Source organism: Mirounga angustirostris, unplaced genomic scaffold, assembly GCF_029215605.1.
Source record: "Mirounga angustirostris isolate CCGP_5_RB_7025 unplaced genomic scaffold, mMirAng1.0.hap1 SCAF_17, whole genome shotgun sequence".
Classification (NCBI taxonomy): domain Eukaryota; kingdom Metazoa; phylum Chordata; class Mammalia; order Carnivora; family Phocidae; genus Mirounga; species Mirounga angustirostris.
In genome coordinates, this window is record NW_026991725.1 from 56992286 (window position 1) to 57053233 (window position 60948).

A 60948-nucleotide genomic window follows, 5' to 3' on the forward strand; every position below is an offset into this window, starting at 1 on the left:
TAGCAACTTCTTTCAAGATATGTCTCCCGAGGCAAGGGAAATAAAAGCAAAAATACACCATTGGTACTATATCAAAATAAAAAGCTCTGCACAGCAAGGAAACAATCAACAAAACTAAAAGACAACCTACTGAATGGGAGAAGATATTTGCGAAGGACATACCAATAAAGAGCTAGTATCCGAAATATGTAAAAAAAAAAAAAAAAGATACAACTCGGGGCCCCTGGGTGGCTCAGTTGTTTGGGTGTCTGGCTCTTGGTTTCTGCTCAGGTCGTGATTTCAGATCATGGGATTCAGCCCGGAGATGGGCTCCGAGCTCAGCGAGGAGTCTGCTGGTATTTCTCTCCCTCTCCCTCTGCCCTTCCTCTCTCTCTCTCTCAAATAAATAAATAAATCTTAAAAAAAAAACTGATACAACTCAACACTTACACAAGTAATCTAATTAAAAAATGTGTAGAGGACATGAACAGACATTTCTCCCAAGAAGACATCCAGGAAGCCAACATACACATGAAAAGATGTTCATCATCACTTATCATCAGGGAAATGCAAATCAAAACTCCGATGAGATATCATCCCACCTGTCAGAATGGCTAAAATCAACAACACAAGAAACAACAGGTGTCGGGGAGGATGTGGAGAAAAAGGAACCCTCTTGCACTGTTGGAGGGAATGCAAACTGGTGCAGCCACTGTGGAAAACAGTATGCAGGTTCCTGAAAAATTCAAAATAGAACTACCTTACAATCCAGCAATCACACTACTGGATATTTACCCAAAGAATACAGGAACACTAATTCAAAGAGATACAGGCACCGTGATGTTTATAGCAGCATTATTTACAATAGCCAAGACATGGAAGCAGCCCAAGTGTCCATCGACTGATGAATGGATAAAGAAGATAAACGATGAATACTATTTAGTCGTAAAAAAGAATGAAATCTTGCCATTTGCAACGACCTGGGTGGAGCTAGAGTATAATGTTAAGCGAAATAAGTCAGCAGAGAAAGACAAATACCGTATGATTTCACTCATATGTGGAATTTAAGAAACAAAACAGACAAGCAAAGTGGGGGGGGGAGTGAGTGAGAGAGAGAGAAAGAGAGATAGAGAGGCAAAGCAAGAAACAGACTTAATAATAGAGAACAATCTAATGGTTACCAGAGGGGAGAGGTGGGATAGGTTAAATAGATGATGGGGATTAAGGAGTTCACTTGTCATGATGAGCATAGCGTGATGTATGGAACTGTTGAATTACTTTATTGTACACCTGAAACTAATATAACATTGTATGTTAATTAACTGAAATTAAAAAAAAAAAAAAGACTGGGATGCAGCCTAGAATGGAAACAGAATATGGGTGCAAGGAATTAGAGGTATCAATTACCTTTTGGAACTTTAAAAGTAGAAGTGGAAGGAAAGGAGAGTAGATCCTCCAGAAGATAGCTAGGAAAGCTCTTGACTGACCTAACTCTATACAATGCACAGCTTGTTTAGATGTGCTTGTATTGAGAACATATAAAGGCCATCCTGCTTTGTAGGATCACTATGATGTTGGCATGTACCATCGTGAAAAGGAGCCTGGACTGGGATTCTGGCAAGAGAGGTCTCCTCTGCCACTAGTGTGCTGTGTGACCTGGGCAAGTTCAGCTCCTCTCTGGCCTTCATTGACTCATCAGTAATAGGCAGGGGTTGACGAAATTGGTCTCAGACAAATCATCTTTGATTCTGTCCATCTTCCAAACAAATAACCAAACAAATCCATTCTTCATGTGGTGGTGAGTAGAAACTTGGGCCTGCTAAAGTGATGGAAGAAGGATGGTGAATCTGGGAATATAAGGTGTGTTGGAACCAGTAACTTAGATCACTATATCATAGGAAATGAAGAACTATTGGAAAGCAGATTACAAGGTAGTGGGGCATGTTTTTGTCTGGGTTCTTTCTTTTCACCCTCCTACCCCACATGCTCAATATACTCCAGCTATTATGGAGGGTTCCTACTGTCCCACTGATGGAAACTGAAGGCCTTTTCCATCCCCACATTTTCCACTTGCCCAATGTACACAGTGAATGGAAGTTCAAGCTCTGGAGTCAGATGGATATAGATTTAAATCCTAGTTCTGCCAGTAACTAGCTGTGTATCTTTGGCTAAGCCCCTACATCTGAGCATCAGTTTCCTCTTCTGAACAATGAAGAATAAAAGTTGTATCAAATGACGGTAGGCTAGGTTAAGCTGCAGCAATAATCAACCCCAAAATTTCAGTGGCCTAATGAAAGTTTATTTCTCATTCATTGTGGTAGGCAGCATCTAAAATGGCTCCCAGCAAGCCCTGCCTTCTGGGAGTCATACTTTTGAAAAATCTCTGCTCATGGGTAATGGGCTGGACCTAGGTTACAAAAAAAACTAGGACTTCAGTATTGCTGCTGCTTCTTCTGCTTCTCCTCCTCCTCCTCCCCCTCCTTCTCCTCCTTCTTCTTCTTCCTCTCTCTCTCCCTCACCCACTTGCCATGGTATGAGTGGCCTTATGGAGAAACCCAAATGGCAAGGAACTAAGGGAGATCTCCAGGCAACAATCAGCAAGCAGCTGAGGTCCTGAAGCCTGTGAGTAGTCGAATCCTTCCAATAACCACATGAATGAGTTGGAAGCCAACTGTCTCCCCGCCAAGCTTTCAGATGAGACCACAGCCCTGGACAACACCTTGATTGCAGTCTTGTGAGAGACCTGAGGTAGAGGTACCCAGCTAAGCTGTGACAGAATTCCTGATCCACAGAAATTGTGAGATAATAAATGTTTCCGAAACACTACATGTCAATCCTCTAAGTTTTGAGGTCACTTGTTACATAGCTACATGATCAAAGTGGTCTGAGAAGGGGTGCTTGACCTACTCTAGTCAGGGACCCATGCTGATGGAGGCTCCATCTTCCATGATCACCCTGACAGAGGAGGAATTGCACACTGACTCTTAAAACTCCCACCCCAAGAGCGACACATGCCACTTCTACTTGTGTTTCATTGGCCAGTGAAGTCACACAGTCACACCTAACTTCAAAGGAGGGTGGAAGGAAAATCAACACAATATTTGTGAATAGCCCCTATGCCTCCCACAATAAAATCTGCCTTGAAGGATTTTTGTGGGGACCATTAAAGTGCTGTATCAGGATGCTTACAGCTACACATAAGAGAAAACCCCATGTGAATCTAAACAAAAGTTTAAGCAATCAAGGGAATTTTTTGGCTCATACTTTTTGGCAAAATGTCTAGAGGCAGGATTACTGCAGGTAAGACTGGATCCAGTTACTCAAAGATGCAGACAACTGATTTCTTTGCCTCTCTTCTCCATATTTTGAGATATTAGCTTCATCGTAAACCTTGCTCCCCTCAGTGCTCCATAGTGGTTGCCAGAAGTTATAAGCTTCCCTGCTCAATCCAGCAGGGAAGCATGGTCACAGGAGTCTTGAGCTTTCCGCTGATTGCATCAGCCTAAGTCATATGCCCAAGGTGCCTTGAAGGGAATGGTGATGGCATGTGAGGATGGTTTCCCTGGGTCACTTGCTCAGATCTCCAAGTCAGTTTCCCCAGAACCACATGGATCTCCACATAGAAGTGGAGGGTATGGATAGTGCTTACACAAGTGCCTGACACTGTTTTTTCTCAGCATTATCTACTATTCTTTTCCTTTTATTTATTTATTTATTTATTTATTTATTTATTTATTTATTTCTATTCTCTTCTTTTAAGTCACTTCACTTGGTAAAGCCATTTCAGTGAGGGGCATGTGGCTGGCTCAGTTGGTGGAGCATGTGACTCTTGATCTTCGGGTTGTGGGTTCAAGCCCCACATTGGGTGTAGAGATTACTTTAAAAAATAAAATCTTTATTTAAAAAAGGTATTTCAGTGATTAATTTGTAAATATCTACTGGATCTGAGGATGCTTTGTGAATTGAAAAAGCTAGACAAATCTAAGAGATTATTACTATTTTTATAGACAAGCAGTACTCAACTGAGACAAACCAGGATCATCCTCCTTCACCATATTTTAGCCACAGTGGCATTTTTTTTCTTTTCCAGAAACACACCAAGCTTGTTTGGGTCTTAAGATTTTTGTATACCATGTTGGCTTCTCTTTCTCTTGAAATTCTATTCCCCTGGATCTCTTTTAACTGGCTCCTCTCATCCTTCTGACTTCAGAAATATTTCCTGACCTTCCTGTACCCAATCACCATGTGACTTTCTTCATAGCATGTATTAACTATCTGAAATTATTTTGTTCATTTTCTTGCTTATCGTCTTGCTCCTGAAACCAGAACTTTCGGTAGGCAAGGACTTTCTGTCTTGTTCACAGACACATCCCCCGCATCTAGCACGGGACTTGACACATACTAGCCACAAAGTAGATGTGTGTTCAAAGAAAGTAGGAACAAATGATTAAATGTAGCTTCTCCACCAACTGCTGGGCCTCTGTTTGTTGTAAGGTGTGTCTCAAGTAATTGCCAGATTTTACAAATGACTAGCTAAAAAAAAAAGACACAAATTAGAATATACTCAAGGTTATCCTTGTAAGCACCTCTCTTCCAGTCACTTCATTCTGGAGATGGAGGGGAAAAGGGTAGAATGAGTCTTAGCTGTTTTGAAATGAGTGTAATTTGTCTCATGGCTCCTCTGTGCCAATTTAGCATGCATCAGAATTATCTGCTTATTTACCTCAGATTACAGGGCACCACCTCAGAGTTCCTGATGCAGTAAATCTAGAGTGGGGGTTCAAGATTTTGCATTTCTAAGAAGTTCCCAGATAGTGCTGATGCTACTGTTTGGAGAACTACTTGGGGGAACAGCTGCCACAATCTAAATAGACAACACATTCTAAAGTAGGATTACTGGCTGTGGCTATTTTGAATTACTGTAGTGCTTTACTCCTCCGCAACATTTTTTGGCTTTCACTAAAATCCATGTACATCCATAGAAGTGTTTCCTATAAGTCAAAATATCTGTCTTGTGTGTTGCAAAAGATCAAAGATTCAGGACCAAATGCTGTCATAGAACATTCAGGGGCATTTCCATCTTAGAGTACAAGTGTTAAAGTCATTCATCTAAATATGTCCCAAATTCACCAATTTATTTCGATCCATACTTCCAAGATACTATTGTTATTATTAGTAGTATTAGTATTATATTTCATGTCAACTATGATGATTATCCTAAGTGGCTCTCTAAAGTCATCCATGTGGAGCCAGACAAGCTTTTCTAAATACAAATCCAATGATGCTACTTGCTTATAGAAAACTCTCACTAGTTTCCCAATCGTCTCAAGGAAAAGTCCACTATCTTTAAGACAGCTGACTTGATGTGGTTACTGTCTACCTTGTAGCCTCATCTCATACCACTCCCCCTCAACCATCATCAGCTCTTTTCTGTTCCTCAGTGTCAGATAGCAAACTCCCTCCCACCACAAGGTCTGACCACATGCGGTTCTCTCAGGAAAATTCCATCTCCCTTACCCTACTAACTCCTACTCTTTCTTCAGAACTCAGCTTGTATCATTTCTTCAAGAAAGCCTTTCCTATTGTTCTCAGGCTAGGTCGGTTTCTTCTGTTGCATGATCGTACAGAACTTTGTTCCATTCCTTCAGAGCACTACCCCTTTTTTCAGGGTCTTTATATGTTATCTTCAGGGGAAAAGGATCATGACTGTTTTTACTCACCAGTGTATCCCTAGCGCCTAACACAGCACGTTACTAATGCTCAATAAATACTGGATGAAATTTAAAATGTATGCTTATTTGCTCGGTCCCTACTATGCACCAGATCCTACGGTAGGCCCTCAGAGGATACAGAGATGAGTAAGACAGATGCTTGAATTTAAGGAACTCCATGCCAGTTAAGAGCAATGGATATGGTATGGACTTTGGAGACAATTTTCTGCAACAGAGTGGAAGTGTCTATATGAGAGGAACAAAGTGCTTTGGGAGTCAATCAGATCAATTCCATATGGGGAAATCAATTCATTCAACATATACCTTGAATGAAAATGCAGTTCTCACTATGCGCTATGCACTGTTCTAAGTGTTTTACGTGGCTGAGGTCACTGTAAGAATCTTACAGATGGGGAAAACAGGCGGAGGACGGCCAAGTCACCTGTCCAAAGTTACACAGCTAGTAAGTAGTAGGAAAGGGATTTTGAATCCAGGCTACATGCTTGGCTCCAGTCTTCAAGACAGAGAAAGCCTCATGGAAGAAGCGGCAATTAAGCCAGGCTTGAAGGATTCGGCCAGGTGGAAAACGGGACGGCCATTCCAAGCAAAAACCGGGCAATATGCGCCTAATTACAAATTTAATTTCTTCCTTTGCCCACAGCCCCATTAGATAACAGGAGGAATTTCACAAGCGCGCCGGATAAAGAGAAAAGGAAAAGAGAGCGAACTTCCGGCTATGGTGAGTAACGGAACTGTTTCCATGGGAACAGTAACCGGTTCCCAGGTAGGTGAGATCTCGCGGTGCTTGAGCCGGCGGAAGTGACGTCAGGCCGCGGTTGAGGCCCTGTGGAGGATCGCCCCGGCCCCTCCTCCCAGAGCAGCCGCCTTTTCCCGCGTGAGCAGCCTCTGCTGCTCAGGCCGCCTGGGGGGAAACATGGCGTCTGCCCTGGAGCAATTCGTGAACAGTGTCCGACAGCTCTCGGCTCAAGGTGAGGCCCTGGGCCGCCAGGCTGGGCCTGGGCGGGCCCTCCGGGCCGCGGGGACGGGCATGCAACCCCAGCCGCCAGCGCGGACGGCTGGGACATCCCTGTTAGTCCCAGCCTCGTCTCCGGGGCCGGACTCGGGATTGCGGCGCTCAGACCACGGAGGGGTCGGGCGCGGCTGAGTTCGAGCAGCCCCCTCGCCCTCTCGGTCTCCGTTGCTCTCGTCTGCGCCCGTGCGCTCGGCGACCTGGCCACCTTCCATCGCTGGGGCCGGCTGGACCCTTCTCCCCCCCGGCCCGGGCCCCTTCCACCCGGGCGCTTCGCTTGACAGTTTTGGGGGCGGTGACTTCCGCTGGACGCCTTCCCGAGCGTCCGTTGGTCCCCTCGGCCTCCCCTCCTGCGGTGATTGGTGCACAGCCTCGTCTGTCACGGGGGCGCCTGGCCGCCTCTGGACTAGGCCGCGGGCAGCGGGCGCGAGACGAATCCTTTCTGGGTGCCCTGGCTCGGAGGCTTGCCTTGGCCGGCCCCCGAGGTGCCGGCCGGCGCGCCCTCGGGAAGCCTCCGGGCCTATTTTAGTCCGGCAGAGTGCCGAGGGAGCTCTCGCTTGTAAGGCTCCATTTCCAGGGGTGGGATGGTGACCATTATTACTTAAATTTTCATGCTCTTTGGTTCATTCATCTCATCACCTGAATATAGAATGCTGGACTCAGAATTAAAGTAATCAGTTGCAGGCTGTGAAGGTCCCTTTAACCACCCTGTCTCTTCATCTCTAAAATAGAAATTAGTCCCTACTTCGGAGAGGTGTTGGGATTGAATGAGAGGAGGCATGTAAAAGCACTTGAAACAGTACCTATTGTATGAGGTGCAATAGATGCAGTTACAGATTACTGCTAGCAGCTATTAATTGTAAAGTTCTAGGAGCTGCATGACCTTGGACGAGTCACCTTTAATCTCTTGAGTCTCTATTTCCATTTGTAAAAATGGAGGAGTGCTATTTACCTCACTGTTACTGTGAGTTAACTGATCAGGTATGAAGCCTCAATTGAAATACTTCTCCTTTCCCTTATTATTCATAGAAACGGGGTTCACAGGGAAGGCGTAGACTTGCAGTCTCTATAAATGAAGAAACCATTCATTCATTCATTTATGGCACAAACTGTTTGGTTTCTACTTCCTGGGATGTAGTATGGGTATTTAGATTCGGGTTGGAATCTTGTCAGTCACTTCATGTGTGAGCCACTTAATTTCTCTGGGCCAGTTTTCTCACTTACAAAATGGAACAGGGACTATTTAGCATCAAGTGAGATTTATCTGAAAGCTTTGGATGCTTGCTGTGCATGTCACTGCTGTAGGAACAGTCTGCCAGGCAGAGATAAACATGATACTTTCACTGACTGTGGCTTCTGTGCCTCATGCTCACTGCGTAGTAAATGTTTATGAGGTTTCTGTTTTTTCTGCTCTTACTCAGAATTTTATAACGTGAACCTTAAGTGAAGGGAATTTCATAATTTCCATCTTTCTTTGGAGGAAAATTCATTGGCCACATCTCTGATTGGGCTCATGTCAGATGCACCCTGTGGCACTGAACTTACTGTTTACTCTCCCCTTGGCCCACACTAAACTGTCTTATGATTTCATAGTGACCCAGCTTTTATTTTATATCTCAACTCTGCATTGGTTACTTAACTGGGGAAAAATAATGGACTGAAATGCTTATTTCTTTGTGTTTCATACCATTTGAAATATATTTAGAGTAGTGAGTAAAAAAAGGGAGGCAGATTATTTAACTAGAAGAAGGTGTCTATTTCACATTTACCAGTGAGATTTGTAACAAAGTGATGATATTTCCCCATTCAACTTGTATTGTCTTGAAAGATGATACCTAATAAGATCACAGATTTTTTTAATTCTTATTTTGCAGTACACACGATAATAGTATATTTCTTTATTTTTGGAAAAATTTAAAAGCATAGTATAGAAGCTCCAGAAACGAAATTACCAAAGTTCCTAGCTACAGTCACTTGGATTTTAAGTATTATATTATTTAAGTGGGTTGGTTTGTTTGTTTTGATAAGGAAGAAAATCCCTCCCCTACTAAATAAAAATAGTTGATATGTATAGCTTGAAGTTCAAAATGCAAGAGAACAATAAAGGAGGAGACAAGAGGTTGTTGCCCATGGACTTACATAAACCCCATACACACCACCACCACCCCCACAAGAAAGACAGCTAGTAGCATTTGGAAGTAGAGAGTGTGGCCCTGGTGTCTGTTATCAGTATAATGCATCAAAATCAGTGAGTCTACTGCAGAGTACCAACTCAGGCCTAATTAGATTCTATACCTTAGTTGTTAAAACTAACACTGCGGTATGTGAGAAAAATCAGTGGATCAATTCGGAGATTAATGAACAGGCTGTTGATTGATTGGCTGGTAAGTAAGCACTGTATTCTGAAACTGGAACAATGACACGGCCTGTCCACCTGAGTTTATGCTGAATTACCTAACCACCACAACCCCAGGTGATGCAGAGGGGGCACGGAGAGAACACATTTTCAAGTTAGCCGGGGGAAGGGAGGTGAGAAGAGGGTCTGAAGAACACCCAGGCTGATTGTTGAATGAAGTGTATGAGTTGGTAGAGGAAGACCCAGAGGAACAGAGTGAAGGAGGGAAGACCAAGCATGGAGAACAGGATGTGTAGAGGCATAAAGGTGAGAGAACATGACATGTTGCGTGAATTTTCTGAGCTTGGTGTGACCAGAGTAGGTGTGTGTGTTGGAGGGGGGAGGGCAGCAGGAGGTAAGGCTGGGGAGGCTCAGGGCCCTGTTACCTGGCTGAGGCATTAGGTTTCTTAAAGCCATTGGAGTAATATGATTGAATTTTACATTTTGGAAAGATGCCACAGGTACCAATATGGAGAATGGGTTGGAGGAGAGAAAGAGTGAAGTAGGGGGACTGTTTCAAAGATTTATGATGCAGTCCAGGTAAGAAATGATAAGTGTCCGAATTAAGGCAGGGGAGAGAGAAAGGAATGGGAATTTCATAATTTCCATCTTTCCATTTGAGAGACTTAGGAAGTAAAATTAAAAGTAAAATTGTGTTTGGTGACGTTTTGGATACAGAGAAGGAGATGAGAGTAATGGTGATAGTAATGTGTGCATTTCTGACTTGGGGGATGGAAGAGAGAACGGAGGAAACGTACAAACTTTCAGGGGCCAGAGGGAAATGGGAGGTCTAGTTTTGAGGTCATAGTCAAAGGCTATTTCACTTCTGGGCCTTCTGAGTCCTCATCTGAAATGAAGGAGATACAAGAAATCATCTTTAAGTCATTTCTTGATGAGGTATGAAGTCTGTGGTTGGAGTTTCTTTAGTTTGGTTAGTGCTGTAACTGAATGATAGTGTTATTCCTGTTTTCCAGGGCAAATGACTCAGCTTTGTGAACTGATCAACAAGAGTGGGGAACTCCTTGCAAAGAACTTATCCCATCTGGACACTGTGCTTGGGGCTCTGGATGTACAAGAGCACTCCTTAGGCGTCCTTGCTGTTTTGTAAGGGGCATCTTCTTTTATAGTTCTGTGCTTGCTAAACCTGAACGCTCTGCATTTTCTGGCTGTAGTTTTTTTGGTGTAGAAAAGTAAACCGTGTAAACAACATTGAGCTCTTTAGCACAATTATAAATTTAAGTCACAGTAGTTACATTTTCCTCATCCCAGCTAATCATGGCATGTTGTATTTTCAGCTTTATCGTTTTTTAACTGTTGTTTATGTTTATACACATTTTGAAATTTATTTTAAAAAATCAAATGGCTGTCTCAGTTGTGGGTCCTATGGTTTGCATGTATCTGAACACTTCACGTAATCCATCAGATTGTCCACATTTTCTGCCTCGGAAAGCAAATAGGGGAGTAATGGCCCAGGGCACGGTGGGATGTGTTGAGTGAAATTACCAATGATCCAAAGCAACATTGCTTCCAATTCCCTTCAAACAAGTTTAAGCTGTTCAAGACCAAATTAAATAGATGTCATTTCAGTTGTTCCTTGGAACTCTGTGTGCTTGACAGAATTCTTTTTCTCTTGATGTTTTAGTATTACAAATTGGGGTGTCATGCTTGTCATGAAAATTGAAACAATGTAAATAAACCCAGAGGAAATGGACCTCCAGCAAGGGTCTGGCTTCACTGGCCCAGCCATTCCTGAGACAGAGATGTGCCAGGAATAGAGTAGAGAGAAGAAACTTTGTCAGAATGAGGGTCTGGAGCTGCGCTAGGTAGGGGGTAGCCATTAGCCGCATGTGGCTATTGAAATGTAAATTCAGGACGGGGCCTCTTCAGTTCCTCAGGTGCACTAGCCACTTGTCAAGTACCCAGTAGCCACATGTAGCTGCTGTGTTTGACAGCATCGATAAAGAGCCGTCCTACCATTGCAGAAGGTTCTTTTGGGATGGTGCTGGCAGGTAAAGATCTCTACTGTGTGTGTTTGCTGGTTAAAAAAACCGGATAGCATGCATGTTTTATGCACACACAAACTTACATATAGATGTGTATCAAGTGAGGTAAAGTACATGAAAGCATTTGGAAGCTCGAAGGTATATCTGTAAAAGAAAACCTGGAGCGAACCCTGAACTTGTTTCTGAGTACCCTGGATTTGAATTATGTTCTTCCAGTTACAAGGCATGGGACCCTGAGCTCCATATTTGTACTTACAAAATGGAAATCACAGGGCCGTACTGACCTATTGTGAGGCCCAAATGAGATTGTTTGAGATACATTTTGATGAGATGTTCAATTACAGATGTGGGGTGACACTGTTCAGTTGAATAATGTATATTCAAGATGGAGGGACAGATGCAAAGATGTAGAAGCAGTTGTGTTCAGGCAGTAATACCCATTTTGTTTTTCTTGAAGTTAGTTTCAGCAGGTCATTTCCTTAGGAAAAAGAAGAGCTTGTAGTTTACTTGTAAGCCGTGCCTGAGCGGCAGTAGCGTATCTGATTTCCTCCACAAACCCATCCTTAGCCCCCTCCCAGAGTGTTTGTTGAAGGGCCGCATCTGCCTAGTGACTCAGGGTGGATCATCCGTGTCCTCCCCCACCCCCCTCTGCGGCCTGCCCGTCAGCTGGTTCTTTCTCCCAGATGGACCGCAGCACCCGTGACCCATGGCCGCAGCCTCCAGCCAGACTGGAGCTCTCTCGGTCCTTGTCTCCCTTCAGTCTGCTGTCCCCAGAGCATGAAAAACAACAACTGCTTTTCAGATGACTAAATAGCCCTAAGCACACTAGAGCTCAAAAGAAAAATGGTTTTGAAAACTTTTGGTTAGAAGTTTATATTCAGTTCCTTCAGGAATATTAGTGTGATATTTGGCCTCATTTAAGGGAGTTTTCTTTTTTCAAAGGTCTTTTTTAAGCATATTTTTCTCAGCCTTTATTTGTGTCTATGTTCTGTGTCTTGATTGTGCCAAGAACCAGGTCAGTCCATTTTTTAGTTTTTAAAAATACCATGCCTCATTTACTTTTATAGAGCACTGGAGATAGGATGGCCTTCTGGCCTCAGTTACTTCTTCATTTTCCCCCGTGAAATATCAGGGTGAATTGATTCTTTTCTCTTTATTCCAGATTTGTGAAGTTTTCCATGCCTAGTGTTCCTGACTTCGAAACGTTATTCTCACAGGTTCAGCTTTTCATCAGCACTTGTAACGGGGAGCACATCCGATACGCAACAGACACTTGTAAGCTAAATACCACTTTGTTTATTTCCTACCGAATGCATTTCGCCTGTGTAGTCATTGATGTTGTCCACGTTTTGTCATTGCTGCCTCTAGTTGCTGGGCTTTGCCATCAGCTGACAAACGCACTTGTGGAAAGGAAGCAGGTAAGCAATGTTATTCAAGTATTTATGGTTACATTTCAAGGAATAGCTAACGAACACAATGACCTGATTGCTTAAGGTTCCAGGTTAGTACTGAGCATCCTGACAGATGTATGTGGTAACCAGGCATCGGCTGTAGGGATAGCTAGCTCCCACATCAGATGAGGCCTCTGAGACACAGGGAGAAGCAGTGCCTCAGGGCAGTCAGCTACTGCTGGTGGATGTTTCTGGAACTACCATCCCAGCGCCCGTTATGTTGTAATATACTGGGTTTTTCTTTGTTTGCTAGAACTTTTAACTTTTGCTTATGACATTTTAGCTTTACAAACGGTGGCAAGAACAATATGAAGAATCCCCATGTACCTTTCACCCAGATTCTCCAGATGTTAACATTCTTTTACCACACTTATTTACCTTTTCTCTTTTTCTTTTTTTTCTGAGCCATTGGAAAGAAAATTGCAGATACGTTGCCACTTACCCTAAATACTTCAATTAGTGTTTCCTAAAAATTAGGATGTTCTCTTACATAACCACAATACAATGATCAATATCAGAATCCTTTAAACAAATCTACTGACCTTATTCAGATTTTACCACTGGTTTCCCTAATGTCCTTTGCAACAAAAGAAAATCTCAGATCATGAATTGCATCGGGTTGTCATGTCTCTTTCATTTCCTTTCATCAGAAACAGTTCTTTGGTCTTTTTTAACTTTGGCGATACTGGCACAAGTTATAATTTGCGGGTTTTTTAAATTATTCGAAATTGAACTTTAAGATAGTGCTTGGAAGGAGACAAGACAGAACCATTTGGTGTTTTGTCGGAATATTAAACAAACTGTGGTTTGAAAGAAACGGTTAAAAAAAAAAATCTTTACTGAAAAACCCATGTAAGTTATTTAGCGATTTTAGAATCACATCTCCTGTCTAGCAACTGGCTACCTCACTTGAAGCTTGGTCTTGTTATTTATAATCAAGGCAGGAAACGGTTTATAAGTTATGGTACCAGTTTCAATAGGAATTTATTATCAGGTAAGAGATGGTGGTGTTGGGGAGAATTTATGACTGATCCCTAGACTGCTCTGTGGGAAGATGCCAACATCTTTCTCCACAGCTAAGTTTACTAAGCATGGGCTCTTTATTGTAAATAATTTGGAAATTTTTTGTTTGTCTTGATAAAAATATAATGAACTGTTGAGAGGGTAATATACTGCTTTTTTGATTATTGACCATCATTGAAAAAAAAAGCTTTATGATTTAAAAATTAGTGCTTAATTACTCTAAAATAGCATAAGAAACAGCTTAAGAAAACACTTTCTGACTGAATAGGGACAGAAATTTCCTGAAAGAGTATGGAAACCTCATATTGTTATTTAAAGGAACCTATCAATTAGTGTTATTTTTTATTTGTAAGTGACAACATAAGATCCAATGTGCTGCCATCTTTGAGAACTTATCTGAAAGAGATGTCATTTCTGACAGCCCCTGCGAGGAATTGGCATCCTAAAGCAAGCCATAGACAAGATGCAGATGAATACAAACCAGCTGACCTCAATACACGCTGATCTCTGCCAGGTGAGCCACCGAGGAGTACTAGTCACACTGAGTCAGAGGTGGAGGGTTGGTCATGGGTTTGCTCAATAAAGGAACGCAATTTGGTGGAGACTGTGATAGGCTCTAGAAGTTGAAAAATATACTAACTTTGTTAGTAAGGGAATTTTCAGCTGGCTGCTACTGAACGCAAACTGTAGAGTGGGACTCAGCCAGTAGGTTTGTGATGTGAGTAAACTGAGTAAGTAATGCTTGTGATGTTAAAAATGTCCCAAGTCATTTTCTTTTTAAGGAATTAGGGAGCCTGAGAATAAATACAGGTAACTTCTTACACTTTGAAGTGTTACTCGTTTATTTTATTTTACATGGTTACAAACCCAGGAGGCAAAAGGGAAGACGTGTGATGAAGTCTCCCTACCACCCTGCTCACTAGCCACCCATCTCTTCTCTCCAGAGGAAATCTGTGTTAGTTTTTTGTGTATCCTTCCAAAGATATTTTGTGCGCATATAAGCAAATGCGTGCATTTTTTTCTCTCATTTTTTTTTTTTGTACAAATAGCAATGATCTGTATGAACTCTTGTGTACCTTGCTTTTTTCTACTTAGTGTATCTTGGAGAGGACTGCACATCAGTGCTTTGCAGCTACAGAGTATTCCATAAGGCTGGGGAGGGGGCTCAACCAGCCCCACGGGGTGTAGATTGTGTTTTTAATTAATAATATGGTACCTGGACTATTCCAAACAGATGTCCCACTCTACAGTTTGCATATCACATCAAGGTGTTTTTTTTTTTCTTTGCTTTTTATCTTTTAAAAACCTTTGGTGATTGAGGTATAACACACATACAGTAAGTAAAGTGCATGGTCTTAAACGCCCAGCTCTGGGTTTGTACGTGGATCTACCCCTGTACCAGCATCATCATGCAGTTACAAAACATTGCCATGTGCTTGCCTTGTTGAGTTTGAGTTGAGCAATTCCCTATACTTACATACAGGATTCAGCAATTGAAAAGAAATAATTGAAGAGAAACTTAGTTTTTATCATACTATACCGGTCCTTTTCTGTTCTCCTCAAAGAGAAAAAGGACTCACTTGTCTGGGTATCTGTAAACTGAATGGGTGCTGGGTGGGCTAATTATAGCTGAGCTTTCATTCATCTGTGGAGTACTTTATCTCATGGCTGCTTAGTCTTTTTATAAAGAAATGCTGTTTTATTCTGAATGCTTAGGAAAACGGGGTACTGTGTCAACATTTAGAACATTTTTAATCAGTAAATGGTTTAAAATATTTTCTTGACCTTTCTGGAGTCTGTGAATTTGCTCCTTCTGCAAAAGCCTGCCAAGTACAATTAAAATGATGATGTAACATAAAATTTTTCACAGCTTTGTTTGCTGGCAAAATGCTTTAAGCCTGCCCTTCCATACCTTGATGTGGACATGATGGATATCTGTAAAGAGAATGGAGCCTATGATGCAAAGCACTTTTTATGTTACTATTATTATGGAGGGATGATCTATACCGGGCTGAAGAACTTCGAAAGAGCACTGTACTTTTATGAACAGGTAATCATCTCTCTAGATGCCCCTGAGGTTGCGTTGAACTTGTGTGATCAAAGACGTGCACAACTAGGGTGGATTGATCTTGGGCCTCTGAGTTTCAGGTGGAGATCCTTTCAAACACTGTTTCTCTGTCATCACGTAAATGGTGGTAAACTGTTCCTTAAGTTGAAGAGAGTGGTAGTGGAGGGAGGAGCTCTACTGCGTGGGGTCTGATCGAGGCTTTGCCGCTCACACCCTGTCTGATTCAGGTTAAGTTGTGTACATCCCTTGGCCTTTACAGCTTCCTTTGCAGAAAGGGAAGAGATTAAACTGAATGATCTTTGAAGTGTCTTTTTGTTCTAAAACCACGTGTTTTAGGTTTTGTTTATTTTAATAAGTAAAACATTCTTACGTGGAAAACCCCTTCCTGCTTTGTGTCTGTGTAATGGCCACTGGTCTGTGTAATGAGATATATTACACAATTTGGTAGAATTTTTTAGAGTCTGAGAAAGAGATACAATATTGGCTAATACTAGTATTTTAAGAAATTTGTCAGATGTTTATATTTCTTATTACATCCATAGCACATATTAAGGTAATAAAGGATATTCTAAGCCTTGAAGGAGCTCACAATTTAGTTGAAATGTTAACACATAGATAGACATGCATGGCACGCCTTTCTGACGGAGCATTGCCTCAGTGGGGGGTTGATAAACACTGTAAGGGGACTGAGGGAAGAATCACTAGAATGTGCTGTTGGGCCGTGATGGTGTCATTAAAGGATATGTCTAGTCAGGGGCACCTGGCTGGCTTAGTCAGTAGAACATGCAGTTCTTAATCTCGGGGTCTTGAATTCAAGCTCCATGTTCGATGTAGAGCTTACTCAAAAAAATGATGTGTCTGGTCAAGTAAAATCTTCAAGGTGACTTCCCTTTAAGAATTTCAGAGTACATAGTTAAAAGTTTGAGTTCTTCACAAAATGATAAAGACACTTCACAGCCACTGAGCAGATGATCATTTTATAGCCCAATATGATAGCTGATAACATACTAATGAGCCAGAAATATCAAGATGACGAGGGCATTAAACAGGAAAGTATGCAATGCACTTAGAAAAAATATTTCTATCACAAATAGTTAAAATGTTAAAAACAAAACATCTTTGATACAGATAGGAGCCTTTTCACTGAAAGTGTGTTTATCCCCAGATTTTGCCCTAACGACAAACATTGTCTAGTGTTCGTCTGTGTCATGCAGCTGTGTTTGAATAATACACAGGCAGCTGTAGATGGCATTAGTACCTTAATTTCAGAAGGTGATAGATTTTTTTTACTGCTTAAAAAAATTCCAAGAGGAAGATGTACTTACTGGAAAAAAATCAGATCTTACAGCATTATATAAGCAAAAAGTGAAAGCAGCTCTATCTCACATCACGCCACATGTCGACCTACTTGATTTACTAGTCCTTGATTGGTGAGAACGTTCGTTGATTGTGCTATTTCACGATTAGAGCAGCGTTGTGGTAGGAATCATTGTACGTGTATCCACATGCACTTATGTGAGTGTTTCTGTAGATTCCAAGTACCTCACAGGCTCAGTGGTTTGGGTTTTGATTTGGAATATTTGAGCTGACTTGGGTATGATAGTTTTTACTTCTCCCTGACCTTCATAAATCCCGGTGAAAAAAAGTAGAAAGGCAGCCACAGAGTGGGAGAAGATATTTGCAGATCCTATTTCTGATAAGAGGCTTGCAGCCAGAATGTACAAAGACCTTTTACAACCCAACAATAAAAAAACTAAATTTAAAAAGACATTAAAAATGTCTATCTGAATAGACATTTCTCCAAAGAAGATACACGAATGGCCAATAAATGCATGAAAAGATACTCATCATCGTTAGTGATCAAGAAAATGCAAATCATATCCACGATATGATACCAACTCACACCCAGTAGGATGGCTAGAACTAAAAAGAGACAGCCAGCAATAACCAGCATTGATGAGCAGGTGGAGAATTTGGGATCCTCATAACTGCCCATGGGAGTGTCAAATGGTGTAGCCAGTGTGAAAGACAGTCTGGGGTTCCTCAAAATGTTAAACCTAGAGTTACCACCATGACCCAGCAATTCCACTCTTAGGAATGTACCTGAGGGAAATGAAGACAAATGTCTCCCCCAGAATATGTACACTGATGTTCACAGCCACTTTATTCATGGTGGCCAGGAGGTGAGACAACCCAAATGCCCATCAACTGAGGATGAGTAAACAAAATGTGGTCTAGCCCTACAGTGGAATATTATTCAGCCATAAAGTGTAATGAGACACCAGTAACTGCTACAACATGCATGAGCCTTGAAAACAAGAAAGAAGCCAGTCCAGTCACAAAAGCCCACATGTTTATTATGATGCCATTTCTATGCAATGTCCAGAATAGGCAAGTCCACAGAGACAAAGTAGCACGATGGTTACCTGGGGCCTGAGGGAGGAGAGAGTGGGAGATGACTGCTAAGGGGTGGGGGGTTTCTTTTTGGACGGATGGAAGTGTTCTGAAATTAGGTAATGGTCATCAATTGTTGGACAGTACGGTGAATATACCGAGAGCCACTGAGTAGTATACTTGGAAAGGGTCATTTTATAGCATGAGAATCGTGTCTCAATGAAGATGCTATTAAAAATACTAATAGGACATGTAATGTAAGAATTGTTATTTAATTAAAGTGATACGTGTAGCTGATTGCCCTTTCTGTTATGGTGAGCTCTCTCTCCTCTTGCTCAGGCTATAACTACTCCTGCCATGGCGGTCAGCCACATCATGTTGGAATCCTATAAAAAGTATATTCTAGTTTCTTTGATATTACTTGGAAAAGTACAACAGCTACCGAAATATACGTCTCAAATTGTGGGTAGATTCATTAAGGTGAGTTTTTTTAAATGGATGTGTTAGGTGACATGTTAAGTGCATAAGGAAATTGTAATGATGACTAATTCTGTAATTTTCTTTTCTAACGACTTAGCTCTCCCAGCAGCTTCAAGTTAGCAGACATTTAATAAATTTAATAACACACATTATGGTCTGGGAGCCATATACCCTCTGATCACCTGATTGGGGTGGAATGTTTCTTAGAAATTTGTTTACAAACTTTTGCTTTGAGTAATAATTGCCGTAGATGTTTAGGCTCCTATAAAGGTTGTTTTGTTGTTGTTGTTGTCGTTGTTATTCTTCATTACAGTTTAGCAGAAATACTGAAAAGGCAGTGCTGATTTTATTGAACTCAATCTGCCCAAGCTTTGGGAAATCTTACCAGAGCCCCCATATGAAAACCACAAGTTCTGCTCACTGAACTTTTGTTTTCACTGAGGATCCAGCTTTGGGATTACATTTAAAAATTAATAATTTCTTTTTTTTAACATGTTACCCACAATTGAATTTATTCTATTTATTTATTTATTTATTTTAAGATTTTATTTATTTATTTGACAGAGAGACACAGCGAAAGAGGGAACACAAGCAGGGGGAGTGGGAGAGGGGGAAGCAGGCTTCCCGCTGAGCAGGGAACCCGATGTGGGGCTCGATCCCAGGACCCTGGGATCATGACCTGAGCCGAAGGCAGACGCTTAACGACTGAGCCACCCAGGCGCCCCAAAAATAATTAAAAGAAAAAATTTTTTTAAATACATGTTCATGGTTTAGAATAAAATTGGGCGGTTCAAAAGGTCATGAGGTCACAGTCATTTGGATAACAATTTTTTTTTTAAAGACTTTTATTTATTTATTTGACAGAGATCACAAGTAGGCAGGCAAGCAGAGGGATAGGGAAAAGCAGGCTCCCTGCTGAGTATGGAGCCTGATGCAGGCCTCAATCCCAGGATGCTGGGATCATGACCTGAGCCAAAGGCAGACACTTAACCGACTGAGCCACTCACGTGCCCCTGGATAACAATTTTAACCCTGTTCTTCGTTGTATAGAACTCAAAATTTCAGGATATCAATTTGAAAATCTTCCCAATGAGAAGATTTTTATGCTGTCTTATTGAAGATGACCAAGTGTTCTTTGCCAAAGACCCTTATTGTGGTTCTTAGGGCTCTAGGCTGCCCAGTCACAGATGGGGGTGGGGGTGGTTAAGAGAGATTCCCTTTAATTGTGTGGAAGAGTGATGGGCAGTGTAGGTTTAGGGTAGCCATTCTCAGATCATTTTGGAGAACGGCATGGTCCCTTCAGGTGGCCCTTGAGCTGCCCTGTTTTAGTAAGGATGTTTTTATAAAGTGATGTCTTCATGACTGCAGGGTGTCATTTACAAGCATTAGTAGTTTATTTATGAAGATATCATCCATGGTAAAGAACACAGACTTCAGAGTAGAGATAGAGGCTTGAACCCAATTTCTTTTTCTTTTTTTTTTTTTTTTAAAGATTTTTTATTTATTTGACAGAGAGAGACAGCGAGAGCAGGAACACAAGCAGGGGGAGTGGGAGAGGGAGAAGCAGGCTTCCCGCCGAGCAGGGAGTCCGATGTGGGACTCGATCCCAGGACCCTGGGATCATGACCTGAGCCGAAGGCAGACGCTTAACGACTGAGCCACCCAGGCGCCCTTGAACCCAATTTCTACCTGTGCCCCTGATGACCACCCTACATTCTTTCAGACCTCTGCCCCAATTTCTTAATATTTAAAATAGAGGATAATGTATATAAAATCCCTAAAGCAGCTCAGGCTCTTAGTAGGCCCTGTCAACCACTGTTTGTTCTCTTGTTCTGTCTTCTTTTTTCTTATCAAAAAAGAGCAGATGATCCTGTTGCATCTGATGAGGTATGTGTATGTGTGTGAGAAAGTTTGCAAGAGAGTTGAGAATGATGGGAGATTTTGCCTTCCTTTTTCCCAGTGTAATTACCTGTAAAAACTAGGCATTCACTTTGGGTAAATTATAAGTTGTTAGGTAACAGTAAAGGATATTGAATGTACTTTTTCAAAACATAGTAGCATGTCTTCTTTTGCTTCCTATACGAAGTGTATATCTCTACTGCTTTAATCTGATTTTTTCCCACCTTTAAACCTGTAGCCTCTTAGCAATGCGTACCACGAGTTAGCACAAGTCTATTCAACCAATAATCCCTCAGAACTCCGCAACCTGGTGAACAAGCACAGTGAGACTTTTACTCGTGATAACAACATGGGGCTGGTGAAGCAATGCCTGTCTTCTCTTTATAAGAAGAATATTCAAAGGCTAACCAAGGTGAGGCAAGTGACGCCCTCAGATAGCATCTCCTGATTCCCCTGGGCCTCCCCCTCCTCTCTCCCCTTCTCAGTGCCGAGGAAGCAGAGACAGGGATAAAGTGTGGCAGGATGTCTCTACTATTTTCACAACTGATGACTTAGAAAGAGTTTGATTTATACCTTCTGGTCTTTTCAGGGCTAGAGCAGGGTATTTGAGAAGAGGAACAGGTGAAGAGGAAGACAGGTAGGAGACACGGCTCCATGGGGAGACAGAGAAAGGTAGCCTGAGAGAGGTCAACAGAGCCACGGGCAGACGGGGTAGAACTAACGATGCACACACGAGTTCCCTGTGACCAGCGCGGAACCTCCTGGGCTGTGCTGATCTCTGTTTGAACTTCTTACTTGAACACGGCACTACTCTGACATTGCCACTTAGGCCAGAGTTGAGTGAGCTATGTGCAGGAGGTAGGAGGTAAGCCAGTTACATGAGTTTTATTTTCCAAAATGAAAGGAAGCTGATGGTTTTGGATGACAAGAAACATGCTGATTACCAAGTGTTCAAACAGTACAAAAAAGTATAGAAGAAACATGAAATCTCAGGTGACCTCCAAAGGCACGTGCTGCAGGTAACAGGAAGCGGAGAGCCGCTTAAACCTACAGGATTGCTTTTACTGGGTGGAGGATCTGACAGTGGGCAGACTTGGAGAAGCCAGAGTGGTGAGAAGCCAGAGTTGTCGAGGCAAGTAGGCCGAGCAAGGGTATAGGAAATGTAAGTCTTCACTTGTCTTAAACTGCTTATGGACTTCTTTAAAATTAACAATAATTTCATTTTCTTGGAAGCTACTCTCTGAACTAAAGTATATGTAGATTTTTTGGTCATTGGCTCATTACAGATTCTCAGCCTCAGGGTTTTAACACGCCCTGCTCTGAGAAGGCCCTCTGAGAAGGCTGTTGCTGTAAATATTACCAGAGTTCCTTAAGAAAAGAGCTCTTTTGGTGTGTTCCCGAAAGGGGTTGTTTTCCGGTCCCCTGCAGAGCAGTGCTAAACACTCAACTTCCTTCGAAGCCCCCATGTGGTTTACATACTTTCGCTTGAAATTTTGAAGAATGAATGCGATGTCGTCAACTAAATTTATTTATTTACAATACAACATTCAAAAGAGACAGAAATCTCCATCCGGTTCCTGTACCCTAGCCACCTGTTTTCTTTCTTCAGAGGCAACCCGGCATTACCAGTTTTTCGGGTGGCCTTCTAGAGCGGGGCTATGCACATACGCGTGCACGCACACCTCCTCTCTCACAGATACACACACGCTCTCTGTCCCATGCACACCATTCTCCTTTTTTATATTTAATGGTACACGTTATCATTCTCAGATTCTCTTTCAGTCCATGAGAAGTATCCTTACTTTTTAATTTTTTTTTTTTTTTTTACAACTGCATAGGAGTCTGTTGATGCAATTGTACCAGACTGCACTAACCTGCCCTTTGTTGGCGGACGTTTAAGTGGTTCTAGTCCTTTGCTCTCACAGACAGTGCTGCAGTAAATAACCTAGTGCATATGTTTCTCAGACACATAGGAAAGTATGTGCAGGATACATTTCTAGAAGTCATTACTCCTCTAGGAGACTGATGGCTAAAGCCACAGGTTTCATCAACTTTAAGTCATCTTCACAACAAAAAATTATTTTGCACAGTAATAGAAAGCAGATTTTCAGTGATTCGTTAGAGCTCTGTACACAGTTAATAAAATGTATGTCCTCAGTTGTTTCTACCTGTGATTAATTCTACTTCTGGATTTCAGACCTTTTTAACATTATCATTACAAGATATGGCAAGTCGTGTGCAGTTATCTGGACCTCAGGAGGCAGAGAAATATGTCTTACACATGGTAAGTGAGTTTTCACTTTTAAAAAGTTAATTAGTGGATTTTTGTCCCTGTAAAAGTCATAGGTGTTCATTGTAGAAAATATTAAAAAAGAGAAAGAGAGAGGGATGCCTGGGTGGCTCAGTTGATTAAGCGGCTGCCTGCGGCTTAGGTCATGATCCCTCAGCAAGGAGCCTGCTTCTCCCTCTGCCTGCCGCTCCCCTTGCTTGTGCTCTCTCTCTCTCTGGCGAATAAAGAAATAAAATCTTTTAAAAAAGAGCGAGAGAAAGAGAGGGACATCCAAAGTCAACCTCTGGACATTTTGGGTTACTTCTTTAAAATCTATGGGGTTTTCCACTTTTATGTACTCATATGATATGCATGGTGTGTCCTGTTACATTTTTAAAACGCTTGTGAAATAGTTCAGATGTACCAAGGGTCATAAAGCACTGCTACTCAATGTGCTGGTCCATGATGACGTCATGAACTTGTGCCCATATGTAGGTCATGGCATTGCTGCCCACACCAAGGATGTCCTGTTCACCTAGAGAGTGAACAGTCATTGACTGGGATCTGATTTGAGCCCCTTAACTCCTTGTGGGCCATTGTTAGTTCATGACTGCACTTAGAGCAATATCTATAATAAAGGGGGCTAAAGGAGGCACCATCTGAGTACCTGCCTTCAGAAAGCAGATATTACCAATACCCCTGCTGGTAACGTCCCAGTTGCATCTCTCCACTCCCCAAATTTGGATAAGCGTCATTTAAATGAGTACATGGTAGGGGTGCCTGGGTGGTTCAGTTGGTTAAGCGTCTGCCTTCAGTTCAGGTCATGATCTTGGGGTCCTGGGATCGAGCCCCTGGTCAGGCTCCCTGTTCCATGGGGAGTCTGCTTTCTCTCTCCCTCTGCCCCTCCCCCTCCCCCCTGCCCCTGCTCATGCTCCCTCTCTCTCTGCCTCTCAAATAAATAAATAAATAAAATCTTTAAAAATAAATGAGTACATGGTGACCCACCAAGTTGATACATTGTAATCTACCTACCTATTCAGTTTTGTAAATACATGGTTCTGATTTGATCCATCAAACCAAACTTACATCCTCAGCCCAGGTCAGGCAAATCTTGAGTGTAACAAGTCAGCATTTTACATTTTTCTGCTAATGATCTCCCCCTCTGATTTCAGGAGCACTGCCATATCAGGATTAGGAGTAATAAAACTATTTTCCATTGTGATAATGGAGTACTTCCTTTCCATAAGGCAATTTACAAATGTTTTGAAGTTTTTTTCCTTTAGCCTAATTCTCAACACACACACACACCTCCCAAACAAACCAAATCTGTCTGACTTGACCAACCATGGAGTGCCTGTCAAGAGCACCTTGCTAAGCCCCACAGGGGTTACACAGACTGAGTAAGTTACACAGTACTCCCAGGAAACTCGCTATTTGGTGGGTGAGAAGAAATGCATGAGTGTTTATGACACCTGTGAGGACACACGAGCTAGGGAAGTGCTTTGAGGGATTAAAGGAGGGGGATGTGTTTTGAACCCTGTGTGACCAACCCAGACAGACCCTGACAGGCTCTGGATCAACCAGGGGTGTTTTGTCTACTAGGGGACATTTGGCAATGTCTGGAGATACTTTTGGTTGTCAAAGCTAGGGGTCCTAACATCTAGTGGATAGAGGCCAGAGATGCTGCTATCCATCCTGCAATGCGGAGGCCTGCTCCCACAGCAGACATGATCCCGCCCAGGATAACCACGCTGTCCAGCTTGGGTGTGAGCTCAAGACTCGCCCTAGATACAAGGTCTATGAGGGTGGGGATTGTTGTGGGGTGTTTTTTGTTTTTGTTTTTTTTTTTTTTTAATAAGACATCATTTTTTTTTTTTTAGGGCAGTTTGAGGTTCACAGCAAAATTGAGGGGAAGGTACAGAGGTACCCCATATGCCCCCTGCCCCTGCCCATCCACAGCTTTCTCCGTTATCAGCAACCCTCACCGGAGTGGCACGTGTGTGACAGTTGCTGAACCTCTCTAGACACATGGTCATTCAGAGTCTCTAGTTTACGTGAGGGTTTACTCTTGGTGGTGTGCATTCTGTAGATTTGGACAAATGTGTAATGACATGTAGCCATCATTACGGTATCATACAGAGTTCTTTTTACTGCCCTGAAAATCCTCTGTGCTCTGCCTTTTCATCCCACCCCTGGCAACCACTGATCTTTTTTATTGTTGCCGTAGTTTTGCTTTTTCCCAAATGTCAGATAGTTCGAATCCTACAGTATGTAGTTAGCCTTTCCACATTGGCTTATTTCATTTAGTAATCAAAATTTAAGGTTCCTCAGTGTTTTTTCATGGCTCAACAGCTCATTTCCCTTTAGTGCAGAGTAATATTCCATTGCCTGGATGTGGCACAGTTTATCCATTCACCTCCTGAAGGACATCTTGGTTGCTCTCAAAGTTTGGCAACTATGAGTAAAGCAGCTCTAAACATCCATGTCAGGTTTTTGTGTGGATATGTTTTCAGCTCCTTTGGGTAAATGCCAAGGAGTGTGATTGCTGGATCATATGGTAAGACTATGTTTAGTTTTGTGAGAAGCTGCCAAACTCTTCCAAAGTGGCAGCACCATTTTGCATTCCCACCAGCAATGAAAGAGAGGTCCGATTGGCCCACATCCTTACCAGCACGTGATGTTGTCAGCGTTCCAGATTTTAGCCACCGTAATAGGCGTATAGTGGTATCACGGTTTAATTTGCACTTCCCTGGTGATATATGATGGGAAGCATCTTTTCATATGTTTATTTGCCATCTGTATGTGGAGGTATCTGGTCAGGTCTTTGCCCATTTTTTTTTTTTTTTAATTTTTTTATTCTTATGTTAATCCCCTTACATTACAACATTAGTTTTAGATGAAGTGTTCCATGATTCATTGTTTGTGCACAACACCCAGTGCTCCATGCAGAATGTGCCCTCCTCAATACCCACCACCAGGCTAACCCATCCTCCCACCCCCCTCCCCTCTAGAACCCTGTTTGTTTTTCAGAGTCCATCGTCTCTCATGGTTCGTCTACCCCTCCGATTTCCCCCGCTTCATTCTTCCCCTCCCGCTACCTTCTTCTTCTTCTTCTTCTTTTTTTTTTTTCTTAACATATATTGCATTATTTGTTTCAGAGGTACAGATCTGAGATTCAACAGTCTTGCACAATTCACAGCGCTTACCAGAGCACATACACTCCCCAGTGTCTATCACCCAGTCACCCCATCCCTCCCACCCCACCCCCCACTCCAACAACACTCAGTTTGTTTCCTGCGATTAAGAATTCCTCATATCAGTGAGATCATAGGATACATGTCTTTCTCTGTTTGACTTATTTCACTCAACATAATACCCTCCAGTTCCATCCACGTCGTTGCAAATGGCAAGATCTCATTCCTTTTGATTCTTTGCCCATTTTTTAATGTTTGTTTTCTTGTTGAGTTTTAAGAATTCTGTGTGTGTGTGTGTGTGTGTGTATTTTTTTAGCTAATCTCTGTGCTCAATGTGAGGCTTGAACTCACGGCCCTGAGATCAGGAGTCACATGCTCCACTGACTAAGCCAACTAGGCCAATTCTTTGTATATTTGTGTATAACAATTCTTTGTCAGATGTGTCTTTTGCAAATATTTTCTCCCAGTCTGTGGCCTGTCTTATCTTGACATTGTGTTTTGCAAGAGAAGCTTTTAATTTTAATGGAGCCCAGCTTATCAATTAATTTTTTTCATGGATTGTGTCATTAGTGTTACATCTAAAAAGTTACCATCACACCCAAGATCATCTAGGTTTTCTCCTACATTATCTTCTGGGAGTTTTGTGTTTTTGCGTTTTACCTTTAGATCTGTGCCCCATTTGAATTGATTTTTGTTAAGGATCTAAGGTCTGTGTCTAGATTCATTTTTTTTGCATGTGGATGTCCAGTTGTTCAAGTACCATTTGTTGGAAAGACTGTCTTTGCTCCATTGTGTTGCCTTTGCGCTTTTGTCAAAGCTCTGTTGACTATTTATGTAGGCCTATTTCTGGGCTCTGTTCTGTTCCACTGATATATTTGTCTGTTCTTTCACCCAAAGCACATTGCCTTGATTACTGTAGCTTTATAGGAAGTGTTAAGGTCAGGTAGTACCAGTCTTCCAACTTTGTTCTTCTCCTTTAATATTCTGGGTCTTTTGTCCCTTCACATAAGCTTGAGAATCAGTTTGTTGATACCCATAAAATAATTTGCTGGGATTTTGACTGGGCTTGTGTTGAATCTATAAATCAAATTGAGAGGAACTGACATCTTGATAATAGGGAGTCTTCCTATTTGTGCACCTGGAATATCTCTCCATTTATTTAGTCCTTTTTGATTTCCTTTCTTATCCTTTGATTTTCCTTATAGATCTTGTACATATTTTGTTAGATTTATTCCTAAGTCCTTCATTTGGGGTTGGGAGTATGCTAATGTAAATTGTATTGTTTTGATTAATTTTTTTTTCAAAGTTTGAGTATTTATTAGAATTTTTAAATAAAGAGAACTATGACTTTAATTTCACATCTTGGTTTTGACAAAGGAGATGCCACCAAGAGCAGAGCAAGAAACTCCTGTCCTAACCAGGATTGACCAGTGTCCCCCCTCCTAGACCCACCCCTTGATCTCAAGACCCTTTTCTGCTTACTTCCCAACTAAGCAACATGACTGGCAAATGAAGCCTGTATCAAGAACCAACGCGTCAGTTTGCAGGGAGCCACTGCATGATGTTGCCATGTCTAGTCAAGGACCGAGTATTCTCCCATACCACTTCTCAGCAGAAGATGGACCTTTTGCATCCCGGCAGGAGACAAATTTACTATTTCTGAGCATGCTCCATGGTGCAATTCCAAGTGCTGTCACGTTGCAAAGATAAGCAGACACCTGAATTTTCCTCCTGGGTACTTTTCGGGAGCTTAACATGGTTACCCGGGATGGGGACAGGACCGTACACCTGCACTTGACCCAGTCCAGCCGATGCTTCCACACAAGGACACTATCCAGTTCAGCGCGGTGTAAGGCACGGATGCACAAGGAGAGAGGCCATTGTCAGTGATAAGTAGCATTATGGAAAAAATTCCAACCTGCAGAATAGAAACAGTGCTTAATGCTCCGGTCTTTTGTTTTTTTAAAGATTTTATTTATTTATTTGACAGAGAGAGACGGCTAGAGAGGGAACACAAGCAGGGGAGTGGGAGGGGAGAAGTAGGTTCCTGGCCGAGCAGGGAGCCCAATGTGGGGCTCGATCTCAGGACTCTGGGATCGTGATCTGAGCCGAAGGCAGACGCTTAACAACTGAGCCACCCAGGCGCCCCGATGATGCTCCAGTTTTTAAATTGTATTGTTTTTAATTTGAATTTCCACTCATTTGTTGCTGGTATACAGGAAAGTGACTTTTTTATTAACATAATGTATTATTTGTTTCAGGGGTACAGGTCTGTGATTCAGCAGTCATACACACTTCACAGCACTCATCATAGCACATACCCTCCCCAGTGTCCTCCCCATTCCTCCCCCTCCACTCCAGCAACCCTCAGTTTCTTTCCTGAGATTAAGAGTCTTATTGTATGTCTCCCTCTCTGGTTTCGTCTTGTTTCATTTTTCTCTCCCTTCCCCTATGATCCTCTGTCTTTTCCTCAAATTCCTCATATCAATGAGATCATATGATAATTGTCTTTCTCTGATTGACTTATTTCGCTCAGCATAATACCCTCTAGTTCCATCCATGTCGTTGCAAATGACAAGATTTCAATTTTTTGATGGCTGCGTTATATTCCTGTGTGTGTATATACCACATCTTTATCCATTCATCTGTTGATGGACATCTGGGCTCTTTCCATAGTTTGGCTATTGTGGACATTGCTGCTATAAACATTGGGGTGCAGGTGCCCCTTCAGATCACTACATTTGTATCTTTGGGGTAAATACCCAGTAGTGCAATTGCTGGATCATATGGTAGCTCTATTTTCAACTTTTTGAGGAACCTCCATACGGTTTTCCAGAGTGGCTGCACCAGCTTGCATTCCCACCAACAGTGTAGGAGGGTTCCCCTTTCTCCGCATCCCCGCCAACATCTGTCGTTTCCTGACTTGTTAATTTTAGCCATTCTGACTGTGTGAGGTGATATCTCATTGAGGTTTTGATTTGTATTTCCCTAATGCCGACTGATGTTGAGCAGTTTTTCATGTGTCTTTTCTATATTAACCTTGTATCCTGTAACCTTGTTATAATTGCCTGTTAGTTCCAGGAAGGTTTTTTTGTTGATACTTTCAGATTTTCTACATAGGCAGCCTTATCGTCCGTAAACAAAGGCAGTTTTATTTCTTCTTTCCCAGCTTTTTTATTTTCTTTTCTCTTCTTACTAAACTTCCAGTATGATGCTGAGAAGGAGTGATATGAGGGGAAATACTTGCCTGGTTCCTGTTCTTTGTGGGGAAGCTTTGAGTTTCTCCCCATTAAGTGTGATGTTAGTTGTAGGGTTTTTGTAGATACTCTTTATGAAGTTGAAGAAGTTCCCCCTCTACTCTTAGTTTACTGAGTTTTTGTCATGAATGGTTATTGGATTTTGTGAAATATTTTTTCTGTGTCTGTTGATAGGAACATAATCTCTTTAGTTTGCTCATGTGGTGAATTACATTAATTGATTCTGAACGTTCATCCATTCTTGCATACCTGGGGGAGTATAATTTTTTAAGATTTATTTATTTTAGAGAGTGAGAGAGAGCGCGTGAGAGTGGGAGTAGGGGCAGAGGGAGAGGGAAAGAGAGAATCTCAAGCAGACTGCTGAGTGCCGAGCCCGATGCGGGGCTCAATCTCACGACCTTGAGATCATGATTGAGCCAAAACCAAGAGTCAGATGCTCAACCAGCTAAGCCATCCAGGTGCCCCCATGGTGTATAATTCTTTCTGATGCATTGTTGGGTTTGCTTATATTTTGTTGAGGATTTTTGCATGTATGTTCTTGAGAGATATTGGTTTGTAGTTCTCTTTTCTTGTAATGTCTTTGTCTGGTTTTATATTAGGGTAATGCTGGCCTCATAGAATGAGCTGGGAAGTATTCCCTCTGCTTCTATTCTCTGAAAGAGATTGTAGAGATTGATATAATTTCTTCCTTAATTGTTTGGTAGAATTCACCAGTGAATCCTTCTGGACCTCGTGCTTTTTGTTTTAGAAGGTTATTAATTATTGATTCAATTTCTTTTTTTTTTAAGCTTTTATTTATTTGACACAGAGAGAGAGAGAGAGCGCGAGCGAGCACAAGCAGGGGAAGTGGCAGGCAGAGGGAGAGGGAGAAGCAGGCTCCCTGCTCAGCAGGGAGCCCGATGCAGGACTCAGTCCCAGGACCCTGGGATCATGACCTGAGCCAAAGGCAAACGCTTAACTGACTGAGCCACCCAGGCACCCCAGATTCAATTTCTTTAATAGATATTGGCCTATTCAGATTGTATGTTAGGGATTTTTTAAGGAAACATTTTTTTGAAATATAACCTGCACAGAGAAAAGTGTACTTAAGTATATAGCCAAATACATTTTCACAAAGAGAAGACACCTGTGAAAGGAACACCTAGATCAAAAATCAGAGTATTAGCAGCACCCCAGAACCATCTCTCATGCCTGCTTCTAGCCCTACTCCTGCCTAGAAAGGTATTACCCTGACTTCTCACATTCTATTTTGTATTTTTTTTGAGCTTTTACAAAAGGACATGTACAGTATATACTTGTTTGGGTCTGGCTTTTTTTGCTCGAATATGAGCAAAATGTTGTATGTAGTTCCCTTCATTTTCAGGGCTACAGTATTTCACTGTGTGAGTATACTTTCCCATTAATTAGGTGGACACGGGTTGTTTCTAGTTCTGGTTACTACAAAAAGAGCTGTTGTGGTAAACCTAGGTTTGCATTTCATTTGGGTGTATTCCACCCACGTTTTAAAGAGGCAGCTGTCTGTGAGCACATAAAGGATGACCTATTCTATTTAATATGTGTTGGACTGATTGCTGTTTCAGTAGGTAGCATCGATCCCTTCCAAAGCTAGAATATGGAGCAATGTGTTAATAATAATACCTTCATGAGACTTAATGGTTTCTCACTTTCTAACTTCCTGGACAGGATTTGGCTGTAAAGGCCAGTCAAATAAATCCCTAGTCATTGAAGCAAATAAAGAACATAGACCTTGAAACTACCTTGGAATCAGCATTGGCAGGAAAGTTTTTCTGAAGGATCAGAAGATAATTTGTAGTGCGGTGAAACAAAAATGTGTTAAGGTTTCACAGTTTAAGATGCAAGGCCCTTCAACAGCATTATGCTGGGTGATGCAGGAAACAAAAGAAGCATATACAATTCAAATGATAGGAAATGTCCAGAATAGGCAAATCCATAGAGCAGGAAGTAGATTGGTGGTTGCCAGGAGCTGAGAGGATGGGAAAAGGAGTCACTGCTCCAACGGGTATAGGGTTTCCTTTTGGGTGATGAAGATGTTTTGGAACTAGATAGAAGTGGTAGTTACACATTACAAATTACACTGAATTGTTCATTTTATTTTTTTAAAATATTTTATGTATTTATTATCTTTAAAAGATTTTATTTTTTAATTTATTTAACAGAGACACAGAGAGAGAGGGAACACAAGCAGGGGCAGAGGGAGAGGGAGAAGCAGGCCCCCTGCTGAGCAGGGAGCCCGACACGGGGCTCGATCCCAAGACCCTGGGATCATGACATGAGCCGAAGGCAGACATTTAACCGACTGAGCCACCAGGCGCCCCTGAATTATTCACTTTAAAATGGTTAATTTACATTATGTGAAACTTACCTCAGTAAAAAATGGTAAGGGCAGGTGTGTATGTATGTGTGTGTGTGTTTTGCACTCCTTAGCATCTATAATGGTGCCTAGCACATAGTAGGTGTTCAATAAATACTTGTTGAATAAACAGATGGTGCTTAAAAAATACGAAAACAAATTTATTGCTTTTTGTCCTTTCCCCCAATTAGATTGAAACACTATAGCTTTGCATAGTGTCCAGGTCTAAACTACTTTCCTGATTTCCTTTTTTTACAGATAGAGGATGGTGAAATTTTTGCAAGTATTAATCAGAAGGACGGTATGGTCAGTTTCCATGATAACCCTGAAAAATATAATAATCCGGCCATGCTTCATAACATCGACCAGGAGGTAAATACGAATGCCAGGTTTTGATTTGTTTGTTTGTTTTGATTGATGTTTGAGATGCTATATTTGAAATACTGCCTCCATGATCCTGGACAATTTTAGTTTTAAAATACAGGTAGTTCCAAATAGTTTCTAGAAACATCATAGTTCCTAGAAGGTAATTTTGAAAACAGTCATTGCTTCAACCTCTCCCAGACTGTATGGTTATAACAAGTAAACGGTGGGCTGGATTTCCCATCAGCTCACCAGAGCCTAGTTCAGCTACTAAAACACTTTAGGGTCTTACAATTGGTACAGTTTTATTCACACCCAACCACCATTTATAACGTAGAGCCTCATTTCTGCAGGAGGAGTGGGAGGCAGCGGGGCGGCTGGGGGAGGAAGGCCGTCCCTCGGTTCCCTGTCGGGCAGCAGCCAGGGACCGGAGCGGGGTCCCCTTTGCAGCTTCTGAGGTCACGCTGCTCTGAGTACCCCTCTGGGTTCAAGACATGAATTGGGATTGTGTGGGCAGTCTGTGTTCCTTACCTCAGACATTAAATCTCAGAAGCCTAAAAGCAATGCAGAGTAACATAGGATACTTCCACACTCCCTTTTTTGCAGTTTAAAATCCAGAAACCCATGAAAACTGGAGGTTTTTGGTAACTCAGTGTGATGGTGAATTTCACCCAAAATGATGCATGGTCTTTATCCCGCTTAGGGTGCTTATTTTTAGGTTTCACTGCAAAGGATATTAATGTGTTTGATTATGGGGAGCTGCCCTAGATCCTGCTGGGTTGTTAGTTAATTTACAGTACTTGTACTCTGTTAATTTTCTGCATTCAAAAAATTCTGATTCCAAAACCTGTGTAGCCCCAGGTGTTTCAGATCATGGGATTGTGAACCTATTAGCACCCATATTAATACTCTAGGTTAAAAAGGAGGTAAATTGACCTAAACTCACTTTTCTAATAACCACCTTCAAACGTGTCTATCACCAGATGCTGAAGTGCATAGAGCTGGATGAGCGACTGAAGGCCATGGACCAGGAGATCACAGTGAACCCCCAGTTTGTACAAAAGGTGATTAGGGTTCCCTTTATTAACTAGAAGTGGCCTGGATAGAAAAGGAGAGGTTATTTCCTCATCAGGAATGTGAGCTTGATATGAGATTAAATGTTTAGTTGCCCCAAGTTCTTGAAAATCTTTGTCACTAAGTTCACATTTTCAAACTACAGTCTGGAAGTATGCAAACTACAGCCTCTCCACTTGTACACAGGGTGACTGTCCTTGGGAAGGGATGGGGCGTGCTTGCTTGGGGCTGGTGGGAAACCTTTGGCAAGAGCAAACATAAGTAGATGGTCTCACTTTCTTCTTTACAGAGCATGGGATCACAAGAAGATGATTCTGGAAACAAACCATCTAGTTACTCTTGAAACTAACATCCATCCTGAGTTAGATGAGAGAAATTTATCACCTTGGCCAGTGGCAAGTGTTAGGAGGGCAGCAGGGAAGACCAAGCCTGTTTGACCTGGACATTAAGAGATTACATTTTGTTTTGACATCTTCAGTCCTATGTGCTTTAAGAAAACCATTCTCTCTGCCAAGAAAGGAAAAAAAAATTCAAACTTTAAAGTCTGTTGTGGATTTATTTATCCTCAGATTAATGTTGTTATTGCATTAAATCTACCTTTTTGTTTTAAATTACTTGAACATTGATGTGTCTTCTGTATCACTTTTTCCCCCCTCTGAAGAGTTTTTAAAGGATATATTCATTGTGAACAGAAATAGTTAAACTTCAGGAATTTTTGGAAGATTTCAATCTAAAGTTTGATATTGGTTGCCTTTAAAGAGGAAAAAAAAAAGTCTGGGAGAGTTCATAACGCAGAAGCTAAATCTTTATAAATAGAATTAACAGGCATTTTAGTGACAGTATGAACTGTGAGTTCAAGAGATGCTGTTGCGCTCTTTCTAACCTGTGGCGTGTGCCACACTCTTTTGTAGTCTTGGGAATGGCTTTTTTTAGGAGACCAGTGCCAGACTTTCCCACATTTTCTTCCAGAAGCATTTTCAGTTAAGCTACATGGCTGCATTTTGATTATTATGTTCGGGGTCTCTCAACAGAAGTCTGAAATGTGTCTGATGAGGACTCACCGATTAAGCTGGGGAATGGTGCGGGGTCTTTGTGAAGTGTCATAAGATTAAATTAGATTTAGTCTTTGAAACTCTCTCTCGCTAGCAGCATTCACTTTTTAAAATGTGTCAACTTGTATAGCCAGTCACATTTTCATTATTTACAGAAAGAAACTGACACCTCATGAGTCGTGTGAAAAGTTGCCCCTAATAGAGAGGCTTTGGGGGTCATATGGTCTGGGGTGTCACCTACTCTACTTTGCTGCTCAGAAGTAGTCAAGGACGGTGAACTCCAATAGAGCAGATACAAAAATAGGCGGAGGGCTGGATTTGCCCCTTCATCAAAACCCTCAAATTCCCTAGCTCAAATTAGTGCTGCTTGTGGGCTGCGTCATTCCCACTTATGTTTACATGGACCTATACTTAGGAAAGAGAAAATATTTCATAGAAATTTTCCTTTTATCAGGATAGTGAATTACAGACTTTTTTTTTTTTAAAACAAATTGGACAACTTTATGATTTACCGGGATCTAAATTAAAATCACCTAAAATGTGTTTGAGAATCCTAGTAGCTGCCAGTCATGGGGACTTTAAGAATAATTCTCATGTGCACTTCTAATGAAGTGGTCACGATTCATTTTTCCTACAATGACTTCATTAAAACCCCACTATTTGCGAACCACACATCCTTGCCCCTCCTGTCTCAGTGTGTCTCTCAGCTTCACACCCACCTTAACGTATTTTCTGATTCTGGGGCTAGAACTCTGCACACCATATCTCTTTTGCCAACAAGAGGCAGACTGGAAGGCTAGGGAGGAAAAAAGGACAGGCTCCCCACTGTCCGCTTCCCGTTAAAGAGTAAAACCCCACTCTTTGCCCTTAACAAGGATGCTTCGGCGCAGCAGTGAGGCCCCGGTTGTGTTTCCCGTGCTCGTAGAACTAGCCTCCTCATACCTGCTGAGAGATGCCGACCTCAGAAGGTGGGCCTCCCTCACCTGCCCACGTAGCTTGGGGACCCAGTTCTACTGGGTACTTCCCACCTTCTAAATTCTGTTAATGCTAACCTCTTCCCCTTGTCCCCCAAGCCCTCTACTTCCTGCGGTATCTACCTCGGTGAGACATGGTCCCCCCGCTTGTCCCCAACACCCGGTTAATGCATCTATTAAATTATTTCTGTTAAAGAAACTGGTGAGTGGTTTCTCTCTCGACAGGAGTTCTGAAAATCTTGGATCAAGGATTTGAGAGAATAGAAGACTTCGCACATGAGGCTTCTGGAAAATAGGTCACCTGCCTATGCCTGTGTCTTGTTTTTGAATAGTTGTTAGAATCTGCTGAATAGTTAAGATACCCTTAGCTGTTCCTCTGAGTTATTTCTCAGCAGCAAATTCCTTTGTGAACAAGTTTACTTAGGAATACCTACTGTGTTTTTGATGGCACCAGAAAATGGTGAGTTTGTGCCCGGGGAATTAAGGCAGTTTCTGAGGTCCAGGGATGTAGCCTTCGGTTGGTGTTCATTAGCGGACCTACCAGTTTTCTGAGGACTTTACAAGTCCATCTTTTCATGGTAATATCAAATGTTAATAAATACTCTGAATTAATGAGAACAATTGCCCTCAGATGTCAGTACTTGCCTTATGTATTTATGTTTCTTTTTTTTTTTTAAGACTTTATTTATCTGACAGAGACACAGCGAGAGAGGGAACACAAGCAGGGGGAGTGGGAGAGGGAGAAGCAGGCTTCCCGCCGAGCAGGGAGCCCGACGCGGGGCTCGATCCCAGGCCCCTGGGATCATGACCTGAGCTGAAGGCAGACGCTTAACAACTGAGCCACCCAGGCGCCCCTGTATTTATGTTTCTATTTCTACTGGTACAAAGTAAACCACCCAAAGGGACTAGGTTTAACTTTTTATATAGACTTTCTTAAATGTGTATGCTTGATCCAAATGATCTCCAATTTGGGATATATTAGTATAAGGTATTATTTAAAGAAATACCTGGTTGCATGTTTTTGAAATGGTAGGAGATGTTTTCTGAGCCCAAGAATGGTACCAATGGGCAATAAAGCAGTGGGATTTGTGGGATTTTTCTGCCTTGTATGGATGGCACCTCCTTTGTTTAGTAAATTAAAATCCTAAACAAAGCTAGGTGATAGAACAGTACTCTAAAAGGTGCCTTAATAACAGAGTGATGCCTGGTAATCTAATCAGGGACAAATACTTTTCTAACAAACAATTTGGCAGAGGGGAAACCCAAGTCTTGGGTTTTTAGGTGCTGAACTGTTGGTGTTCATTGGTGGACCTACCTTGTTCAAGTTCCCTCCTCAAGTTATGCCAATGGTCAGTTGTATTCTAATTCTTTCTCTACCCGCCCCCCCCCCCCCACTGCTGCTTGCTTTTCAAAGATGCAGTTTGGGCTTTCTAAGTGCTAAGTTTCTGGGGTGCAACTTGAAATGGTAACCAATTTGTAGAAGAAAACATTATTTGCACATAAGTCTGAGCAGTTGCAAAAGGCCCAGAGAAAATAAATGTCTGGGTAAATCAGATTATTGTGAAAAGGAAAAATCAGTGGTACCCTTTATAGGCAGTTGAATTAATGATGGTAAACAAAGAAAAAAATCCTATCTGCATCCTTTCCTGAAATCAGAAGTTGAGACCAGAGAACTTCTGCTAATTGTAAAAGGCATTTGACAAGCCTGAATCCATATGACGTGGTAAAGTTTATTATTAGATGTGAAGAAAGCACTTGGTATTTAATATTTAACGTAAAAAGCATTTGACAAGCCTGAATCCATATGATGTGGTAAAGTTTATTATTAGATGTGAATAAAGCACTTGGTATTTAATATTTAACAAGCAACTCGTATTAAAACACCAAAAGCCTTTCAGTTGAATTCTAACTGGGAGGAGAGGGCTAATTTTTAAAAGCTTTCTGAACGTGCTATGATTTTTAAAAAAACAAAAGACAAACTAAATTAACACTAGAAGCTTTTCTATTTTTTTTTTTTTTAAGTAGGCTCCACACCCAATATAAGGCTTGAATTCATGATCCCGAGATCAAGAGTCACATGTTCTACTAACTGAGCCAGCCAGGCACCCCACCAGAGGCTTTTCTTTAAGAGAAAATATTAAACTACTAATAGTCCTTGCAACTAGCTGGACACCTTACATGCAGAGTTAATTGTCTAATAACCTAAAACTTCACACTGACTTAGAGGTTGTGCATGAAATCCACCTCCTGAACTCACTATTTGCTATCTTTCAGCAGCCGGACAGACCCCCAAACTTAAACACATCAGAAAACACCTGTTATTTTGGATGATGGAAGAAAGGAAAGCTTAGATTATTATTTTTATAACCAGGAATCTACTGTAGTACCCTTAAAATAATGAGATGTGATTAAATATATTAGATCCAATTGCTCACAAATGAAACATACCTCTCCCTCCTGAAACTGAAAACTGATGCAGGGACATGGTGGTTTGACTCAGAGATAAAGCCCATCTGTATTCCTCAGCTATGTAAGACTGCACGTCTTACATAGACACATCTAAAAACCTCTCTGAGGAATTTTCCAAGGAGACTTGACTTGCCTTGGCTCCATGGTCTTGGCAACTGGTGTCCCTGAAGCATTCCGGGTGTCTGAATGATGAGCTGTCAATACCTAGTCAATCAAACCTCTTGCTTAGTAGTAGGAAGTCAGAAAAGAATCAAGCAATCTTTAATTCTGATTGGGCCCGTTTCACTGGTGGAAAAAACATGTTCTGGACTGTAAATGCCAGGCAGTGTGGTACATACAATGCTTTTGGTAACTTTTCATAAAATTCTTATTACAGGATACAAGCTTTGAGTTTAGCATGGTATTTCATTTGGTTGAAATTGCATTATTATAATACATTTATATATTAATAACTGGCGTTTTTGCTGGTTTTGCTTTCTCACTGATGATGTGGGCTACATTTCTGACTTCTAAGATGTCTGTCATTGAATGTCCTTGAAGGTTTATACTGTGTGAGAACCCAGTGTAATTAACCTTTGGCACAATTCACTGATGCAAGGAATTGGCATGCAGTTGTTAACTTTTAAACGGATTATTTATAGGTTTGAGAAAGCACCTCCAAAAGAGGAGGTGGCTGAAGCCAGTGGTGCTGGAAAGGGTATTTAATGTCATAGATGGAGTCCAGCTGTAGTTAAATGCACAATTGAGTTGTATTGAAAATGGCAGTGGTTGAATAAACCATCTGTCATTTGGGACCTTCATTAGCCTATCATCATGGAAATAAGGTTGTGCCCTCCACTAAGAAACTGAGGACATTAATTCCTCAAACCAGTTACAAGACGGGAACAAATATTTTTTTTCTTGGCGTAAAACCTGTCTAACCAATGTTAGTTTCAAGAACAGCTACCAGTAAGAAAAAAATGGGAAAAAAGGCTTACCAAAAAAAAAAAAAAAGAAAAGAAAAGCAAAGAAACAAAATGGGAAAAGAAAAAGGGAAACAAAAGGAAACAAAAACATCTTCCTGGCTTCTTGATTGAAACAGTAGAATATGCAAGTAGATTTAAAAATATATATATTCATCTCCTTGTGAAGTGAAAATAGTCATGGTTATTGAAATTTTTGGAAAGTTTTGTGAATTACTTAGTGTGGAAGTCAATTAAGCAGATTTGTATTTAGCATTGCTGCTGTGGTTATTTTCAGCGTGAATCTTGTTCATTTGACAAATGTTGAAATGATGTTTTCTCTTAGAAATTGTAAAGGCACAGCCACACAAGGAGGCTTGCACCTTTCCATTAAGGCTTTCAAAGAATTTGGCAAACTCAGTGAAATTCAAATATCTGAATTGTTGACGGCAAAAATAAAAAACAGAATTCCAAATCAGTACATCGTCGCGGGTTTTCTGTTGTTTGCTTCAAAAATTACCTTGTGACTTACGAGCCAATATATTATGTTTGTGCTGTCCAACATCATGAGAATTGGATTGGAAAGACTAAGTAAACATACAAAGGCAATGCCTAACCTCATAACTCCCACACTCCTTAATCTTTTTCACACCACTAAAGACAGAAAACAAATTGCAATTTCATTCTTTCCTCTCTTCAGTGTAATGCGGAAATTCAGAGACGTGATCGCGGTGATTTTAGGAAAAAATGCAACCAGCTAACTCTCCCTCCTAATGGTTGAGGCTTTCCCCCCGACACTCGACGACGACCACCTTCCGGACACCCCCTGCGGGAGCCACAGGCACCGGGACCCCGAGGTGAAGCGCCCACAGCCGAGGTCAGCGGTCTTTGGTCCGACCCGACGCGAGGTGGCAGCACCGTCTCGCAGCTCAAACGAGTTTCCTGTGGCCCAGGGTGTGATTCAAGTCCCTCTAGTTCTTCCCTCTAAGGGCCCACGTCACATCATGCGCCGAGGGCTTCACAATTAATCTTTAAGTGGACAGGCTGACAGGCGCCCAAGTGTTAAAAACATGTATTATTTAACAATTGACTGATATTTTTTAAAAACCGTGGACGTACTATTGCTCGGGTAGGCCGGGGTACCACGCACATGCGCACTCCGCCGCACCCCACGGCCAGTTGCAGACCTAGCCTCCCGACGGCGACTCGCGGTTGCTCCACGTCACGTGACGGCCCCCTCCCGGCGCCCTGCCCGCGCGTCCCACAGAAGACGGGTTCCATCGGCAATTTAATCAAAGCCAACGGTGAAACCATAAGCCACTGCCCTGCTCTTTATAACGTCGAGACGTTCTGTTTCTTTCTCTCCTCGGTGTGGACCGGGAGTACTAGGTTGGCTATATTTTCCCTCAAGTCTCTTTCTTAAATGTTTTTTTAATTTTAAGTATCCCCCCCCTCCTTGAAATGGTTTTCTCCACGAGCCCTGCCGGTGAGGCTGGAACCATTCCGTACTTCTCGGCGGGGGGAGGCGCGGAAGTCGGGCGGCGGAAGAGGCAGGTGTCGGGCAGCCGCTTCAGGTTCCCCGCCAGAGTTCGGAGTTGCCGGGCTCGCGCGGTCTTCTCGGGTGTGCGGGCTGCGCAAGGCCCTCTCGCTTCGCGGTGCACAGGTGCGCTCGGCCAGCCCGCGCCCCCCCGCGGGGTGGACGGATGGTACGTCCCGGCCGAGTCACGCGCCTCGGGCTCGGCGCCGCCGCAGCTGCAGCCGCGGCCCCGATGAGTGGGGCTCCCCGGGCCCGCGCTGAGGTTCCCGCGGCGGACGGGAGGTGCGGGGGCTCGCGAGGCCAGGCGGGCGTCCCGGCGGGGCTGGGCGCCAGGGGGCCGACGGGCTCGAAGAGGGGGGCCGGGCGGGTCCTGTGAGGAGGACGCCGTCAGGGGCGCCGCGGCCCGAGCGCCGGCGCCGGGCTCGGAGCTCTCCAGGCCGGCGGGAATTCGTCTCCGCCGCGCCCCCGGGGGCCGGTGCCCGTGCGGGAGCGCGTCCCGGAGCGGCCACCTGGCTTGTCCAGGTCGTTGGAACCCGGGCCGTCGGGCTGCTTCGTGGAGGTTGAGGGGAGCCTGGCTTCCGGGAGGAGGGCTTAGGAAGGGACGGGTGGCGGCGGCGGGCGGGCGCCGCTGGGGGCGCGTCCGGGGGCGAGGAGGGGGAATGGGTCGGGCCTGAGGGCCTTGGAGAAGCCTGACAGCCTTCGGGGTAGCTGTGCGGCCCCAGTGCGCTTCGAGTTGGGGTGCGGTGTTGGTGATCGGGGAGGTTAGGGGCCAGCGTGGAGGGGGTGGCCGAGAGCCTGAGATGTGGCGGGGGTGGCGGGGTGGCAGATCCACGGACGGTAAAGGGAGGAGGATCGTGACATGGGTTCAGACCCCGTCAGCGTCGTTGATTCTTTCTCCTCTAATGTTGCCAGGACGCTGCACTCTTGGCCTTCCCTCCCACCCAGGTTTTGCCTTACCTCTGGTTTAGGGAAGAGGGTGTGTGTCATGATTCCTTTTCTCCCAGGCTGGCATTGAGGCGGGCACTCTGATGAAGTGATAGGCCCAGATCAGTGCTCTCCAGGGTGCGTAGAAGACCACATTTCTCTCTGGTTTTCTGGGTATTGTTGGACGCAACCTTATCACCTGGAAAAAATATTTACCCAAAGATTGGCGCATTGTGGATTGAGGTTCCAGGTGATCAGCAGCAGCCACTGGAGGCAGAGAACAAGGAGGAAGGAGTTTGCTGGAAGGAGGTGCTGCTTCTCCAGCCCTTGGACACCTGGCACCACCCACGGTGTCCAGCCAGGGTGACAGTAGGGGCTCCCTGTCACAGCAGAGAAAGTGCTGGAGCCATTGGATTATCAACGTTGTTATGAAGAGATTGAGAAATAGTGGCACGTGACCGTGTTTGCCCTTCTAGTGTCATCAGGGAGCTTTGTAAACAGAAATCCAGGTGAAGTTGGTAGAAATAATAGAGCCACCGCGGTGTGAATGGGTTTGAGTTGGAAGTCATCCCCTGTGGAACGTTTCACCTTGGACTTGCTGGGATCCAGCTGCTGACTTAATGAGACTCCCCTAAAGAAGACTAGGTAAAGAAGCTGCAAGGAATTCTGGTGCTTGTTAATGGTTAAGAGCCATTATGATACTCTATTTGCAAAGTGCTCTTTGAGCCTCATTAGGAAGTGAGAATGAAATAGACCCAGGGCCGGGCCAGCGCCTCGGAAAAGGGCCCTACCCCTTCGAGGTATTTGGATCTTGCTTTGAGTATAAAGTTGAAGCGATAGGGAGCAGATTTCGGCTTCTTCCTTGGATTCCGGAAAGCTTGTTGGAAGGAAGGAAAGGAACACCAAACTGTTAGGCATACTCAAGCCAGTTTATTTTCTTCGGGAAACGTCTGGTACAGATTGGAAGTGGGGGTGAATAGAGAACTGACCTCCTGCTACTCAGAATTCTGATTGCACAAGTTGTGGTTAACCTGAGAGGTGCGGGTTGGCCTCTGTTTCTCAGCTTAAGGGTAGTTCTAGTAAGATATTTGACATCACCTGGCAGGTAAAGCCTGGAGACAGGCTTTTTTCTGTGTGACTTTGGAGTTAAGTGGTACCTCCCTGTCTTCCACTAGCTGCCTGGGGCTGTGGTCCTCCTGATGGGGACTGCTTTTCTTTAAAAAAACAAAACAAAACAAAAAAATTATTAATAATTAAGTCTCCCATGTTGACCATGGATGCTGGGAAGTAGCTTAGCAACATCACCTCTGGTCTATCCTTCCCATCTGAGGAGAGAAACTTGAAGGCCTAAGATCTGAAGGGTTAAATTGGCATGATGTGGGTGCTGCCAAGACAGTCCTCTTGTAACCAAGAGTAGGAAGGATGAAGACCTTGTATTTGTAAGTGTTTTGTATTTTTAAAAGATGTAAACGTATTTATGTTTAAAGAAGTCCTTTATGCAGTAATGCTGTAGGGGTGCGAAAGTTCAGCTCAAAGTTTAGCTGCAGCGCCAGCTTGCCATCAGCTACTGCTCAGAGGCAAGAGGCCTGCTAAGCCGTTCAGATGCTGCTTGATGGTTTTATGTGCGCCACCAAGTGCGTTGCTCTTAGAATCCGCTTTTTTTTTTTCCCCTCACCTAGAAAACATCAGGCCTTAGACCTGCAGTATGGCCACCGTTGCCCTGCCCGACTCATTTGGAAATGGCCTTGTGTGCTCTTGTCTAGGCGGGATGGTGCACGTGTGATTTTGCTGAGTTTAAAGGTTCGTGTGGATGCTCTACAATAAACGGGGTGAACCTTAGCCAAGTGCTGCTTTCATGCGGATGTTTTGCTGGAAGGAACCTTATTTCTCTTTTATGCCTCTCAAAGGAAGATGTGGCCTTTCTCCAGGGTTAAAGCCTCTGCCTTTGGGTCTCAGTGCTTCTTCCTCTGGGATTCTTACTCCATTGTCAGTCACCTCACCCCTCTTCCACAACAGATTGCTTAAACCATCATTTTCCTTGATCTCACCAGAGTGAGCCTGGTGGAACCTCTATTTAGATTTGGCTTATTTGATAAAATCTTTAAAAATAAAGTGAATTTGGCTTACTTGGGTCTCATGACACTAGGCTCTCAGACTCTGGTGTTCCCCATGCTTGTGCTCTTGAACCTTTCCTGCCCATAGATATCCTCGATGAGCTCTCTGCTTTCTGGGGCACCAGCTGTCCTCTCTCCATAGGCAGCTCCTAAATCCACTCATCTATCCAGAACTTTAATGTGGCACCTGCAGTGTGTGTCAGGAACTGTTGTAGCTAAGACCCCCACCCCCACCTTAGGGGACATTCATACAGGTAAACACAAACAGTGCAGTTTCTAGGAGAACTAAAATAAAGCGAGGACGGGAGAGAGTGATGCGATGGAAGTGAGCAGCTGCTCTGGGGGGCTGGTTTGGGAGACCTGTCAACAGGGACATGCAAGGAAGAAGTGAATGGTGAGGATGGTGAGTCAAGCAAAGGTCTTTGGAGTGTCCTGGACCTTCATCCTCCTCTCTGCTTCTGCGGTCCAGAATCTCCATGGAACTCAGAGTCTTCCAGCTAAATGCTCTGTCTCTTCAACTCTTTCTCTGCTGCCCACCTCCCTCTAAGGAATATCTTGTGCCCCCGCTCTCCCTATCTGCCAGGCACCCACAAGTCCCCATCTGATCCCCATGCCTGACTCCCATCAGCCCAGCTCACTTTGTCTTGAGTTGTCTGTTTTGTGTTGGCCTCTGCCATTCCCACTGTCACTGGAGCGCCAACCCCTCCCTCAGGTACAAGGACAGGAGCAGTGGTAGTCGTGGCAGCTGAGAGGTTGTCTGCAAGATGCCGGGTGGGTGGCAGAGTTAGCGAGCAGGCTGGAGAAGGGAGGCTGCTGGGAGGATGCAGTGACGGACAGACCACTCAGGGTTTTGAGGATGCCGTCGCCTGGGACTCGCTCCCCGGCCCCCACGCATGTTCACACTGGGTTTGGCTTCTTGGGCAGGTGTGGCTGACTGGTCAAGCCTTGGTCACACCCATATGGGAGGATGAGGACAGAGGATATCTTACCTTCTTTGGCTCCATAATGGGAGAGAGGGTCCCCAAAAGAGAAGGGTTGAATCCTGGCCACTGTCCACTACTCAGATTTACCATATTTTCATCAGAACCTATCAGAGACTCTCCAGTCTGAAGAAAATCAGCCTTCACTGTGGCCTAGAAGGGTCCCTAAAATCCACCTCCTTCTGGTCTTCTGCCCTCGTCCCCCAACTCTCTACAGAGTCATGCCCTCTCCTTGGCCCCATGGCTCCCTTCCTCCCTTCCTCCCTTCAGCTCTCACTCAGAGAGCCCCTGTGCCCAAAATCACATCCACCTCCTCCAGTGAGTCTCGGCCCCACACCTGCCATACTTTTCTTCCAAAAGCTGTCACCATAGGAGAGCAATCAGTTTGTCCGTCCCCTCCTAGAAGGTAAGCTCCATGAGGGCAACAGCATATCACCCAGCACAGCAGCTGCTGATAGAATAAATGAGTCTCTCCTCCAGACCCCTATGGCCTTGATCTGTGTCATGTTTGCCACATTGTCCCTCGCGCTTGTGTTCTTCTCTGGGCTGAGCACCTCCTAGCTCTGTCACAGCTCTAACTGAAGGGTTTTCCGTGTGATCCTTGAATTACACTCTCCCTCCTCCATTGCAACTCCTGATAGGCAGGGACCATGCTCTGTCTGCCGAGTTTTCCCTGCACCTGATGCCGGGCCCGCTGGCTGGCTGGCCGGCTGGCTGCCTGGGTGACCTGCCTTGCTGGCTGGGAAGCCTGCTGATGTGCCCCAGGGCAGCGGGCGGGCTCTGTGGTGCGGGCAGAGGCTGGCCGGCTGATGGTGTTTCCTCTCCTCCCCCATGCAGGCCTCCTGCTGTCTCCAGGACACCATGAATGCCATTGTCGCTCTCTGTCACTTCTGTGAGCTCCACGGCCCCCGCACTCTCTTTTGCACAGAAGTTCTGCACGCCCCGCTTCCTCAAGGGGCTGGGAATGGGGACAGCCCTGGCCAGGGCGAACAGGCCGAGGAGGAGGAGGGTGGCATTCAGATGAGCAGTCGGATCCGCGCTCACAGTCCAGCGGAAGGGGCCAGCGCAGAGTCCAGCAGCCCGGGGCCCAAAAAGTCGGACATGTGCGAGGCAAGTGTCTCTCAGGGTGTTGGAGACGTTTCTTTTTGGATCGGGTGGGCGGGAGGAGACCCTGTGGGACTAAGCAGTGGACGGGAAGGTGTGCAGACCATTCTTTGTGGGCCCTGTGGAATGTGATCGATTCTTTCTGTGTCCCTTTAGTTCTTTCCCTTGATCCCAGCTTTAGTTTTTTCCGCCCACCCCGTGCCAACATTGACAGTTGACGCAGTTGACATTTGCTTTTCAGCCCTTCCCTTTGCATGCTTGCATCTGCACCCTGGCCCATCCTCGGCTCCACTTCCTCAGTCCAGTGTCGTGCAAGGTTTCCTCTTCCTGGGGGCCTGGCTCTTACTTTTGGTGTGGTTGTGTGAGCTCTAGGGAATGAAGTTTAAGTTCCCTCAACCGGCTGCTGCTTTGTGTGACAGACCCGAGTCGGGACCTGAAATCAGCAGTGGTGTGAGCCCTGCCACTGCAGGGTGAGCAGGACCCCAGCCACAGTAGTTTGGGTGTGCTGAGAAGCAGACGGCAGGCACAAGACTGATCTCTTTCTTGCTGGAAGCCCCTGTGGGGAGAGCCTGGCTGCTGGGAATGAGTCTGACGGCTGTGCAGGAGAGGAGGGAAGGAAAGGGTGCCGGACAGAGAGAGTCCTTGAGCTGGCATTGCCACGGGGACCGGATGGCCGCAGTACCGTCCTGGGCGGTCTCCGGGCGGGATAGCCTCTGGGATGCGAGGCCTTGCATGTGGCGGTGGCTCCCGAGGGGCAGCAGCCGGGCACCAGCCAGGTCCACTCCCGAGCATGGGCTCTGAGCTTGTGTTCCCAGGGTGCCGCACCAGCCGCCTGAGGCCCCTGCGAAGCGGTTGTGTCAGGACCAAGGACAGAGGCTAGTCACACTCACTTGTGTGAGCCACTTTGCAACCCCGGGCCTCCGCCTTGCCTCCTGCAGAATGAGGCTTCTCGCTATAAGTATCTCATAAAGTTGCACTGTGGGCCAAATGAGACCATGCATGCAGAGCTCTTTGTAATACCTGCTACATAAGTGCTCGGCAGGTTAGATCTTGTACTCATACTCTTTGACGATCTTTGTGATCTGAGATCTTCAGAGATCTATTCGGGAAACATTGAGATCTTCAGAGAAGTGTAACTCTAGAAGCCTGTTATTTTTATAGGAAGATGGATTGGGTTTTCTCGTTCAGATGTGCATAAGAAAGTTTGTTGCCTGCTTCCTGACTAATTGGTTTTCTTCTCCTTCTTGGTGGTAGGGCTGCCGGTCCCTTGCTGCTGGACATCCCGGGTATATCAGCCATGATAAAGAGACCTCAATTAAATATGTCAGTCACCAGCACCCCAACCACCCCCAGCTCTTCAGCATCGTCCGCCAGGCCTGTGTACGGAGCCTAAGCTGTGAGGTGAGCACCGTGACCCTGGAGGGGACTCTGTGGGAATATCACACACACTCCCAGATGCCCCGAACAAGTTCACTACTGGTTACGGAAAGGAAGACAGAGGTCAGTCCTTCGCGAAGAGGACGGGGGATCAGTGAGCAGGGAGCACGGAGCAGCCCCAGTTCTCTCGAACTCCAGAATAAGTTGGGTTGGACTCCAGTGTTCTGAACGGTTGCTAGCTTATCGTTTCAGGCACGAAACTTTTGTTATGTGTCCATTCTTGATGAACATATTTCTAAGAAATTAACTGTTTCTAGGTTATGTGGTTCACCATACCAGACATCACCTTTTTTATTGTCTCAATCATTGCTGTAAGCCTTAGTGGTTACCATGTGCTCTCACTTCCCAACAGATGAATCAGTTTGTTCCTAAACTTCCTAGCTCCTGTTGTTGAATTTAAGTCTTAGCTCTTATGTTTTTTGGTTTTCTGGTTTTTGAGATTGATTTATTTATTTTAGAGAGAAAGTACACGTGTGTGCACACATGAGTGGGAGGGGAGAGGGAGAGAGAATCTCAAGCAGACTCCATGCCGAGCGCCAAGCCTGATGTGGGGCTTGATCTCACAACCCTGAGATCATGACCTGAGCTGAAACCAAGAGTCACGTGCCCAACCGACTGTGCCACACAGGTGTCCTTGGTTCTTATGTCTTTACCTATCACGAAGAATTCATAAATCAGTTATAAAACTTCCCTTCTCTGTACCCACTTGATGAGATACAGTGAAGCCCCCTCTCAGTTTTAACTTACGGTTGCAGTGTGCCTACCTTCAGCTGGTTCCCTCTGTTTGATTTCCTACTACTAACTTTGATTCCTGCTGCTAACTTTTTTTTTTTTAAGATTTTTTTTTAAATTTATTTCCTGCTGCTGATCAGCTAGAAGCAGATGATTGTGCCTGATAGAATTGTGTGTAAAGAGTGAATGTGTCATGAGGGAGACCTAACATCTGTCCTGTAAACAAAGTATGCAAATTTTATTGTATGGGCTCTATAGTAACTGCTTTGACCTTCTGCAGTGTATTCCAAATGAGTGATGTTGGCCAATTTGAGTCTGGAAGAGATACGATATTTTTTTCTTTTTTAATCATGTGTCAGTAGCTTGTTCACTTTTATTGCTGAGTAATATGTCCTTCTATGACTATATGCCACAGCGTATGGAACAGATACAATATTTGAACAGGAGTGATTTATGGCTCGGCGTAGAAAAAAGGTCATGAACCTACTTGACAGGCCCTTGCAATCCATGGTAATAAATGTTATCTTTAGAAAGTTTGATCCCAGAAGCAGATGAAAGCAGTTTTCCTCTCTTGTCCCCAGCTTTCCCTCTCTTCCTGTAATGAATGCTAGTGAATTAGTACAGAAAGATAAGTTGGAGGAGGAGGATTTGACTGTCACCACAGCAGGCAGTGTTGATTTTCGCAGGTCTGCCCTGGCCGGGAAGGCCCTATCTTCTTTGGGGACGAGCAGCATGGTTTCGTGTTCAGCCACACTTTCTTCATCAAAGACAGCCTGGCCAGGGGCTTCCAGCGCTGGTACAGCATCATCGCCATCATGATGGACCGGATTTACCTCATCAACTCCTGGCCCTTCCTGCTTGGGAAGATCCGAGGGATCATTGACGAACTGCAGGGCAAGGCACTCAAGGTGACCCCACGTACAGACGTACAGGGAGAGTGGGTGGCAGTCGGGGAGGAGCTGGGCACTGACGGGGGTCAGAGCGCAGCTGGCTTTATTATCTCTAGGTCTTGCGGCCGTTGCTCTGTCCGAATTGTGGTCTTCGACTTCAGAGTCAGGGCTGTGGCCATCAGTCCTGCTTGCTTCACTGGCCTCTCTTGAGTCCACTGTTGTCCCAGTTCCCATTCAGCTCTGGCTCCTTCACTGCGCTCACAGGCCCTGGTGTCTTTGCTCCCTCTGGCCTTCATTTGGAAGCCTGTTCATGAAGCGTGTCGTAGACCATCACCAGCGTAGACCCCCAGCTATGGCATCACGTCCCTCAGAGCAGGCCTGGTTGTGCTGTGACAGACAGCCCCCAAACCTCAGTGGCCTAAAACCACACCCTTTGGGGGGGTTTTCTTCTGTTTTGTTTGGGTTTTTTGTTTGTTTTTTATGTTTTGTTTGGGGCCTTGGTGGAGTTTTTTGTTTGGAGAGAGAGCGGGGTGGGAGCAGAGGGACAGGGAGAGAGAGAATCCCAAGCAGCCTTCACGCCCAGTGTGGAGCCTGACACAGGGCTTGATTCCATGACGCTGAGATCATGACCTGAGCCAAAAACCGAGAGCCCGATGCTCAACCGACTGAGCCACCCAGCGTCCCACAGTGTTTTGTTGTTGGTCGTGTTGTGTGTCCATTGCAGGGATGGGAGGATCTACTCATTGTAGCCAGCCCAGCAGCTGGAGCAACATCCGTATCGGAACGTTGCTGATTTCCCTGCGAGAGGCCGTAGATGGTGCTGGAGGGCCTCGTTCCTCTCTCACCTCCGTGCCAGAACAGGGCACATGTCCCACCCGCACCAGGTCTCTCACTGAAAGCCTCCATGTGCTGGGACGGGGGGCAGGGGACTGGAAGGACGTGAAGAACAGCAGTGATGAGCACGCAAGCTCCTGTACCACCTGAGTGCCCATCGGGTGCCTAATGAGTTGGTTGTGGGAGAGGACACAGGAGAAATTCTTAACCGCTTCCTCTTCCTCAGGTAGCTTCTCATTAAGCTGTGAGGCAGAAACCGTTCTGTTTGGGGTGAGGAGACCGGGGGCACTTTTCTGTGGCCTGCATCAGGACAGCAGAATGGGACAGAATCTTCTGGAGTAGGATCCAGGAAGTTGGCTGTGAACGAGCTGGCTCTGGGCTGCTCGGCTGCTTCTGTTTTGCTCAAAGGCCGCCTGTTCCCTTTGCATTTCAGGTGTTCGAGGCAGAGCAGTTTGGCTGCCCGCAGCGCGCCCAGAGGATGAACACGGCCTTCACACCCTTCCTGCATCAACGCAACGGCAATGCGGCTCGTTCGTTGACATCCTTGACGAGCGATGACAACTTGTGGGCATGCCTTCACACCTCCTTTGCTTGGTAACCACGTTTGCAGGGTTTCAGCGACTGTTAGAGTGAGAGCAGTCACGGTGTACTGGGTGGGTGCCGCATGAATCTGGGGAAACCGTCGTTGGCTGAGTTTCCCAGGTGCCTCTGTGCCGGGTACTTGTTGGCAGGCGCTGACCTGCGTCCTGCTTTTGCTCTAGGCATCTTCCCTCGGGCATATAGAAAACAGACTGAGAGGGCCCTCACTTCCCCATATGTTTAAGATGATGCTCGCACGCCAAGAGCAGTGATCTCCCTTTTTTGTCTCCAACAACAGAGCTTTATGTCACACAGCTCTGTGGGTCAGGAATTTGGGAGTGGCTGGCCTGGATGCTTCTGGCTGGGCTGCTCAGGGGTTCATCAGTCAGGGCTGCAGCGGTCCGAGGTTTGCACCCCTCTTGCAGCTCGGTGCGGGCTGCTGGGGGCCCTTCCCGCACAGGCCGTCTGTTAGGAGTGTGCTGGGGCACTCAGACCTGCCTGGTCAGGAGGAAAGGATTGCCTCCGTCTTCTGAACATCACCACAGTCTGTCCTCTGGCCTCAGATTGTTTCTGTTCCTTCCATTGCAAGATGTACCTCTCCCAAAGACATCCTTGTGCAGCCGTGGCTACGAGTCTGGGGCCTCGTCGCCCAAATCAGGTCCGGGTGCAGAGGACGTGCATACCTGGAACAAAGATCTTCGAGGGTAGTTCCTGAGGACCTATGAACAAAAGAGAAAGTCTCTGTCTCCCATGCCCTACAGAAAATCATCTAGGAGAGATTTTCAGACAGACCCACAGTAGAATAAACAGTACAGTGAACTGCATACCCTCATCATCCAGCTGTAGCAGTTGCCAACATTTTACGGCTCTTTCTGTCCCCTCCCTTTTTCTTGAAATACTTTTTTATTTTTATTTTATTTTACGTATGTATGTATGTATTTATTTGACAGAGACAGACACAGCGAGAGAAGGAACACAAGCAGGGGGAGTGGGAGAGGGAGAAGCAGGCTTCCTGTGGAGCAGGGAGCCCGATGCGTGGCTTGATCCCAGGACCCTGGGACCGTGACCTGAGCTGAAGGCAGACGCTTAACCAACTGACCCACCCAGGCGCCCCTGAAATATCTTTTTTAAAGTGGATCTTAGTTGTATCATTTCAAATATAAAACCATATCCAACAAAATTGACAAATTCCTTAGCATCAGCCAGCCCAATCCGTGTTCAGTTTTCCTGTTTTCTTGTTCAGGATTGATTTTTGAAATGGGATCAGATCACAGCTGCGCAGCATGCACCTCGTTCTGTTCTTAGTCTAGAGCAGTTTCTCCGATGCCTCTGCCACAGAGTTTTCCATACCTCTTGTTGGGGGACCTGGGTCATTTGTGCTATAGAATGCTCCCTTTGGATTTGGCTGATTGTGACTTTGTGGGTCTGTGCAACAGGATCTTCTATACCCATATTTTCTGTGAACTAGTAGATTAAAAGGCTTGATAGGCTTCAGGTTCCATTTTCATTGTGGCAAGAAGACCTCATAGGTGGTGCTTTGCTCTCCAGGCTCCTGAAGGCGTGTGGCAGCCGGCTGACTGAGAAGCTCCTGGAGGGTGCGCCCACCGAGGACACCTTGGTCCAGATGGAGAAGCTTGCAGGTGAGCTGGGAGTGCTTGTGCTGGACACCTCTGCCTGCAGCGGCTGTCGGGGCCCATCTCACAGCCCCCCGGCCCTCCATCCTGTTGAAGGGGACCCTAGGATCAGTAACCCAGGAGGAACATCTGCAAGAGCTCGCCCTTTAGCCTTAGTGTTTTTAGTGTGGTTTCCTGTCTCCTTTTTCTTGACAGTCACATGAAGGCATCTACCACCCTGGGCAGCCTGGGAAAGTCTGCTATTGAGGGCTGTTAGGCGGTGGGGAAGATGGATTGATGGAAGGTTTTCTTGTCCCTGTCCTATGATCCCCAGGTGCTTGCCTTCTCTAGACACTTGAACAATAAAATGTTATGCTTCAGGTGGACCCAGGGTTTCCATCAAGGGTGGTTCCCAAGCCTTACCAATGTCTGGGTAGTCCTCCCCAGGTTTTTGATCGGAGCTGCACATCTGGGGCTCAGGATCCTGTGTTTTAAGTAACTTCCCAGGGCATGCTGCTGTGGCGTGTACCAGCCCAGGAACCTCTGCTCTCAATCCTGGCTGAGCTGCTCTTTCGGAGATGATTTGATTCTTGGTGACCTAGGTCAGCAGCCTCAGCTTTGGGCTTGGGTAAACCAGACTGCGATGTAAGTTGTGTGTAGTGTGTGACGAGTAACACTTGATGTGCTTCAGGGTGCAGATAATTGGCCTTAATAAATTGGAACTGTTTCAAGGTTATTCCTGTAGTCAGGTGACTTTGCACGCACTTGGATTCCAGCATGCTTTCCTGAGTGGAAGAAAGGGAGTAGAGTTTCAGCGCGGGCAGGGTATGCTCTGAAAGACAAAAACTTGTGGTCCACCTTCACGCCCTCGCGGATCAGCGGACCCTAGAACCCTTTATTATTGTGATTTCAAATTTCTAGGGTAGTGAAAATGGCAAGGATAGTCTGTTGGTGAGAGTACTTAGAGAGAGCCAAGTACATCAGAGCTTTTAGGCAAGAGACATGCAGGCATGCAGGGCTGTCATGTGTTAGACTGTATTTTAGTCCAGAGCACACACTCTGGATTTGGACAGACCTGGCTTCAGATCCTGGCTCTGCTCCTCTCGCACGTTCTGTGACCAGACAAGACCTCTTCCCTGTGGATCTCACTTGGATTATGGAGTGAAGATGTCCTTAGTTGTGACGGTTGTCACAGAGATTAATGGAAATAACAAGTATTTCTTTTTCTGTAAAATGGGGAGAGTAGTACTGACCTCAGGACAGTTGAAAGGAGGAAGTGAAAGAATGTGTGGAAGCCTTTAGAATAGTGCCTGAGTGGGAAGTGGGAAGTGAACGCGCTATCCTCCTTCTCGTCGTTGCTTTGAATCATCCCATGACCACGAGCAGCTCACAGTCTCGCGGGTGCCTGCCTCGTAATGCAGCGTGAGGCTTTGAGCTGAGTAAGTAAGTAAACAGACTTGGCCCTCCCTGCTCCCCGCAGGGCTCCGAGGACAAATGGTATAGATACTGGCCCAAACCAGAAATCAGGAATGCCTTGGGCTACAGTGGACACCACAGCGCTGTCGCATTTGGGGAGTGAAGGCATCCAGGGACAGCATGTTTCATAAATGTCTTTGTTGTCCGCCTTGCAGACTTGGAAGAGGAATCCGAAAGCTGGGACAACTCCGAGGCTGAAGAGGAGGAGAAAGCTCCTGTCTTGCCAGAGGGTGCAGAGGGGCGGGAGCTGACCAAGTGCCCAACAGATTCTTCCTTGCTCTCAGACTGTGGAAACTGGCAGCCCCGAAAGATGTCTGTCTTTAAGTCCCTTCGGCACATGAGGCAGGTAGGCGGCAGAGGGGTAGACCCCCATTCAGAAACTATGGAGAAGAGCCCAGTCCCCTTCTCCTCATCCAGCACACTTTGTCCTTTAGGCCCAGGATGTTCAGACCCAGTGGGGGTTGATTGGTTAGGAGTAACCAAAAGCCCTCGATGGCTGGCCAAAGACAGCTGGGGCTGTGTGGGGTATCTCGGCCACAGGCACAGTGCTCCCCTTTTAGTGCTGACGTAGGTGTCTTTTATACAGAAAGCCCTGCATGGTTGGCTTCTCATGGTCCTCTGACCTTGTCACGCTGGAACCTTTTAAAGGAAATGCTGTTCATGGCACTGTTGGTTTGCGCGCGGCCTTAGACGTTTTGCAAAGTGCAAATTATGGCCCTTCTTGCAGAAAATTGGAAGGAATCTGGATGTCCATCCATAGGAATTCCACCCAAACAATGGAATGTCCTTAAATACAGAGAGGAAAGCATCCAATATATCATACAGGGTGGTGTGCGTGTTTATATACATGCGTGCTGGAGACAGGCCTCACCCAACAGTGTCGACCATGGTTATGTTCGGTTGGACGGGAAAAAGAGATGACAAGATTACAAGGGCAGTCCCTTTTTATGTTTTTCTGTGATTACTTTTACAATGAGGATGAGTTTTAACAAAAGGTAGTTATTTCTGTTTTGAAAAATGGAGTAAAGACTGATTTAATGGCAGATGCTCTGTGGGGCTTCTGAATGAGGAACATTCACCCACCAAAACCGTGTATTTGGCTAAAATCGTCCTTGTCGATTGCTTACGTGGATCAAAATTAGAAGGAATCTTCAATCCCAGGGGAGGTGGGGGTATTTTGAAGCTATAGGAGTTTTGGAAAATGTAATATTTCTAGCCTCCCCCTTTTTTTAAAAAAGCCATCTTATAAGTTAAAGGATAACAGACTGAACTCCCCCAAAACTCCAGTGTCAGAGAAGTTACAAAGAGTCAGGTGGACAGAGGGACTGTTCTGGCATAAAACGGGGTAGACAGTAGAATAAATGAAACAGTCTTTGATCCTTAAGGGACTCCTGGATTGAAAGAAAACAGCTGTCAAGGACATTGTTAGAGATTTGGAGCTGCGGATACTGGGTTGATGGCACATCTGTGTGGTGTTTCTGGGGGTGGTGTGTACTGGGGTTCTGTAGGAGAGCCCTTGTCCTTCCTGGGTCCTGAAGCGTCATGCTGCCTGTCCCTTACTTTGACGTGATTCGGCAAGATGGTGTAGAGAGAGAGAGAAAGTGAATGTTGTAAATAGCTAACACATTTTCTGCTTCAAGGTTTTTGTTTGTTTGTTTTAAGATTTTATTTATTTATTTGACAGAGAGAGGGAGAGACGGCTAGAGAGGGAACACAAGCAGGGGGAGTGGGAGAGGGAGAAGCAGGTTCCTGGCCGAGCAGGGAGCCCAATGCGGGGCTCAATCCCAGGACCCTGGGATCGTGACCCGAGCTGAAGGCAAACGCTTAACAACTGAGCCACCCAGGCGCCCCTTCTGCTTCAAGTTTTTAAAAATAAAATTGGGGAAAAGATCCTACAGTGTGCCAGGGCTTTGGGATCAGGCTTCCAGGTGCTCATTCAGAGGCCTCCACCTGCCTCCTCCTGACCGCGGGCAAGTCAGCCTGCCCTTCCCTCTCTTCAACCCATCTTCCTTCACTCTACAGAGAACACAAATAATTTTGGTTGCACAAAAGAAAATTCAGGGCAGAAAGCACTGAACTGTATCTTTCAGGTGCTGGGTGCCCCGTCCTTTCGCATGTTGGCCTGGCATGTTCTCATGGGGAACCAAGTGATCTGGAAAAGTAGAGACGCAGACCTTGTCCAGTCAGCTTTTGAAGTTCTTCGGGTAAGAGTAGCTTTTCTTCTAAGTGTTTTATAGCGGGACGGTGTTTGCCTAGGTGTTTTTTTTTTTTTTTTTTTTTAAATCCTGACCATGGGTGTTAATGTTAGGATTCAGGGATGGCTCAGTCCAAAGGTTCATGCCTGAATCTGAGATCTGTGCTTTTTCTCCACTGTTGAAAATGGCAGTCCTCGATGGTTGTTATTTCCAGTGGAAGGAGTCTGTGCTATCTTGATAGAGTGATAACTAACTACCCTACCCCCAATCCCCGGATCCCTCTAAGAAGCCGTTGGCATGGTTCACAGCTGCCTTAGAAGCAGGTTTGGGTCATCACATGTCCCTGTGCACAGAACATTCCTGATGAGTCAGGTGAGATGCGGGTCTACCATGCTGCCTGCACCTCAGAAGTGTAGTGGGTGCCAAGGCCCAGGTCTGGCTGATGATATTTAAGTCCTCAGAAACCTTGTTCATGCTTAATATCTGCCTAGGCCTGTGAGGGCACAAAATGAATATGACAGAATCTCTCAAAAAGCTTATCTCTTTTTGGAGTGAGGGAAGAGAGACAAACATCTGAGAAGTCAAAGAATAATAGAAAGATTAATACCACAAAACAAGAGGTAGCATAAATCCTGTATGATTGATTGCTGGATTAGGAGTTGGGCCATGCAGGAGACACCGCAGTGGGGCCAAGTGACCAGGAACGCCTTCTGGGAGGAGAGAGGCTTTAGACCGACTGCGGAGGGCACACGGGGGGTGGGTGATGGTGACGGGCGGGGCATGTTCCAGCTAGCATCAGATCCGAGTCACTGTGTCCTCTCTAGACGATGCTGCCAGTGGGCTGTGTCCGCATCATCCCTTACAGCAACCAGTACGAGGAGGCCTACCGCTGCAACTTCCTGGGGCTCAGCCCACACGTGCAGATCCCCTCCCACGTGCTGGCCTCAGGTACATCCCTCTCCTGTCTGAGCCAAGGTCCTGAACCTGTGGGCTCAGAAGTGGAACTGCGTCTTAGCTGTGGATCTGAGGATGCTGCCTGTGGGAATGCTGGCTGCTCAAAAGCAGGAGGACCAGCTTTCCCTGTGGCTTTGGCCTCTGTTTTCTGTCTTTAAAATGGGCGAGGGTTGGACAGGACAGTCTCAGAGTGAGGGTGGCTTGCTGGGCGTGGTTCTTGGTGGAGGGCAGGTTACAGTCCTGGGAATGGAAACAACACAGACGGATGTCAGAGGTTTGTCGTGCTGTTCTGCCAGCAAGAGGAAGGCAACTCGGGAGGCAACTCTTTTCTTGTCTGTGCCTTAAATCCAGCCTTGACATTCACTGGTACAGCGGGGCCTGGCTCTGCCCTCAGCCCAGACAGGCTTTCTCCTCTGGGCTGAGAGCCAGGAATCTAATTAGCATCCTTGTCTTTGGTTTGAGGAGCTCAGGAGTCTGCTTGGGTAGAAATCCCAGGCTCCCCGGGCAAGCCAGTGGCCTCCCCGAGCACGCTGCGAGATGGCCGGAAGCCCGATCGGCAGGGCATTTGGTGCTCAGCAGTCCTGAGCTGCCACTGCGTTCAGCATCCCAGGCTGGGTCCTGAGTCCCTGAGAGGCAGCACCTTTTTTTTGGAACACAGGCTCCTGTTTTCAAAGATGAGCTTGAAATTCTTAACCACTCCTGGCAGTACGCCCTTGAGCCAAACCACTTAGCTTCTTTGACTCTCTTTCCCTGTCATAAAATGAGACTAACGTGGGGACCGCCGTCACAGGGCTGTTTGGCATTAAGTGAATTTCAGATACATAATTAGTAGTTACTGGAAGATAACACATTAACTGAGGCAAGAGGTGGCCCTTAACTCTGCTAACAGATACACTGCAGAAGGTTTTCAGTGGCCAGGCGTTAGTCAGGGAGGCGGCTTTCCGCTCTTAGATCCGAGACGGACTTGGGAGCGTTGGCGGCGGGCAGCAGGCTCCCTGGGGGCAGGGGCTCGCCTTCCAGCGCGGTGCATTTTGTGCTGCTGCAGAATTTGCTGTCGTCGTGGAGGCCCATTCAGCCCCTCGCTCCAGCCTCCACCCAGCCGGGTGCGAGGATGACCAGTCCCTCAGCAAGTACGAGTTTGTTGTGACCAGTGGAAGTCCTGTAGCTGCGGACCGAGGTGGGTGCTGCCGAGCCGCCTCCCTTTCACCACGGTGAGTGGGGAGAAGAACGCTGAGGCTGCCTCTCGCTCGCCCATGCTGACAACCCGCCCTTGTTCCCAGTTGGCCCCACCATCCTGAATAAGATGGAAGCAGCTCTGACCAACCAGAACCTGTCTGTGGGTGTGGTGGACCAGTGCCTCGTCTGCCTTAAGGAAGAGTGGATGAAGTAAGCACACCCCGCGTTGGCCCCTGGAGTCTGCTTTCTCATGGGGGTGCTGGGCAGCCAGTAGCAGTTACGTTCTGCTGGCAAGAGCCGGGAGCTATTTTCAGAAAAAGTTGTGGCCTCCCTGAGAAGTGGGGTAGAATAGAGATTCAGAGCAGGGGTTCAAATAGCATCTTTGCCATTTAGTCTCTTAGCTGGGTGACCTTGAGCAAGGCGGCACTCCTAGTCCTCACGATGCTCCTCTGTGAGATGGCGGTGACAATTGCCTCCAAGAGAAGTAGTAAATTTTGCTGCTTAATTACCTTTAAAAATCTGAAAGCCAGGGGCATCTGGGTGGCTCAGCCGGTTAAACATCTGCCTTCAGCTCAGGTCATAATCTCAGGGTCCTGGGATTGAGTCCCGAGTCGGGCTCCCTGCTCAGCAGGGAGCTGATTCTCCCTCTCCCTCTTCCCCTCCTCCCCATTCGTGCTCCGTCTCCCTCTCTTTCTCTCTCAAGTAAATAAAATCTTTAAAAAAAAAAAAATCTGAAAGCCAGATGACAGATGTTTCTTTTCCGTTAAAGTTAGACTAGTTATTTATTTCCCTAATCAGTTTCCTTTAGTAATTTTTTGTGAAATTCAGTTAGACATTGTCCTAATTTCCAATAATACAGTGAAGCTAAGGAGCCACAAATTCCTTTAATGAATTTAAAAGAAAATGGGCTTTTCCCCCCATTTTGAGGCAGCGGCCTCATTACGCAGGGTTAGAACTGCCCGGCCGGGGGGAGGTGCTGGAGCGTGCTGGGTCCTGAGCCGCCACTCTGTGTGCTGGCCTTGAAGCCGTTAGGCCTCGGGCCCTGAACCGTGATGTGATTTTGCTGTGGTATCTGAGCATTGTGTGTTTGGTTTTCTTCAGCAAAGTGAAGGTCCTTTTCAAATTCACCAAGGTGGACAGTCGGCCCAAAGAGGACACGCAGAAGCTCCTGAGTATCCTCGGAGCATCTGAAGAGGACAATGTCAAGCTGCTCAAGTTCTGGATGACGGGCCTGAGCAAAACCTACAAGTCCCACCTCATGTCCACGGTCCGCAGCCCCACAGCCTCAGAGCCTCGTAATTGACCCCACCGTGGGAACGTGAGCCCATGCTCACCTTCGCAGAAGTGATTAGCGTCCCCGCCGCCGAACTCAAGGATGGGTCTCTGACGGCAGTCACACACTGCTTTTGTTTCTGAACTGCCGGCATGGAGTTCTTTCCTAGCAAGCAGTGGAAACCCTCGCAGCTGAACCTTGCCCTCCGTGTGGGATTTGGACCTGGTATAGTTTTCGGCACCATTCCACAAGCTGTTTGAATTGCTCTAGCCCTAAAGAGGGCCGTGGGAGACTTGGGACAGTAGGTCCCCTGTGTTTGAGCACCCTATGAGAGAAGACTAAGGAGGACATGCATCTTATGTCTCTCAAGGATTTAGACTCAAAATTTATAGGAAAAACATGTCAGGCCAGTCCCAACTTGGGTATTTTGGCCGCAGTAACAAACCTCTCAAGGTTCATGTTTGAACCTTTCTATTCTGATATTCAAGACTTTTCCAGGTTTTATATATGTTTATATATGTTGTATGTTTTGCTACGGTTGTGAATTTTCAGGACATGTGCCGATCCTTAGTCATCGTTAGTAATCTGGTTTTGAGCTCTGGGAATGGCTTTTGGGGTGGAATAGATGTTTCCTCATTTTTGGGCCTTTTGGGATTCATGTTCTGGAACCATGTGACTACGAAGTCTTCTGGCCATGCTCTCCTGTGATTGCTTGGACATTTCCCTGTAGCTTGAGGACAGGCCCCTGATCTTTTTTTTTTTACACAAAGGTGATACTTTGCTGAAATGTCAGACGGAGCCATTTGACTTGCCTAACTCACTGGATGTGGAGTTGAGAAACCCACCATGGTTTTATTCCATGTCACTTTGCCCTTTATTGCTTCTTTAAACATTTAGATTTGGCTACAGGTAACAATTTTCAGAGTATGGTGATTTAAGATAGTTTCATCATCCCAGCATGCACTTTTAATAAGGATTCATGGCTTGGAGGGATTTTTCCAGCAGATTTGCTGATTTGTTTATAGTTTTTTTGGTGTGTTTGCTTAATTTATATTTAACATGGAAACTAAGTTTATATGACTAGGTATCTATCATGCAGGAACATTGAAACACAATAAAGATGTATTTTTATAAACTGTTGACTACAAGGTTTTGTTGGTTTGATAACCTAGAATTTCCACGGGATCAGTAGCAGAAAATACTATGGCTAAAATAACACCTGTGATGGAACTATTTTGAAACTCTGGGGTCTGTTAAAGGCTTGCAAATTCTAGAAGACTTGGACTGTACATTGTGGTTACTTTTGATCAGTTTCAGCTCAGAGCACAGTAGCACTACCCATCCCCTGCCCCAGCCACAGAACAGGTGTGCAGGTGTTCCCGGACGGGGCTGCATATACCATATGGGAGCTATGGTGGGTGAAAAGGAGCCTAGACTACAACTAGGGGGGAATCTGTGCTCTGATTACTGGTTGTTGCTTCTGATCACAGTGGTGCAAAGAGCCTGGCAGTCACTGTTGCAAGCCCTTACCCTCTGGCTGCCAGGAGACTTAATGGTCCAGTGCCCTTTCCCCTCCTTCAGCTGTGTGTGTGTGTGTGTGTTTCCCCTTTCAGGAAATTCAGGACAAAAAACAAGGGCATTCAAAAACAAGTGCATATACAGGGGATATAAGAAACTGCGCATGCCCAAGGAAGGGCTCAGAAAAGACCTGAGAAAAATGTAGGTTTATACTTCAGTCTGATCCTGGCAAAGAGAAAGCCTACAACCATAAAAATAAAAGACAAAAAAAACCCGGAACCTCGGGGAAGGGGGAGTATCTGATTTTCAGTTATCACATTATTAGATTTAAATGTCTAGTGTTAACAGAAAATCACAAGGCATACAAAGAAAAAGGAAAGTATGTCCCATTCAAAGGAAAAAAGTATCAACAGAATCTGTCCCTGAAAAAGACTTAATGGTAGATACACTAAACAAAGACTTTAAAACAACTGTCTTAAAGATGCTCACAGAACTAAAGGAAGATGTGAAGAAAGCCAAGAAAATGTGTAAACAAAATGGAAATATAAAGAAACAAAACCTAAAAGGAAAACAATTCCAGAGCTGAAAACTACAACTGAAATGAAGAATTCATCAGAGTGACTCAAAGGCTGATTTGAGCAGGTAGAAGAATCAGTGAACTTGAAGATAAAACAGTGAACATCACTGAGGCCTAACAGAAAAATTGAAGAGAGTGGACAGAACCTAAGAGAACTATGGGACACCATCAAAAGGATCAACATACACATTGCAGGAGTCCCAGGAGAGAAAGGGGCAGAGAACATTCGAAGAAAGGATGGCTGAAAACTAACCAAATTTGATGAAAGATAGGAACATAAATATACAAGAAGCTCAAAAACTCCCAAGTGGAATGAACTCAGAAAGAGCCACACTGAAAACATTCTAATCAAACTTCCAAAAGATGAAGAGCAAATCTTGAAAGCAACAAGAGAGAAGCAAATCATCACTCACAGGAGATCTTCAGTAAGAATACATACAGATTTCTCATCAGAAACGTGGGAGGCCAGAGGACAGCATGGCAATATATGTAAAGTGCTAAAGCAAAAAAACCCCACAAAAAATAAAAACAAAACAAAACAAAAAAACCCAAACCCTGTCAACCAAGAATCCTGTATCCAGCAAAACTGTTCAAAAGTCGGGGGAAATCAAGACATTCCCAGATAAGAGAGGGGGCAG

The 60948-nt window shown here is 44.9% G+C and overlaps 2 protein-coding genes across 15 annotated transcripts; both read left to right on the top strand.

Moving 5' to 3' along the window:
• Positions 1–6510: 6510 nt before the first annotated feature.
• Positions 6511–33575, top strand: COPS3 (COP9 signalosome subunit 3). Of its 3 annotated transcripts, none has more exons than XM_045889706.3 (12): positions 6513–6679; positions 10090–10219; positions 12281–12393; positions 12487–12536; positions 14014–14106; positions 15463–15642; positions 18394–18534; positions 20672–20845; positions 22631–22717; positions 31783–31896; positions 32871–32951; positions 33251–33575. In XM_045889706.3, exons 1-12 carry the CDS (start codon positions 6625–6627, stop codon positions 33302–33304), a joined length of 1272 nt encoding a protein of 423 aa, XP_045745662.1. In that variant the 5' UTR covers positions 6513–6624; the 3' UTR covers positions 33305–33575. The 3 variants fall into 3 exon arrangements, with proteins under 3 accessions (XP_064439124.1, XP_045745662.1, XP_045745663.1); XM_045889707.3 differs by having other exon boundaries at positions 6581–6679; positions 13946–14106; XM_064583054.1 differs by lacking the exon at positions 18394–18534 and having other exon boundaries at positions 6511–6679.
• Positions 33576–40102: 6527 nt separating this feature from the next.
• Positions 40103–59340, top strand: FLCN (folliculin). Of its 12 annotated transcripts, none has more exons than XM_045889699.3 (13): positions 40124–40216; positions 42538–42658; positions 44790–45062; positions 46311–46457; positions 47912–48133; positions 49383–49543; positions 51077–51168; positions 52773–52963; positions 54708–54821; positions 55637–55760; positions 56812–56943; positions 57047–57152; positions 58044–59340. In XM_045889699.3, exons 1-13 carry the CDS (start codon positions 40167–40169, stop codon positions 58243–58245), a joined length of 1935 nt encoding a protein of 644 aa, XP_045745655.2. In that variant the 5' UTR covers positions 40124–40166; the 3' UTR covers positions 58246–59340. The 12 variants fall into 12 exon arrangements, 8 of the variants coding, with proteins under 8 accessions (XP_045745660.1, XP_045745655.2, XP_064439126.1 ...); XM_045889705.3 differs by lacking the exon at positions 40124–40216 and adding an exon at positions 40252–40493; XM_045889701.3 differs by lacking the exon at positions 40124–40216 and adding an exon at positions 40705–42297.
• Positions 59341–60948: the final 1608 nt, after the last annotated feature.

Excerpts from the sequence above, each read along its gene's own strand:
- COPS3 (XM_045889706.3), top strand. The coding sequence starts at position 6,625 with ATGGCGTCTGCCCTGGAGCAATTCGTGAACAGTGTCCGACAGCTCTCG. Across the intron at positions 6,680-10,089 it reads CCGACAGCTCTCGGCTCAAG|GGCAAATGACTCAGCTTTGT; the intron begins GTGAGGCCCTGG and ends CCTGTTTTCCAG. Across the intron at positions 32,952-33,250 it reads ACCCCCAGTTTGTACAAAAG|AGCATGGGATCACAAGAAGA; the intron begins GTGATTAGGGTT and ends TCTTCTTTACAG.
- FLCN (XM_045889699.3), top strand. The coding sequence starts at position 40,167 with ATGAGTGGGGCTCCCCGGGCCCGCGCTGAGGTTCCCGCGGCGGACGGG. Across the intron at positions 48,134-49,382 it reads TGCAGGGCAAGGCACTCAAG|GTGTTCGAGGCAGAGCAGTT; the intron begins GTGACCCCACGT and ends TTTGCATTTCAG. Across the intron at positions 56,944-57,046 it reads TCCTGTAGCTGCGGACCGAG|TTGGCCCCACCATCCTGAAT; the intron begins GTGGGTGCTGCC and ends CCTTGTTCCCAG.